Genomic DNA, 72089 nt, shown 5'->3' with positions numbered 1-72089 from the left:
TCAGATCAGCCATGATCTTATTGAATGGCAGAGCAGGCTCAAGGGGCCAAATGGCCTATTCCTGCTCCTATTTCTTATGTTCTTACGTCTTTCTTTTTATGCGGCTCGGTGTCAAATTTTTGTTCGGTCATGCTCCTGTGAAGCATCCTGGGAGGTTTTACTGCGTTAAAGGCGCTATATAAATACAAGTTGTTGTTATGTAGAGTGCTCTGTCAGCAGGAATGCGACCAGTGCTTAGCTTGAAATGGATATTCCCATCTAATCCTTGTGGAAAGTTTCAACTTGAAGGAACTTCCTGAGGATGATCTCGGGGCTTGAGGTGAAGCTGAATCACGCAGCGTGATGTACAGAAATTTGAATACCTAACAAATACATGATTCATCGCGCTTCCTCTCCGAAAGAATAGGGATTAAGCTGCAGATGTGTGCCGTCTTGGTATCAGGGAGTGGGGGGTGGGGGAGAGAACTGGAATTGCTGGAACGGAACCAGCAGATGCCTTGATCTGAAGATACCCGACTCCCAACTACCTCAACACTAATTGGACAGGGGACGATTGACCAGCTGGCCGCTATTCATTCGTTGATTATCGCACTCCTGGCCGGCCTCCCACATTCTACTCTACCTAAACTCGAGGTGATCCAAAACCCGACTGCCCGTGTCCTAACTCGCACCAAGTCCCGCTCACCCATCACCCTCTGAGCTCACTGACCTTCACTGGCTCCTGGTCAAGCAACGCCTCGATTTCAAAAGTTTACAAATCCCTCCATGGCCTTGCGCCCTCCCTACCTCTGTAATCTCCTCCAGCCCCACAACCTCCCGAGATATCTGCGCTCCTCAAATTCGGCCCTCTTCAGCATCCCTGATTATAACTGCTCAACCATCGGGGGCCCTTGCCTTCAGCTGCCTGAGCCCCAAGCTCTGGAACTCCCGGCCTAAACCTCTCCGCCTCTCTGCCTCTCCATCCTCCTTTAAGCCGCTCCTTAAAACCTACCTCTTTGACCAAGATTTTGGTCATCTGCTGTCATTTCTTCTTATGCAGCTCAGTGTCAAATGTGTTTGCTTTGTCTTCAAGCACTTCTGTGAAGTGCCTTGGGACTTTTTACTATGTTAAAGGCGCTATATAAATATAATTTGTTGTTAGTAATGATCGAAAACAATGTCTAGCACTCTTGCCTCTGAGTCAGGAGATTGTGAGTTCCAGTGGCACTGCAGAGAGTTGAGCACTCCTAGTGCAGTTACTGAGGGGGTGCCGTCTTTCCGATGCAGACCTTAAACGGAGGCCCCGTCTGCCTTCTCAGGTGGAGGTAGAAGATCCCACGGCCATTATTTTCGAAGAAGAGCAATGGCTATTCTACCCGGTGTCCTGCCCCGATATATATCCCTCCACCACCACCGTTAATAACATGCAACACCTGACCGTTATCACATTGGCGTGTTTGGGATCTTGCTGTGCGCAAATTAACTGCCGCGCCATCCTCCCAGTGTTGACAATTAATGAGTTGTAGCACTTCGCCCCGCTAGAAGAAAAACAGTTGTAAAAGCAAGTCACAGATGTGTTTCACAGTCCCTTTCCAGATGCGGTTTAATCTTTTAATCTCCGTCTCAATATTCCCAGCTCGATTGATATTGAGTCATTTTTGTGATAAGTCAGTTGTTTTGCACGGGAGAGCGATGGCACACTGGAAGCGGCAGATGTGATGGGCCACAGCCACACTGCAACGTAGCAATTAACGAAAGCAGTCTGCACGCTACACTGTGTGTCACCAGAACAGCAGAGAAGTCGCAGAGGAATCTTGTTCAAACCGTGCAGTGCTGTGGTCAAACTGCGGCCTGAATCCCATGTCCTGTTCTGGGCACAAAGGCGATAATCAACAATAACGCCTTGCATTTATATAGCGCCCTTAACGTAGCGTAATATCCTCACATGAACGTTATCAACCAAAAAATTGACACCAAGCCAAAGGAGACAGAAGGTTGATGGGTGTTTTTGTGACTGGGAGGCTGTTTTCAGTGGAGTTCCGCAGGGCTCAGTGCTGGGTCCCTTGCTATTTGTGGTATACATCAGTGATTTAGACTTGAATGCAGGTGGTTTGATTAAGAAGTTTGCAGATGACACTAAAATCGGCTGTCTGGTTGATAATGAGGAAGAAAGCTGCGGACTGCAGCAAGATATCAATCAACTGGTAAGGCGGGCAGAATACTGGCAAATGGAATTCAATCCGGAGAAGTGTGAGGTGATGCACTTGGGGAGGGCTAACAAGGCAAGGGAATACACATTAAATGGTAGGTCACTGAGAAGTGTAGAGGAACAAAGGGACCTGGGAGTGCATGTCCACAGATCCCTGAAGGTAGCAGGCCAGGTAGATAAGGTGATTAAGAAGGCATACGGAATACTTGCCTTTATTAACCGAGGCATAGAATGCAAGAGCAGGGAGGTTATGCTTGAACTGTATAAAACACTAGTTAGGCCACAGCTGGAGTACTGGGTGCCGTTCAGGTCACCACATTACAGGAAAGATGTGATTGCACTAAAGAGGGTACAGAGGAGGTTGCCTGGACTGGAGAATTTTAGCTGTGAGGAAAGATTGGATAGGCTGGGTTTGTTTTCTTTGGAGGAGGCTGAGGGGAGATATAATATTATGAGGGGCTTAGAGAGAGTGGATAGGAAGGACCTATGTCATTTAGAAGAGCGATCATAGATTTAAAGTAATTGGTAGGAGGTTTAGAGGGGATTTGAGGAGAATTCTTTTCACCCAGAGGGTGATGGGGGTCTGGAACTCACTGCCTGAAAGGGTGGTAGAGGCAGAAACCCTCACCACATTTAAAAAGTACTTGGATGTGCACTTGAAGTGCCGTAACCTACAGGGCTATGGACCAAGAGCAGGAAAGAGGGATTAGGCTGGGTAGCTCTTTGTCGGCCGGCACGGACACGATGGGCCGAAATGGCCACCTTCCGTGCTGTAAATTTTTATGATTTTATGATTCAAACGTGTGACCAAATACTTGGTCAAAGGGGTAGGTTTTAAGCAGAGTCTTAAAGGAGGAAAGGGAGCTGGAGGGGTGGAAAGGTTTATGGAGGGAATTCCAGAGCCTGGGGCCCGAGACAGCTGAAGGCATGGCCGCCAATGGTGGAGCGACGAAAATCAGGGGGTGGACAAGAGGCCGGAATTGGATGCGCGCAGCGATCTCTGAGGATTGTGGGGCTGGAGGAGGTTACACAGATAGGGAGGGGCGAGGCTACGGAGAGGAATTGAACGCAAGGATGAGCACATTGAAATCGAGGCGTTGCTGGACCAGAAGCCAATGTAGGCCGGCGAGCACAGGGGCGATGGGTGAGCGTGACTTGCTGTGGGTTAGGAAACGGGCTGCCGAGTTTCGGATGAGCTGAAGTTTATTTGGAGGCTGTTCGGTGAAAAGCAGCAGAATTGACCCCAGTATCAAAGAGATGTTGAAAGCCCAAGGAAGCTTTCAGTCTTGAATGAAAGCAACTGAGGAGACTTTTAAGTAACGAGCACTGAGAGGTGAGTGGCCTATAACTTCTGAAATGACTTTAAACCAACTATAAAAACATTATTTACATTTTAAAAAAGAAGCTTTTGTTTTTACAAAGCATTAGAAAGTAATTAGCTGTGTTTCCACATGTGCACTTTTTTCCACAGTTGACCTTGAAATGAACTTTCGAGCACATATCCGCAGCATAACTGAGACCATCTATTTCTACCTCCGTAACATCTCCCATCTCCGTCCTTGCCTCAGCTCATCCGCTGCTGAAGCCCTCATCCATGCTATAGTATGCAAGCACTCTAATAATGACTCCATGAGGTAAGGGTATATTACTTGAACTGTAGTGATCTTAGTCCTTTATTGCAGCTCCGAGAGTGAGGACACCAAGAGGTGAGCTCCCTTTTATACTGGGTTACCTGAATGTACAGGTGACCCTTAGGTCTCCAGCAGCACACCCTCTGGTGGTACAGGTATAGTGTATACAGGGTGAAGGTACATTCAGTGGTCTAGTGTTACAGTACATACATTAACATGCATACATAACACGGCTAGACTTGACTATTCCAACAGACTCCTGGCTGGCCTCCCACAGTCTACCCTACGTGAACTCAAGGTGATCCAAAACTCGGCTGGCCGTGTCCTAACTCACACCAAGTCCCACTCACCCATCACCTCTCTGCTCGCTGACCTACATTGACTTCTGGTTAAGCAACGCCTCGATTTCAAAATTCTCAGCCTTATTTTCAAATCCCTCCATGGCCTCACTCTGCCCTATCGCTGTAATCTCCTCCAGACCCACAACATCCCGCCAATCCCCCCGCGTCCCCTCCCGAGATGTCTGTGCTCCTCTAATTCTGTCCTCCTGGGCATCCCTGATCATAATTGCTCAATTATTGGTGACCGTGCCATCTATTGCCTGGGCCCCAAGCTCTGGAACTCCCTCCCTAAACCTCTTCACCTTTCTACCTCGCTTTCCTCCTCAAGACGCTGCTTAAAGTCTACCTCTTTGACCAAGCTTTTGGTCACCTTTCTACTTATCTGGCTTGGTGTCAAATATTTTATCTCATAATACCCCTGTGAAGCGCCTCGGGACAGTTCACTACATTAAAGGCGCTATATAAATACAACAATTGTTGTTGTTGTATTGGCTATGGTTATGGCAGCAGTGTCTCAGTGATTATGTTACTGGGCTAGTAAACCAGAGACCATTAAATGAGTTTTAAAAAAAGTTGATAGCATTCTTGTATCTAAGTCAGATGGTTGTGGGGTCAGAGACTTAAGCACATAATCTAGGCTGACACTCCCAGTGCAGTACTGAGGGAGCGCTACACTGTCAGAGGTGGTGTCTTTTTGGATGAGACGTTAAACTGAGGCCCTGTCTGCCCTCTCAGGTGGACGTACAAGGCATTATTTCAAAGTAGAGCAGGGGAGTTCTCCCCGGTGTCCTGGCCAATTTATCTCCCGCAACTAACATCACTAAAAAAAACAGATGATCTGGTGATCAGCACATTATTGTTTTGGGAGCTTGCTGTGCACAAATTGGCTGCTGTGACTATTACAACAGTGACTATACTTCAAAAATATTTCATTGACTGTAAAGCGCTTCGGGGCGTTCTGAGGTCACGAAAGGCGCTATACAAATGCAAGATCTTTCTTTTTTTTCTCATTTAACAATTCAGAGGATGAAGAATAATTCAGAGGATGAAGAATAATTCAGAGGATGAAGAATAATTCAGACTCCGGTGATGTAGCCAACAGTTTCCCCACCACTGGAGGCAGCAACGACCTGTCACAACCCTCCTTCCCTACCTCCCCTCGGAGCAACATCGAGAACCCAACTCCCAGATCCCAACCCACAGGAACAGGGGTTCATAATAACATAAGACTTAGGAGCAGGAGTAGGCCATAAGACCCCTCGAACCTGCTCCGCCATTCAATAAGATCATGGCTGATCTGATCATGGGCTCAGCTTCACTTCACTGCCCACTCCCCATAACCCTTTATTCCCTTATCGCTCAAAAATCTATCTCCGCCTTAAATATATTCAATGACCCAGCCTCCACAGCTCTCTGGGGCAGAGAATTCCATAGATCCACAACCCTCTGAGAGAAGAAATTCCTCCCCATCTCAGTTTAAAATGGGCGGCCCCTTACTCTAAGACCATGTCCCCTAGTTTTAGTTTCCCCTATGTGTGGAAATATTCTCTCTGCATCCACCTTTCGAGCCCCCTCATTATCTTATAAGTTTCAATAAGATCTCCTCTCATTCTTCTGAACTCCAATGAGTATAGGCCCAAGCTACTCATAAGTCAACCCCCTCATCTCCAGAATCAACCTAGTGAACCTTCTCTGAACAGCCTCCAATGCAAGTATATCCTTCCTTAAATACAGAGACCAAAACTGTACGTTTGTGAGGCGAAGTGGTCCAGGCTGCTCCACCTGGGACAGAGTCCATGTCCTTCCACTCATTCGCAGTTGGCCCTCTAAATATTCATCCTTTTGCAAAGCTTAAAATGTTTCTAGTCAACAAATAGGATTCGGGGGTCATTAGAAATGGAAAATCCAGGGCGGGGGGGGCATGAGGAAATTTTTTTTAACGCAGCGAGTTGTTGTGCTCTGCGATGCACTGCCTGAAAGGTCGGTGGAAGCAGATTCAATATTGAATAGGGCCAAAAATTGCAGTCAGAGTCTTCCCGCGGGCGGATACCTCCGACTGAAAATGTTTTTACAAGAGCACCTGGTGGTCCCGGAGGAACAAACTATGACCAGGCCTACATGCACAGCCCAGCGCAGAGGACCACACATCCCAGGAACGTACGGGCATCCTGGGATCACGTGGGCCTGGGCCACCAATCACAGTGTAGTATTCTCGTTTCCCATAACGGTCAATGAGAATACCCCTAAAATCAAATAAAACACAAACTTAAATAAATTAAACACTTCACTTTTTAAAAAATTAATAGAAATTGCATTAAATTCAATGTTTTAGAGGAAATGTATTTTAATAGTTTTAAAAATGAACTTACCTTCATAGACAAGGTTTTAAAGATAAAAGTAATTAATATCACTTATTTTTTCTATCTATTAAAACCCTTAGAGCTTGGTTTTCCTGTCCTTTGCACCCGGGTTTCACCGCGGAGCGGTGTTGAGGTCCCCTGCGCCTCGTCGCGATCCTCCGCTCGGGTTTTATGGTGGCGCCGAGCAGCAACGCCCGGGGAGAGCTGCGCCAAGCAGCAACGCCTCTGGCCGCGACACCATCCGAGTTCTGACTCTTGCCCGATCCGTCCGCCCGGAATCGCGCCTCGCAATGACCGCCTGGGAAATCAGGGCGCTCCAGCACAGCCGGTGGTGAGGACGGTAAAGTCCGAAGGTAAGTGCGAGTGTTTGGTCTTTTAATGTTAGTGATTTGTGGCCTGGGCAATGTTTTGGGAATGTTTTTGTGGGTTTTTTTATATGGTTTCCCCCCCCGCTCCCCCTCCCAGGCCTTTCTCGGAGTGCACACGGCCTGACACTTTAGCTCAGGAGTTTCCCATCCTTGCACCACGAGAGGTGTACAACGCCACCCTTCGTGCTGCGCCCCCAGATGCCCAAACTTACATACCGAAGCACAAACTATTCCAGGCCGGAAACATTACCACCTCGAAAACAGAAAAGCCTGAAATCCAACCCTTACTCTGGTAAAAAAAAAACAGGCCTTATGCTTGCTTTTATCAGGCCTAAGAGTTTGAAAGACATTTGCTGGGTAAGAGTTGGGCAAATAGCCCAAACCTGCGCCGGCGAAGGCTCTTCTCCCAGGGATGCGCTCAATCTGTCCAAAGACATTTTGACAGATCACAATACTGGGTTCAGGCGCCATACGCTTCACACATCTAAACCGGCAACCTGAGGTGCCTCTTCGGGCGGACATGCACATCGTACGCACCAGGGGAGGCCGCAATTTCAGGGTCAGTAACTTTCAAAATGGAATTGGATAACTACTTGAAAAGGAGACATTTTTAGGGTTACGGAGAAAGAGCCGAGGGAGCGAAACTAATTGGATTGCACTTTCAGAGAGCCGGCACAGGCTCGATGGGCTGAATGGCCTCCTTCTATGCTGTATAATTCTATGAAATGCACTGTGGGAATACCGTGGCTGGGCGGGCTAGACGGTCTGAAGGTTCTCTCCTGCCTAAAACTATTATTACTATTTATAATATTGAAAGTGTGAAGAAACAGTATCAGATGTGTGAAAGCACACTGTTTGTAGTTCACATGAAGAACCTTCCTTTCCTTTACCGGTGTCGTAAAACATTTATGCAAGCTATTGGGGGCCAAATGGTGTGTTGGGCTGTCATAAACAGACAAGAGGAATTTTCTCACCTTTATACTCACATCGTGCATTCCCACAGACACACATACATCACACATATCATTGAGAAACATTCTCCCTTTCACAGGAGTACAACGGAGACAGGATCTTAGAGATTGGAACCTGTTACTTGTCTAACTCTGAGCAGTTCCGACAAAAGGTCATTGTGACGTATGCACCTGTGAGTATGCTCACAGGTTTGTGAGTGGCTTATCCCTCCCCTTTTATAGGGGGCACTTGTAAATTATATGATTTTAATGCCCCAAAAAAAAATCACAAAAGGAAAAAAAAACACAAAAAAACCCCAAAAAAACAAAATAAAAAGAGGGCTGTTATAAGTGTCTGGAGTGTCCCCCAGATCGGGGGGCACTCGATCTAATGTTGATTTGTACTCCCCCAAAAAAGTTGTGAGTGGCTTACCCCTCCCCTTTTATAGGGGGCACTTGTAAATTATATGATTTTAATGCCCAAAAAAATCACAAAAAAAACCTACAAAAATACAAAAAAAACCAAAAAAAAAGGGCCTTGCGAAATATTTGGACTGTCCCCCAGATCGGGGGGCACTTGACCTAATGTCTATTTGTTTACTCTAAAAGAGTTGTGAGTGGCTTACCCCTCCCCTTTTATAGAGGGCACTTGTAAATTATATGATTTTATTGCCCAAAAAAAAATCACAAAAAAACACAAAAAACCCCCCAAAAAAACAAAAAATAAAAAAAAGGGCAGTTAAAAGTGTCTGGAGTGTCCCCCAGATCGGGGGGCACTCGATCTAATGTTTATTTTGTCCCCCCCCCAAAAGAGTTGTGAGTGGCTTAAACAAAAAAGGACACTTGAAAAGTTTTTGGATTTCCCCCCCCCCATTTAATGAAGGGGCACTTGGATTAATTGTTTATTTATTTGCAACAAAAGAGTTGTGAGTGGCTTAGCCAGTCATGTGATGCTCACAAGACTCAACAAAACCCCAGCCAGTTGGGTCTCGGTCATCCACGATGAGGTATGCAGTTGTGAGCCTGGTGGAAGAACGTAACCAAGGGGGAAAGCAGATATATGAGAGTCGCACTTCAGGCAGCATGAGGGCCCCGACCGGCGACAAAACGGCAGCAGCAGGTTGGGGCCATAAAAGGCGAGCCGCCCCTGGAGCAGCGTGGTGGCATAGCACTAAAAGGTACAGCGTGAGCTGGTGCAGGAGGGCGATGGCAGTGAGGAGGGCAACTGGATTGGACGTCACCAAGGTCCAGGTCAGTGATCGGAGCGCGGGCAGCTACTGCAGGAGCGGTGAGGTCGGGGGCGAAGGAGCGGCGAGTGATCGTGGAGCGACGTGATCAGGGCCCAGGAGAGGAGAGCGTTTGGGCCCCAGAAGAGGCGAGGGGCCCAGGGGGCAGCACGGGCCCAGCCCACACTGCGATATGTGTGCACACTAGGTTCGTGCAGCAGAGCTGGTCTCCAGTCGCCTTGGTGAACCCTTGCCACTGGACCAAGACCTAGCTCTGTCAAGCCCGTGTGGTGGCTGGTGTGCAACGGTCACCACACGTTAAAAAAATCCACCCACAGGCATCTTCCACCCTTCATGATGTAGTTCGGGACCTGGAATATTAGGTCCTTCGCTGAAACACCTGTGAACTCATCCATTTTTGGTGTGGAAGCAAATCATCCTCGATGGGAGGACCGCCTTAGAAGAAGGATGAATTGGGAATGTGTAGTGTGATTATTAAACCTTTGTTAACAAACCAAATAGTTCTTAATAACAATATGTTGCTATGAATTCTTAAACAAAGAACCCATGCAGTAAATACTTTATAAGTGTCATCGACCTGAAATGTTAACTCTTGTTTCTCTCTCCACAGTTGCTGCCTGATCTGCTGAGTGTTTGCAGCATTTTATGACTTTTATTTTAGCCCAGAGATTAGCCCGTGCCCATTTTTTCGGGCCCACACCGGGTGCTGGGCGACCAGCGAGCGGGGGAACCGAAAGGCCCGCGATCGATGGAAATTGGTCCTCGGGTCTCAGCGGCTTACGCCGGGGGGTGAGCTGTTGCCAATTTTCTTCACTCCGCAGGCAGCTCGCAGCGAGCAAAGGGACCAATGTTGGGCCACCCTGCCCCACGGCCAGCAGCCCTCAGGAAAGTCCCGGGGGTGGAGGGGCGGCGGGGGGGGGGGGAGAGGCGAGGAGTCGGAGAGGGCAGGGAGGCGCGAACCTAACCCTTGTGGATTCGGGCGAAGCAATCCCGTTGCTCCTGACTCTCCATGTGAACGGGAGCCGTGGTGGAATCTCAATGAACTCCTTCAACATAATTCACATATTGGAAGGGCCTAATGTCTGTTCGAGGCATCTCTCCAGGATACCGAAAGAAAAGAAAGACTTGCATTTATATAGCGCCTTTCACGACTTCATGACGTCCCAAAGCGCTTTACAGCCAATTAAGTACTTTTCGAAATGTAGTCACTGTTGTAATGTGGGAAACGCGGCAGCCAATTTGCGCACAGCAAGCTCCCACAAACAGCGATATGATAATGACCAAATAATCTGCTTTAGTGATGTTGATTGACGGATAAATATTGGCCAGGACACTGGAGATAACTCCCCCTGCTCTTCTTCGAAATAGTGCCATGGGATCTGTTGCGTCCACCTGAGAGAGCAGACGGGTCCTCGATTTAACGTCTCAACTGAAAGACAGCACCTCCGACAGTGCAGCGCTCCCTCAGCACTGCACTGCGAGTGTCAGCCTAGATTTTTGTGCTCAAGGCCCTGGAGTGAGACTTGAACCCACAACTTTCTCACTCAGAGGCAAGTGTGCTACCATCTGAGCCATCGATTATCTAAAAATCAGGGCCTCACAAAATATCGCAGTGGGACCAATGCCTGTGCAGATTAGTCTGCTCTGTGCCCGAAAACGAGTGCAATGAATACCAATTTCTATCGCAAGCCCTCTAAAATATTTAACAACGCTTTCAGTTGTTCCTCATTATCTGCAACTCAGACCAAACTCTTTCCAGGTATTTTCCGTCATCATCAACAGTTGGATTGTTTCAAGATCTGAGGTCTTTCAAGGAACAGTGTCTTATCTAGAAGCATAGGGGGATAAATTGGGGTCATTTCTGCCTCCCGTTAGCTCCCCATGGGGGGTGGAGGGGAATTTATTTGGCGGGCCTTTAGCAGCGGCACTACACTGTTGCTCCCCGATCTCCTGCGCTCAAAGATCGTGACGTCATCGCCTTGCGCAGCGTTCTGTTAGTGCCCTAAATCGGGTATTGACCCCTGATGCTGCACCGGGTGATGACAGCTTCAGGGGGCACGTATTTGCAGGCGCAAGTTCCAGAACGCATTTGACAAGGTGCCACATAAAAGGTTACTGCACAAGATAAAAGTTCACAGAGTTGGGGGTAATATATTAGCATGGATAGAGGATTGGCTAAATAACAGAAAACAGAGAGTCGGGATAAATGGATCATTCTCGGGTTGGCGATCAGTAACCAGTGGGGTGCCGCAGGGATCAGTGCTGGGACCCCAACTATTTACAATCTATATTAACGACTTGGAAGAAGGGACTGAGCGTAACGTAGCCAAGTTTGCCGACGATACAAAGATGGGAGGAAAAGCAATGTGTGAAGAGGACACAAAAAATCTGCAAATGGACATAGACAGGCTAAGTGGCAGATGGAGTATAATGTTGGAAAGTGTGAGGTCATGCACTTTTGCAGTAAAAATCAAAGAGCAAGTTATTACTTAAATGGAGAAAGATTGCAAAGTGCTGCAGTACAGCAGGACCTGGGGGTACTTGTGCACGAAACACAAAAGGATAGTATGCAGGTACAGCAAGTGATTAGGAAGGCAAATGGAATCTTGGCCTTTATTGCAAAGGGGATGGAGTATAAAAGCAGGGAAGTCTTGCTACAGTTATACAGGGTATTGGTGAGGCCGCACCTGGAATACTGCATGCAGTTTTGATTTCCATATTTATGAAAGGATATACTTGCTTTGGAGGCAGTTCAGAGAAGGTTCACTAGGTTGATTCCGGAGATGAGGGAGTTGACTTATGAGAAAAGGTTGAGTAGGTTGTGCCTCTACTCATTGGAATTCAGAAGAATGAGAGGTGATCTTATTGAAACGTATAAGATTATGAGGGGGCTTGACAATGTGGATGCAGAGAGGATGTTTCCACTGATGGGGGAGACTAGAACTAGAGGGCATAATCTTAGAATAAGGAGCCACCCATTTAAAACTGAGATGAGGAGGAACTTCTTCTCTCAGAGGGTTGTAAATCTGTGGAATTCACTGCCTCAGAGAGCTGTGGAAGCTGGGACATTGAATAAACTTAAGACAGAAATAGAAGTTTCTTAACCGCTAAGGGGATAAGGGGTTATGGGGAGCGGGCAGGGAAGTGGACCTGAATCCATGATCGGATCAGCCATAATCTTATTAAATGGAGCAGGCTCGAGGGGCCTTATGGCCTACTCCTATTCCTATTTCTTATGTTCTTATGGGAGGTGGGCTGGCAGCTCCTGAAACAAAATATCCGCTTTTATTTTCCGTACGGGTGCCCAGTTTGGACACGGGATCCGGGCATCCGTTCCTCAGCCTGCCGCTCTGCGCGAGTGCTGGGCTGATCTCATGGCACCTCCTGCACCCCGCTGGTCCAGGTCGGACCCTTTTTATGAAGCAGCGTTTGCAGCTTGGGTCCTCCTTCCCTTTAATTCGGGGAAGAAACCCCTCCTACGCGCAGCACTACGCGACCTAGTGCGCCCCGCTCCCGAGGCCTGCTCCCGCTACCGCCCCAGAAAGGAAGCGGAGTGCTTGATTGAACGTTCCACCTCCTTCCCGGGGGGGGCGGCAAGCCCCAATTGATCACGAGAGGCGAGACTACTGCGCCTGGCCTCACTCCTCGCGCGAGTGCTAATGCCCCCAAACGGGATGCACCGGAATTTCCCGGCCATAGCATCTCATAGCGCAGAAGGAGACCATTTGGCCCTTCGTGTCTGCGCTGGTTCTTTCAAAGAGCCATCCAATTAATTCCGTTCCCCTGCCCTTTTCCCATAGCTCAGCAATTTGTTTTTCTAATTCTAATTTTGAAAGTTACTATTGAATCGGTTTGCACTTTTAGGCAACATGTTCCAGATCACAACAACTCGCTGCGTCAAAAAATAAATCTCCTTATCTGCCCCTCTGGTTCTTTTGCCAATTATCTTAAATCCGTATCCTTTGGTTACAGACCCTCCTGCCACTGGAAACAATTTCTCCCTGTCTACTCGATCAAACACCCCTCATCATTTTGAACATCTCCCACATAATGACAGTTGCTGCCCTTCTGAGCAATTAATTGGTATGGGAAATACTCTGAGGTCTTTCCGATAGAGGTGCTAAAGAGCTACATTAATGCACATCTTTGTATCAGCAATATCCGTGCCGTACAAATATAGGGGGTCGATTTTCATCAAGGCCCCCGCCCGCCCGATGGCCGCCGATGGCCGCCGAGGTACCGGACGGTACTATGGGCGGGATATTCATCGCCGAGGTCCCTCGAAGGTCGGCGGGCGGCAAATGGACGACGTACGCCGCCAATCTGGGCGGGCAGCGGGCGGGAGCTCTCATTCTCGGCGGCAGAGGTGCTTGCCGCCCAAGTGCCGCCGAGGATAGAGTCGGGCCCCACGGAGGGTCGAAGACCTGAAAATAAAAATCATCAATAAAAAAAAATTTTAAAACTATCGGAAGACCTTCAGGGTCACTTGTGGAAAAAAATATATAAAATGTTCACTAACCTGTTTTCAATGATCTTCCTACTCACCGTCGGGGACAGACCGGCCTCCCAGCCAGCGGCCCACCCCCCGTTCTGCCGCCGACTCCCGCCCGCAGGAATCTGGGAGCTCGGCGGGCGGGAGCTCGGTCGCGCCACTCGGCCGTCCGCTGACACCAGCGGGCGATTCCCGGCGGCTCTCCCCTCCCGCCCGCTCCAGGCCCACCCCGAAAATGACACTGGGCGGGTCTTCATGAGGAATGTCGGCGGCAGTGGGCGGCAGTGGGCGGTGAGTTGATGAATTTTGGGCCTATAGAGACAGAACATGCAGGAAGTATACAACAGGCCAATCAGCACCTGAAAGAGAAAAGGTGGATTAGTGCGGGAAAGTGGAGTTGAGGTAGAAGATAAGATCTTAAGAAATAGGAGCAGGAGTAGGCCACTAGGCCCCTCGAGCCTGCTCCGCCATTCAATAAGATCATAGCTGATCCTCCATCTCACTTTCCCACCCAATCCCCATATCTCTTGACTCCTCTAGAGTTCAAAAATCTATCCATAAGATCAGCCATGCTCTTATTGAATGGTGGCGCAGGTTGGAAGGGCCTAGTGGCCCACTCCTGCTCCTACTTCTTATGTTCTTCTTAATGTTTTAGAATGTGGAGCCGTCAACAGAATGTAACATGGATCGGCGCATTGGAAACAAAGAAAGGGGGAGAGTGGAGAGCCCTATAAATTGCTTCACAGTCAAAATAAACTTTGTTGTTGTGAAAGAATGTGAGAAGGTATAAAAATCCAAAAAAGGGCTAAAGTGTGAGCGAATTGTGAGGTGTGGAAAGACACAGGAGAAAGTTTAAATTCAACAGAACTTCAAGAAAATACTTTCTTTCAAAGCTACAGAATGTGGCAAGGCAACTCTACCTGGGGTTGAACTGGAATCACATGTAGGCCCAGACCAGGTAGAGGTGGCAGCTTCACATGCCTGAAGGACCTGTGTCTACTATAGAGAATAGCAGCCCCTGTGTATATTATAGAGAATAGCAGCCCCTGTATATATTATCGAGAATAGCAGCCCCTGTGTATATTATCGAGAATAGCAGCCCCTGTGTATATTATCGAGAATAGCAGCCCCTGTGTATATTATAGAGAATAGCAACCCCTGTGTATATTATAGAGAATAGCAGCCCCTGTGTATATTATAGAGAATAGCAGCCCCTGTGTATATTATAGAGAATAGCAGCCCCTGTGTATATTAAAGAATAGCAGTGCCTGTGTATATTATAGAGAATAGCAGCCCCTGTGTATATTATAGAGAATAGCAGCCCCTGTGTATATTATAGAGAATAGCAGCCCCGTGTATATTATAAAGAATAGCAGTGCCTGTGTATATTACAGAGAATAGCAGTGCCTGTGTATATTATTGAGAATAGCAGCCCCTGTGTATATTATAGAGAATAGCAGCCCCTGTGTATATTATAGAGAATAGCAGCCCCTGTGTATATTATCGAGAATAGCAGCCCCTGTGTATATTATCGAGAATAGCAGCCCCTGTGTATATTATCGAGAATAGCAGCCCCTGTGTATATTATCGAGAATAGCAGCCCGTGTGCATATTATAGAGAATAGCAGCCCCTGTGTATATTATAGAGAATAGCAGCCCCTGTGTATATTATAGAGAATAGCAGCCCCTGTGTATATTATAAAGAATAGCAGTGCCTGTGTATATTATAGAGAATAGCAGCCTCTGTGTATATTATAGAGAATAGCAGCCTCTGTGTATATTATAGAGAATAGCAGCCCCTGTGTATATTATAGAGAATAGCAGCTCCGTGTATATTATAAAGAATAGCAGTGCCTGTGTATATTACAGAGAATAGCAGCCCCTGTGTATATTATAGAGAATAGCAGCCCCTGTGTATATTAAAGAATAGCAGTGCCTGTGTATATTATAGAGAATAGCAGCCCCTGTGTATATTATAGAGAATAGCAGCCCCGTGTATATTATAAAGAATAGCAGTGCCTGTGTATATTACAGAGAATAGCAGTGCCTGTGTATATTATTGAGAATAGCAGCCCCTGTGTATATTATAGAGAATAGCAGCCCCTGTGTATATTATAGAGAATAGCAGCCCCTGTGTATATTATCGAGAATAGCAGCCCCTGTGTATATTATCGAGAATAGCAGCCCCTGTGTATATTATCGAGAATAGCAGCCCCTGTGTATATTATCGAGAATAGCAGCCCGTGTGCATATTATAGAGAATAGCAGCCCCTGTGTATATTATAGAGAATAGCAGCCCCTGTGTATATTATAAAGAATAGCAGTGCCTGTGTATATTATAGAGAATAGCAGCCTCTGTGTATATTATAGAGAATAGCAGCCTCTGTGTATATTATAGAGAATAGCAGCCCCTGTGTATATTATAGAGAATAGCAGCTCCGTGTATATTATAAAGAATAGCAGTGCCTGTGTATATTACAGAGAATAGCAGCCCCTGTGTATATTATAGAGAATAGCAGTCCCTGTGTATATTATAGAGAATAGCAGCCCCTGAGTATATTAGAGAATAGCAGCCCCTGTGTATATTATAGAGAATAGCAGCCCCTGTGTATATTATCGAGAATAGCAGCCCCTGTGTATATTATCGAGAATAGCAGCCCCTGTGTATATTATCGAGAATAGCAGCCCGTGTGCATATTATAGAGAATAGCAGCCCCTGTGTATATTATAGAGAATAGCAGCCCCTGTGTATATTATAGAGAATAGCAGCCCCTGTGTATATTATAGAGAATAGCAGCCCCTGTGTATATTATAAAGAATAGCAGTGCCTGTGTATATTATAGAGAATAGGCCCTTCCAATATGTTTTGGTGTTACTGACACTATGTTAGATGTCCTCGGTATATTCCCCCGCAGTGCACTGAGCTGTGGCACATCATTTTATTTTTGTGACAATAACAAGAAGAAAGAAACAGACAGTCTCAGATGGAAAGGAGAATTGTTTTTTTATTATCCGGAAAACTAGGTGATGCTTCAAATTTCAAAAGGGAGTATTGTGTACAATTCTGGGCCCCACACTTTAGGAAGGATGTGAAGGCCTTAGAGAGGGTGCAGAACAGATTAACAAGAATGGTTCCAGGGATGAGGGACTTCAGTTACATGGATACACTGGAGAAGCTGGGGTTGTTCTCCTTGGAGCAGAGAAGGTTGAGAGGAGATTTGATCGTGGTGTTCAAAACCATGAGGGGTCTGGACAGAGTGGAGAGAGAGAAACTGTTCCCATTGGCGGAAGGGTCGAGAACCAGAGGACACAGATTTAAGGCGATTGGCAGAAAAACTAAAGACAACATGAGGAAACACTTTTTTACGCAGCGAGTGGTTAGGATCTGGAATGCACGGCTTGAAAGGGTGCTGGAGGCAGATTCAATCGTGGCTTTCAAAAGGGGAATTGGAAGGAAAACATTTGCAGGGTTATGGGGAAAGGGCGGGGGAGTGGGACTAGCTGAAATACTCTTGCAGAGAGCCGGCACAGGCTCGACGGGCCGAATGGCCTCCTTCGGTGCTATAGCCATTCTGTGAAGGGACAGTCTAAGTAATGTTCAGCTTAAGTTTTAAAGTCTTAGGTGAAGAACATGCTAAGGAAAGTGATCAATTCTATTGTTTTGGAGTTCTGGAAAAGAATGAGTTAAAGTAGGAATGTATAGAATCTTACATAAGAACGTAAGAAATAGGAGCAGGAGTAGGCCATTTGGCCTCTCGAGCCTGCTCCGCCATTCAATAAGCTCATGCCTGATCTGATCTTGGCCTCAACTCCACTTCCCCGCCCGCTCCCCATAACCCTTCACTCCTCTATTGTTCAAAAATCTGTCTATCTCAAACTTAAATATATTCAATGACCCAGCCTCCACATCTCTCTGGGGCAGAGAATTCCACAGATTCACGACCCTCTGAGAGAAGAAATTCCACCTCATCTCAGTTTTAAATGGGCGACCCCTTATTCTGAAACTATGCCCCCTAGTTCTAGATTCCCCCACGTGGGGAAACATCCCCTCTGCATCTACTCTGTCAGGCTCCCTCAGAATCTTATATGTTTCAATAAGATCACCTCTCATTCTTCTAAACTAAATGAGTATAGACCCAACCTGCCCAACCTTTCTTTATAAGACAACCCATTCATCTCAGGAATTAACCTCGTGCACCATCTCTGAACAGCCTCCAATGCAAGTGTATCCCTCCTTAAATACGGAGACCAAAACTGTATGCAGTACTCCAGGTGTGGCCTCACCAATACCCTGTACAGTTGTAGCAGGACTTCTCTGCTTTTATACTCTATCCCCCTTGCAATAAAGGCCGACACTCCATTTGCCTTCCTGATTACATGCTGTACCTGCATACTAACTTTTTGTGTTTCGTGCACAAGGTCCCCCAGATCCCTCTGTACTGCACAGAATGCAAACATTCAGCCCATCGTGCCTGTGCCGGCTCTTTGGAAGAGCTATTCAATTCGTTTCCCATGCTGTTTCCCCTCGCCCTGAAAATCTTTCCTTATCAAGTATATATCCAATCCATTTGCATCATTAAAAAAGTTCTACTCTTATTCTGAGTTTGTGCAGCGAGTTTTGATTTTAACAGTAAAGAGGCACAGAGGTCAACAAGGGTAAAACATGTGGAGGGTCGCGGGGCAAACGTCATCAGCCCTGAGATTAGGGCCACCAACAACAACTTTCATTTATATAGCAACTTTAACATAGTAAAACATTCCACGGTGCTTCACAGGAGTGTTATCAACAGCAACAACAACTTGTAGTTATATAGCGTCTTTAACATAGTGAAATGTCCCAAGGCGCTTCACAGGAATATTATGAGATAAAAAATTTGACACCGAACCGCATAAGTAGAAATTAGCGCAGGTGACAAAAGCTTGGTCAAAGAGGTAGGTTTAAGGAGTGTCTTGAAGGAGGAAAGAGAGGTAGAGAGGCGGAGAGGTTTAGGCAGGGAGTTCCAGAGTTTGGGGCCCAGGCAACAGAAGGCACGGCCACCAATGGTTGAGCGATTATAATCAGGGATGCTCAAGAGGGCAGAGTTAAAGGAGCACAGACATCTTGGGGGGTTGTGGGGTTTAAGGAGATTACAGAGATAGGGAGGGGCGAGGCCATGGAGGGATTTGAAAACAAGGATGATAATTTTGAAATCGAGGCATTGCTTAACCGGGAGCCAATGTAGGTCAGCGTTGGAGCACTCAAAGATCCTGCTAAGAAATCCCTATTCAGTCTGCACTTCACAACCAACCTGACGACACCTAGTGATTCAGAGACGCAGAATGTCCACAGTGCCTGGTCTGCACTCAAGGCCTCCATAATCAGCAGCTGTGAAGAGATGCTCGATCACTCGACCAGGAAATGCCAAGACTGGTTCGATGAGAATGACCAGGAGATCTAGGAGCCAATGTAGGTCAGCGAGCACAGGAGTGATGGGGTGAGCAGGACTTGGTGCAAGTTAGGACACGGGGCTGCCGAGTTTTGTATCACCGCCAGTTTACGTGGGGTAGAATGTGGGAGGCCAGCCAGGAGTGCATTGGAATAGTCAATGTCAGACTAAATAATTGGCACGCAGCCAAGAGGTAGATGTTAATGGGGGGGTCTTAAAAGAGGGAGAAAGAGATGGAGAAAAGGAGAGGTTTAGGGAGGGAATTCCCAGAGTTTAGGGCCCAGACAACTGAAGGCACGGCCGCCGATTGTGGGACAAAGTGAGTGGGGAGACGTGCGCGAGGCCAGAATTAGAGGAACGCAGAGTTCATGGAGCGTTATTGGGCTGGAGGAGGTTGCAGAGAAAGGGGGGAGCCCTGGCTTGTACATTCAATGCAAGCTTTGTGTGCAGAAGGCACATGCCCATGGCATAATGGCAACCTATTTGGCATGCATTATGTTCACACAACACAGGAAATAAATTGAGGTATACATTACTGCATTCTTACAATGTTCCGCTGAGCTTTGTGAGCACGGCCTACAAATTGGTTGTTTTAAGACAACGGGCTAGAAATTGCATAGCGCTCCTTTAAGGGCGAAAACTTTTGCAGGTGCGTAAAAATATTGCCGGGTGCTACACAATTGATTCCGACGGAACTTCCGGTTTAGCGCTCCAAGAGGGAAATGGAGCGCAAAATCAAACACTACCACTCCCCTTCGAGCGCTAAAGGGACTGAGAGGGGTGGTAACGACACAGCACACAGCAATATTCCGTGCAGCGCTGCTGGTTTTACAGCCTCCTTCCCTCCCTTAAAGGGCTGCAATAATGACTGTACCTGCGATACGCGCAGAGCAGCCCCAAGCACTCCGAGAGCTGGTCAATCGCGGCCTGGAATAAATCAAAGTACAGCACACTGGGGACATAATTACATGTTTCCCTCCCTGACCATCGCTGCCTGTAATTAGCGCTCCCCAAGCGGCCAGCCGAGGTGACCAACCCTCCTGCAGCTGCCGTTGTTGACGCCCGGCGATGCTGCAGGAGGCGGGAGCGAATGTACGATCCGGGGCGGTAATGGGGCGTTACGCACCGGATGACGTCACCACCTACGGAGGTGCAGGAGATCGAGGCGGTAAGTTTGAGCGCCAGCGCAAACCCGCCAGGGAAGTTCGCGGGCGTCAGTGAACCCTTAGTACCCCGTAACCGGCCCCTGGAGGCGTTAACGGAAGGCGCCAAGGAGACCAATTTCTCCCCCAACGTGCAAGTTGTTTAATAAATGCAGGGCTTTTTAATTCTGTTTCTCTGTGCACCTTAGCTATTTGGGTATTGCGAAGAGTTTGCAGCTTTGGAAGAGTGCGCACACGTTTGCGCACACGTTTTCTATCACAGAACAGCTGCAAGTGTGGGATTTGGCATAATGCTGATGTCAAAAGAAAATGAATAGAATTATAATGTATGGGACCGGGGGGGTGAGTTCCTGTCTGCAATATTCGGTGAGTAAACAAGAACATTTATTATCTCCTTCTCTGTAGAGGGAGAGTTGTCAGCTGTTGAATTGAGCATATATCTCAGGGGTTGGGGCGGTGAGGTCTGGTTAGCAATGGTTAGGGTGGGATGGGAGGCTAATTTCTTGTTGTCAATATTAATGTACCCAGCATATGGTGAAGGCTCTAACCCATCTTTAGGAGTTTGGTACAACAGTATTGAGTAAATCATAAAAGAGCAGTGCTGCCTCTTCTCTGCTTGGCATCTGGGTTCAGTTTTGTATTCAGTGAGCAAAGGTCAGATGTTCAATTCTGAGTTTCAATGCAAAGATAGTCGTTGCTTCAAAACATCAACAACAACTGCATTTAGGGTCAGGGTTAGGATTAGGGTCAGGGTTAGGGTTAGGGTCAGGGTTAGGGTCAGGGTCAGGGTTAGGGTCAGGGTCAGGGTTAGGGTCAGGGTTAGGGTCAGGGTTAGGGTTAGGGTTAGGGTTAGGGTTAGGGTTAGGGTTAGAGTCAGGGTTGAGGTTAGGGTCAGGGTTAGGGTCAGGGTTAGGGTTAGGGTCAGGGTTAGGGTCAGGGTCAGGGTCAGGGTTAGGGTCAGGGTTAGGGTTAGGGTTAGGGTTAGGGTCAGGGTTAGGGTCAGGGTTAGGGTTAGGGTTATTTATATAGCGCCTTTAATGTAGTGAAATGTCACATGGCAATTCACAGGAGTAATATGAGACATAAAATTTGACACTGCGTCACATGAGGTGAAATTAGGGCAGGTGACCAAATGCTTGGTCAAAGAGGTAGGTTTTAAGGAGCATCTTAAAGGAGGAGAGAGAGGTAGAGAGGCGGAGAGGTTTAGGCAGGGAGTTCCAGAGCTTGGGGCCCAGGCACGGCCACCAATGGTTGAGCGATTTATAATCAAGGAAGATCAAGAGGGCTTCAAATGGATTCACAGTAGGCAGGACGATTATGGTAGATTTTAACCACGTTCTTTTAACTAACTTTCAGTGTTTGCTGATTATGAGTATATCATCATAGCTTTGCACGTGTTTGCAGTACAATTCTCATTCAATGTGTCTTAAAATATCATATTGATACTGTATATCTACGTGCAATGATCTAGCTAGATTTTTATCTTTAAAAAATTGTATGTATACATTGGTTACTGTATCCAATGTATGGATAGCTACTAACTATAGGTTCATTGCTGACATCGATTTTATATATTCTGCATGTGCATGTAAATATACTTATATATAAAGACTACATAAGAACATAAGAACATAAGAAATAGGAACAAGAGCCTGCTCTGCCATTCAATACGATCATGGTTGATCTGATCATGGACTCAGCTCCACTTCCCCGCCCGCTCCCCATAACCCTTTATCCCCATAACATTTAAGAAACTGTCTATTTCTGTCTTAAATTTATTCAATGACCCAGCTTCCACAGCTCTCTGAGGTAGCGAATTCCACAGATTTACAACCCTCTGAGAAGAAATTTCTCCTAATCTCAGTTTTAAATGGGCGGCCCCTTATTCTAAGATCATGCCCTCTTGTTCTAGTCTCCCCCATCAGTGGAAACATCCTCTCTGCATCCAACTTGTCAAGCCCCCTCATAATCTTATATGTTTCGATAAGATCACCTCTATATGCTACATATATATGGCACATCAATTATATATGTGTCTAAATTATAAAGTATTTTATAGGGTCAGATGTAGATCGGATTTATGGGTTCATACATCGATATTGTTTGTATACGTTTAGAGGCATATTCTTACAGTTTAGCACTGTATTTACAAACACACAAACAGCCCTGCGAGCGCGGGTTTGGAGGCGGGCCCGCTGACAAAATGGCCGTGATTGACAGTGGGGCGGGATCCCATTCTGATCCCGCCTCCTTGTAAGTTTCCAAAGTGTCGGGTCTGGCTGTGGTTCAGAGACCCGACACCAAGTGGCGGGCCAGCCCAATTACGATCATTAAGAGGTATTTTAAAGAATTTTATCAGGTACTTACCATTTTTCAATGTTTTTCAGCAGCGTCCCATCGCTCGGGCTTCACGTCAGGTAAGTGTGCAGGTTTTCTCAGTGACTCTCCCTTGCTTTGACTAGTTGACAGCTGCAGAAGTGGTATAAAAGCTACCATTTCACAGCTGATCATTTTACAATCTCAGAATCTGAAGCCTTCAAGATTTGAAAGAGACTTTTGAGCTGCATGCAGTTTGGAAGTGTTTGCAGTGAACTCTCTATCCACTATCACCTCCTTGGAGAAACCTCTTTCACCATTTACAGATCGCTTCTGTCATCTCAACGTCACCTGCCATCTATTCCAGCAGCATCGGTGCTCTTGAGAAAATCTCAGCTTGGTCCTCAGAATCCCACCACAATCAGCCCCAACACCAACATTACTAAACACACCAGCATCACCACCAACACCACCAACCTTCTCCGCAATCATTCGATGCTGCACAGGACATAGGGCATTGGCACCCAATGACATTGCTGCCCGGGAGGCCAGGGATGGTCTCACCATGGCCACATTTACTTCACTTGACGCTGTACACCCTGGCTGCCACATGATGCACCAGATTGGCACCACCCCACACCAACTCCATAGAGCATCCTGTAATGCTCAAGCCATTCCTTTCAAGCTTATCACCATTGCGGGTCGGGGGGGTGGGTACCCTTATGTCTCACCATTCACTACAACTCACTAAGGCACTTCTGAAGGTTCACACAAATCGGTCCAAAAAAGCAAAGAGCTAGAAATTCTGCCAAAAAAAACCAACTATGACTCCGCTATGATTTCGAGGCCGAACATTTGGAGGGGGGGAAATGGGGGGAAAAAATGCACCCGGCAAGAAAAATCGGCGTTGCACGAGGATTCGCGGCGCAAACCGAGAATTTTCTGTAACTTTTCTCCGAGGCCGATACCGCTGCGAGCGGGCAAGACACAAAAAAAATGTTTTCCAAAAAATAAAAAAAATCACAAAACATTCAGAAGACCCTTCTCTAGTGAATCGCTGCAAACAAATTTCAAAATGAAAACTTTAACTTACCGGTTTTTTGCAGAGTTTCATACCTCCCGCCGTTCCAAGGGCTGCACCAGCAGGTTTTTCCTCTGCGTTTTTTTTTGGTCCTACCTACGGGTCACCGCTGAGCCAAATATCGGGCGAAAGCGCTTTTTCCAGTCTTGCACGCTGGCGGTCCGCTCCAAAATCACCAGCGCAAGACTCCAGGGAATTTCCTGCCGCACCGTTTTCCGCCAAAAAGGGCGAAATATCGCCGAAAATATCGCCGCAACGTTGCGGAATTTCTAGCCCAAAGTGTTCAAAATAAAAATGTCAATGTTTGACAACACATTAGTAGAAACTCTACATGAACTCTACATCACCCATGTGTGTTGGTAGTTGGTACGATTGGACAAGGATGAGGGTGAGTGTGAGGTGTGGCTAATGAGATGGGGAAGTGATAATGTAACTAGAGAGAGAGGGATGGGTGGAGGTGTAAGGTAAGTTGGTGTGAGTAAGGATGTGCAGGAGTAGGGTAGGAAAGGCAGAGTGATGGGGATGTGATGAGTGGCACAGTTGGATGAGGTTGAATGTGGCTTTGCAGTCATCATCATAGGCAGTCCCTCGAAATCGAGGAAGATTTGCTTCACACTCTAAAAGTGAGTTCTCAGGTGACTGTACAGTCCAATACAGGAATTACAGTCTCTGCCACAGGTGGGACGACATTGATTGAAAAACAGGGTGGGTGAGGAGTCTGGTTTGACGCACGCTCCTTCCGCTGCCTGCGCTTGTTTTCTGCACGCTCGCGGCGATGAGACTCGAAGTGCTCAGCACCCTCCTGGATGCTCTTCCTCCACTTAGGGCAGTCTTTGGCCAGGGACTCCCAGGTGTCAGTGGGGATGTTGCACTTTATCAAGGAGACTTTGAGGGTGTCCTTGAAATGTTTCCTCTGTCCACCTGGGGATCGCCTGCCGAGGAGAGCACTTGCTTTGCAAGTCTTGTATCGGGCATGCGAACAACGTGGCCCGCCCAACGGAGCTGGTCGAGTGTGGTCAGAGCTTCGATGCTGGGTATATGTTGGCCTGGTCAAGAACACTGACGTTGGTGCATCTGTCCTCCCAGGGGATTTGCAGGATTTTACAGAGAAATCGTTGGTGGTATTTCTCCAACGATTTTGAGGTGTCCATGCCTCTGAGCCATACAGGAGGGCGGGTATCATTACAGCCCTGTAGACTATAAGCTTGGTGCCAAATTTTAGGGCCTGATCTTCGAACACTCTCTTCCTCAGGTGACCGAAGGCTGCGCTGGTGCACTGGAGGCAGTGTTGGACCTTGTCGTCGATGTCTGCCCTTGCTGATAATAGGCTCCCGAGGTATGGAAAGTGGTCCACGTTGTCCAAGGCCGCACCATGGATTTTGATGACCGGGGCAGTGCTATGTGGCGGGGTCAGGTTGGTGGAGGATTTTTGTCTGACGAATGTTTAGTGTAAGGCCCATGCTTTCGTACACCTCGGTGAAGATGTTGATGCTGGCTTGGAGTTCAGCCTCTGAATGTGAGCAGACGCATGCGTCGTCCGCGAACTGTACTTCGATGACTGAGGTTGGGACGGTCTTGGATCGGGCCTGGAGACGGCAAAGGTTGAACAGGTTCCCACTGGTTCTGTAGTTTAGTTCCACTCCAGCGGAGAGCTTGTTGAGTGTGAGGTGGACCATGGCATCATGGAAGATCGAGAAGGAGGTTGGCACGATGACACAGCCCTGCTTGACCCCGGTCCGGACATGGATTGAGTCTATGGTGGATCTGTTGGTCAGGATCACGCTTGCATGTCGTCGTGGAGGATGGTGACAAACCTTTGGGGGCAGTCGAAATGGAGGAGGACGTTCTATAGTGCCTCGTGGGTAACAGTGTTAAAATCCTTTATTTTGTCAAAGAAGGCCATGTACAAAGGGTTGATGCTGTTCCCTGCATTTCTCTTGCAGTTGTTGTGCCGTAAAGATCATGTCCATTGTACCCCATAGTGGACGGAATTTGCACTGTGACTCCGAGAGGAGCTCCTCAGCCACTTACAGAGTAACGTTTCATGATCTACTGAGATCATTGAAAGGTTTGCACCATGGCAGCCAGGTCCTCCTGACTACAGCTCTGCTTGTGCCCTCCTGTGCAATGTGCAACCAGGTTGCCATAAGCAGATGGAGAGCCTGGGTGCAGCCTTGCACCTTTGTGCAATGTTTGTCAGTGTTTGCAGAACCTCAATGCGGTGTAAAGCACTGACAGAACAAATGTCAAAATCAATGTGGCCGTGGTCCCTTTAAGGAAACCACATGATGACGCATCATCAAATGACGTCACCAGACCCGCTTCCTTCAATTGGTCGGGAACCTCACAGGATGGGCTTAACAAGCCCAATCAATGGAAGATTCTTCATACAATGTGGGCTGGAGCCAAGAACAGCTTTTCCACGCACCACGTACCCCGGCCACCCCAGACTCGCTATGGTTGGCGAGATCACAGCCATAGTGTCAGCTGTGTAGCACTCTCTCCTCTGAGTCAAAAGGTTGTGGGTTCAAGTCCCACTCCAGAGACTTGAGCACATAAATCTAGGCTGAAACTCCAGTGCAGTGCTGAGGGAGTGCTTTACTGTCCGAGGTGCCATCTTTTGAATGAGACGTTAAACCGAGACCCCGTCTGCCCTCTCAGGTGGACGTAAAAGATCCCATGGCACTATTTCGAAGAGGAGCAGGGGAGTTCTCCCCGGTGTCCTGGCCAACCTGATGAAGGGTCATCGACCTGAAACATTACCTCTGTTTCTCTCTCCACAGATGCTACCTGATGAGTGTTTCCAGCATTTTCTGTTTTTATTTCTCAAACAGATTATCTGATCATTTATCACATTTTGTTTGTGGGAGCTTGCTCTGCGTAAATTGACTGCCGCGTTTCCTACATTACAACAGTGACTACACTTCAAAAAGTACTTCGTTGGCTGTAAAGCACTTTGGGCATGAATGGTACTATAGTTGCAACCATCTTTCTTTATATACACTATATGTATATATATATATAAATGATATAAAATAGGTTTATATAATGTTACATATGGGACACTATAAATGTGTGTACATTGTGTAGAGGTGGAGGTGCCTTCTAAATACACATAGCTTATACATAATGCTTATATTTCACAACAGTCTATCTGTGCTGTATATGTTGATTTGCGATGTAGGAAATACCCAATGTGTACATAGATATAGAAAGATGTTAAGCACATATATGCAGGGAGGGTGAGTGCCATTTATATATTCGATGTAACTATTTGTACTGCCCTTTTTTGACAGACAGGCATCTGTCCAGCCCCGCCTCCACCCCGCCTGTACTGCTCTTCTTTGACCGACAGGCATCAAACTCTGCCCCCTATCAAGCTCCGCTTCCCCCCCCACCCCCCGGGTCGAATCAGAGGGATGTACTTGGACTGGGGTAAGGCACTTCGGCTGGGGGAGCCATGCACTTGGACAGGGGCAAGGCACTTCGGCTGGGGGAGGGATGCACTTGGACTGGGGTAAGGCACTTTGGCTGGGGGAGGCATGCACTTGGACAGGGGCAAGGCACTTCGGCTGAGGGAGGCATGACTTGGACTGGGGTAAGGCACTTTGGCTGGGGGAGGGATGCACTTGGACTCGGGCAAGGCACTTTGGCTGGGGGAGGCATGTACTTGGACTGGGGTAAGGCACTTTGGCTGGGGGAGGCATGACTTGGACTGGGGTAAGGCACTTTGGCTGGGGGAGGGATGCACTTGGACTGGGGCAAGGCACTTTGGCTGGGGGAGGCATGTACTTGGACTGGGGTAAGGCACTTTGGCTGGGGCAGGGATGTACTTGGACGAGGGGAAGGCACTTTGGTTGGCCCTTGCTGTCTTCTGAGGAGCTCTGTTCTCTGTCAGTCAAAGTGGATGGGTTTACAATTTGTAAAGTCAGTGAGACCTTTGGGTGGTCCCAGTTACACAACCCTGTGAAACTTCAGGGTGTGGCTTATCCTCCAAGGGAACCAATCAGAAACAAAGGGTGGAGCAAGTTGGCCATTTTGTCAGTACGAATAAGCGCATCCTGACATATTGCAGAGACAGGCTGGGCATGTGTCTGAGTGTGTGCAGCCTGAGTGCGGTCGAAGGACGTTGATACAGCAGTGTAACAGCACTCAGAGGGTTAAATGCTGCAACAACCGGGCTAAGTGAATGAAATTCACGTTTCATTTCCACAACCGCAGCCTGTGGACATTGTTACCTGTTCTGCTGATTTTTTTAAAAGTTGTTTTCCAAATGATTTGACCCCACCCCCCTGAGAATCTGAAAACAAATAAAATACAACTTGTAAGTAAATGTGTATATATATATATATATATATATATATTGTTTTAAACACACAATTAAAACAGTGAAGACAAAACAGAAAGGGGAGGATAAAACGCTTGTTGGTGTTTTTTGACAACCAAGGCGTGTGTTGAAATGTTCTTTTAATTATATATTTAGTAGTAATGTACTGGTTTGAGGAAACCAAAACATAATGTCGGCACAAATTGACTCCTTTTCTGGATACTTACCTCTTGAATATTTTTTCTAAAAGCTTTATATTAAGGTGGAGACTGCAAGAGGGATTTGTTGTCTTTCCGCCCAGCCTCAGACTGAAGTTCCCTCTGTGTGGGGAAGAGACAAAACCAAGCCAGCTCATTCTCAAACACCTCGCTGATTATCAGCGTATTTTTATTGTCCCTTTTCCCCCACCTCTTTTCTTTCTGGAAATCATTCTGGTGTTTTCTGATGTCCCCCACACCCCTCAGCTCTCTCTCTCTCACACACACACTAATAATAAACAATTATATTCGTAAAATAATAATCCTGCCTTGAGATGCTGTCTTAATCTAAAGACTACACGGATTGTTGAATAGCGGGCAGCGTGTAAACCAACAACGCCCTCAACATATTGACAGTATTTATTGAAATAAGTGCTTCTGTGCTGTAGTTCGCACAGAGTTCAAAAAAGACGAATTTACCTTTTTAGTTAGAATTTCTTAAAAATATACATATAACTTTTCGTCATAATGCACCTAACTTCATATATAGCATCGCTCTAGATGCACTGTATATATGTGCATAATATATATCATTTTAAATATACATATATAAAATGGGTCAATAGCGACAGGTGCTATACATACACATATACATGTACTATATATTATACAGAGCATATATATATATACACACATTAGATCATATAAACTATTGTATAATATATACAACTACAGTTCCAATCAATGTCTATATAGACAAGTTAGATGACGTAAACCGCTGTATATAAATTAAGTATAATCTAAATTGATGTGTGCACGCCGATATATGTTTCTATAAAATATATACGGTTTTCATCTCTGAATATATTATATATATATATATAAAATTCCGATATTTATAAAGATGATACAATGAAAATACTCAGTTAAGTTATTTTCAAAATGTAAAATATATATAAAGATGAACAGAGTTCCTGTCCTTCCGCTTTGCAGTTCCCTGACCCTCCCTGCAAGATGAACCTACAACTGGGATCCTCCCGTCCTTTGCCCGTCGGTTCCCGGCTGGTGTTGGGTACAGGAGCCGAACCCCCTATTCTCTATCCCTCCTATCCCCTCTCCACTTGTGTGCCCACATCCAGCTATCGGTGCAAGATTATTTCAGTCCATTATATGTAAACCACTCGATAATCAAAGGTGGGCGGCCAAACACCATCAATATGCCTGTCTTTGCGTGGTTCCAACATCTGAGATGAATTCTCGCTCTGCATCTTGTGTCTGACTCTCTATTTGATGCTCTGTCTCTCTCCCTCCCCCCCTCTCTCTGACTTAACTGGAGGTAACTGCAACTCCCAGCAAGTTCTGCAATGCCCCTTCCCTGATTCTGCAGATCTTGGAGACGGGATCTCTCTCTCTCTCTCTCTGATCCCTTGTTATACTGAAATTCCAGCCATTAATCAATGGGAAATTGGATGCTCCTGCAAAAACCCCCTCAGTTTATGTGCAATGACACTCGAGCCGCCGAGATTTGTGTTACAGAATTTCTGCCATCGGTAAACACAGATCTTTTAGTCATTGGAAATTACATCATCGTGATACAATAGTGAAATGATACCGACAACATACTGCTCACCGCTCCGAGCGCGGTGGGGACCTGGTGTCTCTGTGAAAGGGTAGATGTTCATCATCATAGGCAGTCCCTCGGAATCGAGGAAGACTTGCTTCCACTCCTGAAGTGAGTTCTTTGGTGACTGAACAGTCCAATACGAGAATCACAGACTCTGTCACAGGTGGGACAGATAGTTGTTGAGGGAAGGGGTGGGTGGGACAGATTTGCCGCACGCTCCTTCCGCTGCCTGCGCTTGATTTCTGCATGCTCTCGGCGTTGAGACTGGGTGATGTTCGGGGCACTGACTGTTCCGGGCTGTGAGTGCTCACTCGTTTTGGGTTTAAAGGCGACACTTTCACTTTTATACAGTCAGTTTATCTCAACTGATTATTTTATTCAAACAATTTGCTAAGTCCATTAGTTTATCCATCCATCTCTATCATCCTTTTATAAATATGTATTTGTTCATGGGATGTGCCTGTCGTTGGCGAAGTCAGCATTTGATGCCCAAGTGAGAAGCTGGCGCTGAGTCACCTTCTTGCACCGTTGTTCGGTAAAACTGAGTGCCTTGCTGGGCCATTTCAGAGTCAACCACATTGCTGTGGGTCTGGACTCACATATAGGCCCAAACCGGGTAAGGACGGCAGATTTCCTTCCCTAAAGGACAGTAGTGAACCAGATGGGATTTTACGACAATCCGGTAATTACATGATCACCATTACTGATACTGGCTTTTTAATCGAGGTTTATTTAATCCCATCTGCTGGGGCAGTAGTTGAACACATCTCCAGAAAATGAGTCCAGGCCTCTGGATTAGTAGCACCAGTAAAATAACCAGTACGCTACCGCACGGGTTAGATACAGAGTAAAGCTCTCTCGACACTGTCCCATCAAACACTCCCAGGGCAGGTACAGCACGGGTTAGATACAGAGTAAAGCTCCCTCTAAACTGTCCCATCAAACACTCCCTAGGGCAGGTACAGCACAGGTTAGATACAGAGTAAAGCTCCCTCTACACTATCCCATCAAACACTCCCAGGGTAGGTACAGCATGGGTTAGGTACAGAGTAAAGCTCCCTCTACACTGTCCCATCAAACACTCCCAGGGCAGGTACAGCACAGGTTAGATAAAGAGTAAAGCTCCCTCTACACTGTCCCATCAAACACTCCCAGGGCAGGTACAGCACAGGTTAGATACAGAGTAAAGCTCCCTCTATACTGTCCAATCAAACACTCCCAGGGCAGGTACAGCACGGGTTAGATACAAAGTAAAGCTCCCTCTACACTGTCCCATCACACACTGCCAGGGTAGGTACAGCACGGGTTAGATACAGAGTAAAGCTCCCTCGACACTATCCCATCAAACACTCCCAGGGTAGGTACAGCACGGGTTAGATACAGAGTAAAGCTCCCTCGATACTATCCCATCAAACACTCCCAGGGTAGGTACAGCACGGGTTAGATACAGAGTAAAGCTCCGCCTTTCAGATGAGACACCTGCTCTCTCCGGTGGACGTAAAAAACCCCAGGGCACTATTTCGAAGAAGAGCGGGGGAATTATCCCCGGTGTCCTGAGCCAACATTTATCTCTCAATCAACATCACTAAAAAACAGATTATCTGCTCATTTATCACAATGCCGTTTGTGATACAATTTGTGCGCAAATTGGATGCCGTATTTCCGACATTGCAGCAGTGACTACACTTCAAAATATTTCATTGGCTGTAAAGCGCTTTGGGACATCCTGAGGTCATGAAAGGCGCTATATAAATACATGTCTTTGGTTTTTTTGTGACCCAGTAATGATGAAGAAATTGTTTATCTTTGTCAAAGTCAGGATGGTGTGTGAGCTGGAGAGGAACCTGACAATCTCATGATGTGGGTTTATCTTGGTGGTCAGGGGTGAGGGAGTAACCCAACACGAGAGCAAGAAAGCAGCTCTGCAGATGGCTAAAGGCGAGGTCCACCTAAAAACCCATGACCTAAAAAACCGAAAGTGGGTGGAGAAAGCACAAGAGATCCAGCAGTTGGCCAACAACCATGATCATTCACTGGAGTTTAGAAGGATGAGAGGGGATCTCATAGAAATGTATAAGATTCTGACGGGACTGGACAGGTTAGATGCGGGAAGAATGTTCCCGATGTTGGGGAAGTCCAGAACCAGGGGACGTGGTCTTAGGATAAGGGGTAGGCCATTTAGGACTGAGATGAGGAGAAAATTCTTCACTCAGAGAGTTGTTAACCAGTGAAATTCCCTGCCGCAGAGAGTTGCTGATGCCATTTGGATATATTCAAGAGGGAGTTAGCTATGGCCCTTATGACTAAGGGGATCAAGGGGTATGGAGAGAAAGCAGGAAAGGGGTACTGAGGGAATAATCAGCCATGATCTTTTGAAAGGCGGTGCAGGCTCGAAGGGCCGAATGGCCTACTCCTGCACCTATTTTCTATGTTTCTATGTTTCTATGTTTCTATGTACGTGTGCGGATTCTTTAGCGCAGTCAAGACCACCTATGGCCCAAGCACCCAAGGCCCTACTCCACTGCTGGCCAAGAACGGTGAAGTACTCATCAAGGGCAGAGAGGCAGTCAGTGCCCATTGGAAGGAGCATTTCAAAGATCTCTTTAACTGAGATTCTGCCTTCGACGTGAGTGTCTTCTACTCCAACCCGCAGCATGCTACCCGCCATCATCTCAGCACAACCCCAGCCCTGCCTAGGTCATCCGTCAGCTGAAGAATAACAAGGCATCAGGAGTGGATGGAATCCCCACTGATTCACTAAAGTATGGCGGAGAGGCACTATTGGCATGGATACATGACCTCATCTCTCTTAGCTGGAAAGGGGAGAGCATGCCGGGAGATCTCAGAGATGCTGTAATCATGACCCTCTTCAAAAAAGGGGACAAGTCCAACTGCGGTAACTACAGAGGAATCTCACTGATATCGGCCACAGGGAAAGTTATCGCAAGAATCCTCCTCAACCGTCTTCTCCCTGTGGCTGAAGAGCTCCTCCCAGAGTCACAATGCGGATTCTGTCCACTATGGGTTACAATGGACATGATCTTCACCGCCCGTCAACTACAAGAGAAATGCAGGGAACAGCACCAACCTTTGTATATGGCCTTCTTTGACCTCACAAAGGCCTTTGACATTGTCAACCATGAGGGATTATGGAGCGTCCTCCTCCGTTTCAGCTGCCCTCAAAAGTTTGTCACCATCCTCCGCCTGCTCCATGATGACATGCAAGCCGTGATCCTGACCAACCGATCCACTACAGACCCAATCCTCGTCCGGACTGGGGTCAAGCAGGGCTGCATCTTTGCACCAACACTCTTTTCGATCTTCCTTGCTGCAATGCTCCACCTCACCCTTAGCAAGCTCCCCGCTGAAGTGGAGCTAAATTATAGAACAGATGGGAATCTGTTCAACCTCCGCCACCTCCAGGCCAGCTCCAAGGTCGTTCTGTCCTCTGGCATCGAATTACATTACGCAGACAACGCTTGCGTCTGCACACACGCGGAAGCCAAACTCCAAGCCATCATTAGCACCTTCACCGAGGCATACGAGAGCATGGACCTTATGCTAAATATTCTTAAGACAACCTGACCCTTCCACACAGCACCGCCCCCGATTATCAAAATCCATGACGAGGCCTTGGACAACGTGGACCATTTTCCATACCTCGGGAGCCTACAATCAACAAGAGCAGATATTGACGATGAGGTTCAACACCACCTTCAGTGCGCCAGTGCAGCCTTTGGTCACCTGAGCAAGAGAATGTTTGAAGATCAGGACCTTAAATCCGGCACCAAGCTTATGGTCTACAGGGCAGTAGTGACACCCGCCCTCCTGAACAGCTCAGAGATGTGGACTATATACAGCAGACACCTCAAACACTGGAGAAGTACCACCAGTGCTGCCTCCGCAAGATCTTGCAAATCCATTGGCAGGATAAACGCACCAACGTCAGTGTTCTCACTCAGGCCAACATCCCCAGCATCGAAGCACTGACCACGCTTGATCAGTTCCATTGGGCGGGTCACATCGGCTGCATGCCCGACACGAGACTCCCAAAACAAGCGCTCTACGTGGAGCTTCGACACGGCAAGTGAGCCCCAGGTGGGAGAGGAAATGTTTCAAGGACACCCTCAAAGCCTTCTTGATAAAGTACAACATCCCCACGGCCATCTGGGAATCCCTGGCCCACGACTGCCCAAAGTGGAGGAAGAGCAACCAAGGAGGCTGCTGAGCACCTCGAGTCACATCGCCGAGAGCATGCAGAGACCAAGTGTGCATCAAATCAGACTCCCCACCCACCCTTTCCTTCAACCACCGTCTGCCCTATCTGTGACAGAGACCGTAATTCCCTCATTGGACTCTTCAATCACCTGAGAGTGGAAGCAAGCCATCCTCAACTCCGAGGGACTGCCAATGATGAGGTCAGGATTGGGGGAAGTGCTGGCGAAGTAATTTTGGCTCACTGCATCTTGCAAGTAATACATTATGGCGACACAGAGGGGGGGATGGGTGTTGACTCCAGTGATAAAGTTCCCTAAACCTTCCTTCAAAGGCCTGTCTCTATTGTTCTCTGTTAACCTTTGTTTTCAAATCCCTCCATGGCCTCGCTCCTCCCTATCTCTGAATCATCTCCAGCCCCACAACCCCCTGGAGATGTCTGTGCTCCTCTAATTCTGCCCTCTTGAGCATCCCTGATTACAATCGCTGAACCATTGGTGGCCATACTTTCTGTTGCCTGGGCCCCAAGCTCTGGAACTCCCTCCCTAAACCTCTCCGCCTCTCCACCTCTCTTTCCTCCTTCAAGACGCTCCTTAAAGCCTACTTCATTGACTAAGCTTTTGGTCACATGCGCTAATTTCTCCTTATGTGGCTCGGGTGTCAAAGACGTTTCACTACGTTAAAGGTGCTATATAAAAATCCCCTGGGAGGACAGACGCACCAACGTTAGCGTCCTCGCTCAGGCCAACATCCCCAGCATCGAAGCACTGACCACACTCGACCAGCTCCGTTGGGTGGGCCACATTGTCCGCATGCCCGACACGAGACTCCCTAAGCAAACGCTCTACTCGGAGCTTCTACACAGTAAGCGAGCCCGAGGTGGGCAGAGGAAATGTTTCAAGGACGCCCTCAAAGTCTCCTTGATAAAATGCAACATCCCCACCGACACCTGGGAGTCCCTGGCCAAAGACCGCCCTAAGTGGAGGAGGAGCATAGGGAGGGAGCTGAGCACCTCGAGTCTTATCGCAGAAAGTAAGCACAGGCAACGGAAGGAGCATGGGGCAAAACAGACTCCCCACCCACCCTTTCCTTCAACCACTGTCTGTCCCACCTGTGACAGAGACTGTAATTCCCGTATTGGACTGTACAGTCACCCGAGAACTCACTTTTGGAGTGGAAGCAAGTCTTCCTCGATTTCGAGGGACTGCCTATGATGATGATGATATTAGAGCCCATGCCCTAGAAGTGAAAGTGCAGGACTGTAACCCTCTGCACCACCCACATTTCTCAAATGCCAGTTAGTTACCCATTCTCTCACCATCTCTCAGGTGCTGATTATTCTATCACAAACTCTTTCAGACAGACATTTTACCTGTAACTCAAGGGTGACCCCTGTTTAGTCTAACTCTTCCTATCTATCTAATTCTCACTCACACACTCATTATTCTGTATGCCGCTCCCTCTCAGGCAGTCATTGTTAAGTCTAAATCTCATTACTCATTCTCGAACCCTCTCGCCGAGTCATTATTCTTTATGTGATCTCTCCCTCCCCGGGTGTCCATTGTTCTACTGGTGTTGTGAACACCACAGGCAGCATTGGCTTAAATCAGGCGCTGCACATAAGTGTGAATATGTTGCACTTACTTGATGTAGGTCAAAAAACAGCGAGATTTTGTGGGAGATAGTGTTCTTTGAAATTTTGGGACCTGCAGCCTTCTGGAATAAGAAGTCATTTAACCTCTCAGTGGGAAATGCTGAGGTGACTACTTGGTCCCTCAGTGACCTCTTAAAAACACAGCATCGAGGGACTGCCGAGGAAGAGAAGATTTGTTATCATTACTGGAATAGAGAGAGAGCAAGAGAGAGAGCAATAGAGATAGAGAGAGACAGGGAAACAGAGAGATACTGTGAAAGACACAGACTCCAAAATTGATGTCTGGTAAGTCCCGCCTGTTTATCGGCGGTCTCCGGGCGGCACCGACCCCTTTTGGTGCCCGCTGCTGCCAGGTCTCGCGGGTGCCATTTTCAGCGAGGTTGTGTGGGCGGCAGCGGCAGGTAGCGGGAGCCGGCGGGAGCGGGCGGGAGCGGGCGGGAGCGGGCGGCGGGTGCAGGCCTCTCGAATCAGAGAACTTCGGAGGCCCTGCAACCCGCAAGTGCGAGATTTGCGGCGGTGGGCGGGGAGGGGCGGGGGTTGGAGGGGGGAGGTTGGAATCTTTTCACCCACCTGACGTCATTTCGGCCGCGTTTGTGGCTGATGGGACATCTACGCATGCGCTTAAAGGCACGCCACTCTGTTGCAGTTGTGAGTGGCAGAGGGAAGAGTGAGTTGGAGATTGGAAAGGAAAGAGGCTGAGTTAGAGAGGGAACAGTCCAAGTTGGAGAGAGAACAGTCTGAGTTGGAGAGAGAACAGTCTGAGTTGTAGAGGGGAGAGTCTGAGTTGGAAAGGGAATAGTCTTGTAAATTGAGAGCCACAAAGTCTTGAGCAGCCATTTCTTGAATCATTGAGGATGAGTGGGCAAAAATCTGGCATGAAGACTATCAAGACCAGGCCCAGAGCAACCTGGTTTAATGAAGAGGAATTGGAGGAGCTATTAACGGAGGTGGGGCGCAGGTGTAAAGACCTCACCTGGCATAGTCGTGGCAAGCCTCCACCACCACAATACCGACGCATTTGCAGGGAGATCGCTGAGGTCGTGTCCGCAATAGGCAATGTTGCGCGGGATGGGAACCGATGCCGGAAGCGTTGGAACGATTTGGTGGTGGCAGCAAGAGTGAGTAAAGATTTATTGCCCCCCTCCTGTTCAACTCCAAAAGGGTTGTGCGCCAGATGTGGGAGTGTGTGTGGGAGTGTGTGTGGGGGTGTGTGTGGGGGGGGCGTGGGGGTGTGTGGGAGTGTGTGGGGGGAAGCATCAGCAAAGAGGCTAAAGGCTGCAACGTTTCTTTGTACAGAAGAAAAAAGCATCCCAGGCAACAAGCCTGCGTGGGACGGGAGGGGACCCAGCAGAGGTGGTCGAATTGAGCAGGCTGGATGAGCGTTCGTTGGCATTGGAGGGTGACTGCCACCGTGCAACCACAATGGTTGATGCAGATCTGGTGCTACAGCATGGTAAGGTTATACTAATCTCCGGTGTGAACCACGTTCATGGCGTGAAAGGTCATGCAATGTTAAGGCAATCGTGGTTTACTGCACACTTTGTCGCCCATTATTGGTGTGCCCATGTAGAGATGCAACTCCTTGCTGGCTCAATGTGAGCTGGCATGGCTCACACCTCAGCTTGACCAACACCACCACCCCCACCTTCCCCCCCCCCCACCCCCCCACCCCACAAACTGAAATGACGTCCTCTACTTGCAGATGATGACTCGGACTGCACGGATCAAGGCACTCCATCGACCTCTGGCATTCAGAGAAGCCATCAGACCCCAACATCTCCCACCCTGACGTTGTCCCCAGCCCAACACAGCGGCTCCATCCTCCAGCAACCCCCAGATCACCCATTTCCACCGCTCCCGCCTCCGCCACCCAGAGCCACGAAGAAGAGGAGAGAGAGGAGGGAGAAGGGCCCGTCTTTGAAGCCCTTGAGCTCGAGGAGCTGGAACAGGATGGCAGCAGCCTCTTGCCATGTGTGCTAACTGTCCACGGAACATCGGCGTCGGGCTCCGAGTTCCTGGGGTTTGGAACGGACACCACACTAACAAGCTCGACCAAGAGCAGAGGTTGTGGCGCGAAGGCAACCCAGGCTCCTGAACCCACCAGGAGGGAGCAACCACCTGAGGATGCAGGACAGCCCTCTGCTGTTCAGGAGATGGTCCAGCTATCACAGACAAGCATACAGATAGGTCGCGATATGCTCCAGACCATGACTGGGATAGCTGGCAGCATGGCCACCTTCACCCAGCAGTACGATTATGGCTGTGTTGGACCGCACAACCAAGAGCATTGAGGCGATGAGGCAAGAGATGGCTTCTGGACGCGTAGTGCAAGCCCCCGAACCCACACCCTCAAGGTAGACAGGTCCGGAGGAGCAGGAGATCCCAGCACCTTCGGTCATGTCTCCTACCTTCTCACCAAGAACGTCTGCACATGTCTGCAGACAACGCGCTGCCCTCCTGCTTAACCTCGTCAACCAGGGGAGGCAGGGAGGGGCAGGGGAGAGGCACGCTGTAGTGTAGACAGGGCGAGGAAGAGGAGCTTGGGTATCGCTTCAAGGGGACGGGGGGAAGAGAAGTGGTGGTGCTGGATAGAGGGGTGGGTGCTGATGGTGTAAATGTTCCTAAATGTAATAATGTTATGTAACCTTTGTTATTGTGCACTTGTAAATACACTCACATTGTTGACCCTCTCTTGGTCAGTGTCTGATTTTAACATTGTGTGTGGTACCTTGTGAAAAAACACACATCTGTCCCTCAGGTACTCAGCTTTATCAGGAATATCTTCCCATCCACATATGACTGCACTGTATCATGGGTCCCGTCATCAGGCCATTGCAACACAACAAGAAAGGGTCACCAATGCAGGAAGGCTGCATTTCAATGACACTCACTTTACCTAGTTGCAGGACAGACCTTACGGCTTGCACTTCAACCCTCTTTTTCCGAGGCCAAACATGGCGGAGTGCCACCCCTGAGCTGACATGGTCATTAGTTACATTGCAGTATAATTAAATGTATTTTCTCGTGTTCCATACCTCATGTAATGCTCTTCGGACGATCTGTTGCAGTGATGCGCCATTTCTTTACATCTTCTAACGTTCGCTTATTCAGCCTGACATAATCCCATACCCTCTGCACAGTCACAATATGCGCCTAAATATGCTCCGCATTAAAAGCTCTCAAAATTCTTGGAGGGCATCTCCACTGAGCCGTTACCATCTTTCACTCCTCATTGCCACTTCACACCTTCCCTTCAACAGAGTCATATGGCTGTAGTAATACCCGCCCTCCTATATCGCTCAGAGACGTGGACCATGTACAGTAGACACCTCAAATCACTGGAGAAATACCATTAACGATGTCTCCGCAAGATCCTGAAAATCCCCTGGGAGGACACACGCACCAACGTTAGCGTCCTCGACCAGGCCAACATCCCCAGCATTGAAGCACTGACCACATTCGATCAGCTCCACTGGACAGGCCACATTGTTCGCATGCCAGGCACGAGACTCCCAAAGCAAGCACTCTACTCGGAACTCCTACACGGCAAACGAGCCAAAGGTGGGCAACGGAAATGTTACAAGGACACCTTCAAAGCCTCCCTGATAAGGTGCAACATCCCCACTGACACCTGGGAGTCGCTGGCCAAAGACCGACCTAAGTGGAGGAAGAGCATCCGGGAGGGCGCTGAGCACCTCGAGTCTCGTCGCTGAGAGCATGCAGATATCAAGCGCAGGCAGCGGAAGGAGCGTGTGGCAAACCAATCCCACCCACCCCTTTCCTCAACGACTATCTGTCCCACCTGTGACAGGGACTGTGGTTCTTGTATTGGACTGTTCAGTCACCTAAGGGAGCATTTTTAGAGTGGAAGCAAGTCTTCCTCAATTCCAAGGGACTGCCTATGATGATGATGGAGCAACAGATCTGAACTCTTTCTGTGTGGGTTAAGGTCCATCACATTATTCTTTATGTGCTGTGAGGGTTATTTGATCTGTCAGATTTATTACATCTCTCAGAATAGAGTTATGTCCGTGACCACAACAAAGCACGCTGGGTACAGGTATTTTGTGATTAAGCAGACAGATTTTATTAAGTACTTTCCTTGCAGTACAAAGAAATAAAACTTAACAAAGCGAAAGTGACAGTCTACTCGTTGTAACCTCAACGGCAGGGCACTGAGTCACCAGGGCGCTTGTCTCTTGCTGTGTTCTATTGACCACAGTCCTTCCTCACTGTCCTCTCTAATAGCGCTGTCCCTAAAGTCGAATAGCTGTAACTTTATACTCTTTTCCTCCCTTACAGATGTTGTGAGAGTCTGCAGCTGTCTCAGGCTTATACTAGATCGTTCTAAGTCTGTACCTCTGACATTCTATGTTATATCTAGTGCTTCCCTGAGAACATTTAGAAGGACTGTGTCACAGAATTAATTAATGAGTTCGGCTGTACAAAATGTGACATGCTTCATACTTTTCAGTTATTGATAATTATTTGGCCTTGTAGGGGGTGGTGTGGGGGTCAGATTCACCTCTGACCTTCTGAGCGGTTCGAATCGCTCCCACTCCCTGGGTTCTCGACTTTGGATTTATTTGGGAATGTGACAAAGTGCAGCAGACAACTGGTTTTGGTGCAAGAAACTTTGATTTTATTCAGGAAAGAAAGTACAATGTCAAAACCTACAATCTCTAAAATAAGGAACACTTTATTACACATACAAAAGGGGTTGCAGAAAATATACACCTCCCACCTCCCCAATGCCTAAATCTGACTAGGTTAAACTCTAGGGCAATGGGGATAATGCTCACCAATCCTCTTATTGACAATTAGCGGTGCTTTGCGATTTCGGGGTTCGCTGGACTCTGCAGGTTCTGCTTGCCGTACCCCGAACGTCGTGGAAGATTTCTTACTGCGTAGTCTTCAGTTGGGTGGTGTCCGCTGATGCGGTAGGGCGCGGTTTGGATTTATGGGGTGAGTACCCACTTTCTTCCTTCAGCAGTAGGTTTTAAAGTTCTTTAGGTAATGTTTTACCCGTTGGTAGCTCAGAGATAGATTGTAGAGTGGAAACCGCTTGAGAATCTTCTGGTTTTCGTCAAGTTGACTTCAGTTTGGAAATCGTTGCTCGCGGTGGCTCAATATTACCAATTTGGTTGCTGGTAATATCTTGGTGGTTGTTTCATGAGCCTCTTGCCGCCGCGGCGTGTTTGGTGTCCTGGTCATTTGCGATGCTGTCTTGGTTGATGTGCTGAAGAAACCAGGTTAACGCAAGCTGGTGTGCTGATCTTGAAGTCTGCCAGGTCTGAAGCGTACGAAGCTGCTTTAGAAGCAAAGTGTGTGCTCCTCGGCTGTAAAACAGGGCCTCAATTATACCTTGAGAGCCTTTCTAATCTGCGCACCAAATCAAACCCGATTCTTTGTCTTCGTTTTGGTGGGCTTGGTAATTCTTTGTTGGATTTTGGTGGGCTCGTTAATGATAACTTGTTTAGGATGTGTGAATCGGTTGAATTCGAGTTGTGATTGTAAAAATTATTTTTGGTGTTTACGTTGTCTGCCGAGGCCTGGGTTTTCCATGCAGGCCAGATAGGCGATTAACATGCATACTGGATGGGTATCATACTCAGAACTATGGCTGGCTATCTCTCGGTCAATTGTTGCTATGTTAATGTCTCCTGGGGAGCAGAGTTTTGGAGATTACACAGTTTCCCCAGACAATTTGTTTAGCTCGAATATCCCAGAAAGCTCCAATACCCAAAAACTGGTCTTTTCAGAGGTTAATGTTCCCCTGGTTGTCCCTTGCAAACCCATGCATCTTTTAAAATCCCAAAGTTCATCTTAAGCGAGTCTAAAATGATTTCTTCACACAGAGGGGGATTCTTTCTTTGAATTTTGAGACAACTTCGCGTTTTACAGCCTTGGCCATTGTGGTTCTAAATGAAGGTGTTTCAGCAAGGTGAAGAAAAAAAAGTTTCCATCAGCTGAGACACATTTTAGCCGCTTTTATCACATACCAATTAAACATGAGCTTGATCGATAATCTAAAGCAACATCCAGAAAACTGTTTTCCAGCAGTGCCACTCATAATGCTGCAGCACTCGGAGCCCTTCTCCCTGACGCCCGACTCACGGCCAGCTCAGTCCTGCTTTTTGTCAGCGGTCCTTCTGGCGGGCGGCAGGTCGATCTGAGGCCATCGTCCCCTGACCAAAACGGGCGATTTCCAGCATCCGGCATGGGCGGGCGGCACGACGTCACACCGGCAGAACCTCCATGACCAATCTGCCGCCGGACGCAATGTGGACGGCAGATGGACCGCTCCAGAGGAATCGGCACAAAATACTACCTTTCCAGCGGGACCTCGGCGGCTGCGGGCGCAATCTCCACCAATTTCAGTCCCACAGAGACTGATAGATACTGAGACACAGGCCTCCAGAGACAGAAAGGGACAGGGAACCAGAGAGATACTGTGAGAGACACAGAGACTGATGGACACTGAGACACAGTTCTCCAGAGACAGAGAGGGACAGGGAAACAGAGAGATACTGTGAGAGACACAGAGATAGATACTGAGACACAGTTCTCCAGAGACAGAGAGGGACAGGGAACCAGAGAGATACTGTGAGAGACACAGAGACTGATAGACACTGAGACACAGTTCTCCAGAGACAGAGAGGGACAGGGAACCAGAGAGATACTGTGAGAGACACAGAGACTGATAGATACTTAGATACAGGCCTCGAGAGAGAGAGAGGGACAGAGAGAGGGACAGAGAAACAGAGAGATACTGTGAGAGACACAGAGACTGATAGATACTGAGACACAGGCCTCGAGAGAGAGAGAGAAAGGGACAGAGAGAGGGAAAGAGAGATACTGTGAGAGACACAGAGACTGATGGATACTGAGACAGAGTGCAGCGAAGGTTTACCAGACTGATTCCAGGGATGGGTGGACTGACATATGAGGAGAGACTGGATCAACTGGGCCTTTATACATTGGAGTTTAGAAGGTTGAGAGGGGATCTCATAGAAATGTATAAGATTCTGACGGGGCTGAACAGGTTAGATGCGGGAAGAATGTTCCCATAAGAACATAAGAATTAGGAACAGGAGTAGGCCATCTAGCCCCTCGAGCCTGCTCCGCCATTCAGCAAGATCATGGCTGATCTGGCCGTGGACTCAGTTCCACTTACCCGCCCGCTCCCCGTAACCCTTAATTCCCTTATTGGTTAAAAATCTATCTATCTGTCATTTGAATACATTCAATGAGCTAGCCTCAACTGCTTCCTTGGGCAGAGAATTCCACAGATTCACAACTCTCTGGGAGAAGAAATTCCTTCTCAACTCGGTTTTAAATTGGCTCCCCCGTATTTTGAGGCTGTGCCCCCGAGTTCTAGTCTCCCCGACCAGTGGAAACAACCTCTCTGCCTCGATCTTGTCTATCCCTTTCATTATTTTAAATGTTTCTATAAGATCACCCCTCATCCTTCTGAACTCCAACGAGTAAAGACCCAGTCTACTCAATCTATCATCATAAGGTAACCCCCTCATCTCCGGAATCAGCCCAGTGAATCGTCTCTGTATCCCCTCCAAAGCGAGTATATCCTTCCTCAAGTAAGGTGACCAAAACTGCACGCAGTACTCCAGGTGCGGCCTCACCAATACCCTGTAAAGTTGCAGCAGGACCTCCCTGCTTTTGTACTCCATCCCTCTTTTAATGATGGCCAACATTCCATTTGCCTTCCTGATTACCTGCTGCACCTGCAAACTAACTTTTTGGGATTCATGCACAAGGACCCCAGGTCCTTCTGCACCGCAACATGTTGTAATTTCTCCCCATTCAAATTATATTCCCTTTTACTGTTTTTTTTCCCAAGGTGGATGACCTCACATTTTCCGACATTGTATTCCATCTGCCAAACCTTAGCCCATTCGCTTAACCTATCTAAATCTCTTTGCAGCCTCTCTGTGTCCTCTATACAACCCGCTTTCCCACTAATCTTTGTGTCATCTGCAAATTTTGTTACACTACACTCTGTCCCCTCTTCCAGGTCATCTATGTATATTGTAAACAGTTGTGGTCCCAGCACCGATCCCTGTGGCACACCACTAATCACCAATTTCCAACCCGAAAAGGACCCATTTATCCCGACTCTCTGCTTTCTGTTAGCCAGCCAATTCTCTATCCATGCTAATACATTTCCTCTGACTCCGCGTACCTTTATCTTCTGCAGTAACCTTTTGTGTGGCACCTTATCGAATGCCTTTTGGAAATCTAAATACACCACATCCATCGATACACCTCTATCCACCATGCTTGTTATATTCTCAAAGAATTCCAGTAAATTAGTTAAACATGATTTCCCCTTCATAAATCAATGTTGCATCTGCTTGATTGCACTATTCCTATCTAGATGTCCCGCTATTTCTTCCTTAATGATAGCTTCAAGCATTTTCCCCACTACAGATGTTAAACTAACTGGCCTATAGTTACCTGCCTTTTGTCTGCCCCCTTTTTTAAACAGAGGCATTACATTAGCTGTTTTCCAATCCGCTGGTACCTCCCCAGAGTCCAGAGAATTTTGGTAGATTATAACGAATGCATCTGCTATAACTTACGCCATCTCTTTTAATACCCTGGGATGCATTTCATCAGGACCAGGGGACTTGTCTACCTTGAGTCCCATTAGCCTGTCCAGCACTACCCCCCTAGTGATAGTGATTATCTCAAGGTCCTCCCTTCCCACATTCCCGTGACCAGCAACTTTTGGCATGGTTTTTGTGTCTTCCACTGTGAAGACCGAAGCAAAATAATTGTTTAAGGTCTCAGCCATTTCCACATTTCCCATTATTAAATCCCCTTTCTCATCTTCTAAAGGACCAACATTTACTTTAGTCACTCTTTTCCGTTTTATATATCGGTAAAAGCTTTTACTATCTGTTTTTATGTTTTGCGCAAGTTTACTTTCGTAATCTATCTTTCCTTTCTTTATTGCTTTCTTAGTCATTCTTTGCTGTCGTTTAAAATTTTCCCAATCTTCTAGTTTCCCACTAACCTTGGCCACCTTATACGCATTGGTTTTTAATTTGATACTCTCCTTTATTTCCTTGGTTATCCACGGCTGGTTATCCCTTCTCTTACCGCCCTTCTTTTTCACTGGAATATATTTTTGTTGAGCACTATGAAAGAGCTCCTTAAAAGTCCTCCACTGTTCCTCAATTGTGCCACCGTTTAGTCTATGCTTCCAGTCTATTTTAGCCAACTCTGCCCTCATCCCACTGTAGTCCCCTTTGTTTAAGCATAGTACGCTCATTTGAGACACAACTTCCTCACCCTCAATCTGTATTACAAATTCAACCATACTGTGATCACTCATTCCGAGAGGATCTTTTACTAGGAGATCGTTTATTATTCCTGTCTCATTGCACAGGACCAGATGTAAGATAGCTTGCTCCCTTGTAGGTTCTGTAACATACTGTTCTAAGAAACAATCCCGTATGCATTCTATGAATTCTTCCTCAAGGCTACCCCGTGCAATTTGATTTGATAAAATCCCCCATGATTACTGCCGTTCCTTTTTCACATGCCTCCATTATTCCCTTGATTATTGCCCGCCCCACCGTGAAGTTATTTCCCGATGTTGGGAAAGTCCAGAACCAGGGGACATAGTCTTAGGATAAGGAGTAGACCATTTAGGTCTGAGGTGAGGAGAAACTTCTTCACTCAGAGTTGTTAACCTGTGGAATTCCCTGCCGCAGAGAGTTGTTGATGCCAGTTCATTGGATATATTCAAGATGGAGTTAGATATGGCCCTTACGGCTAAAGAGATCATTGGGTATGGAGAGAAAGCAAGAATGAGGTACTGAGGGAATGATCAGCCATGATCATATTGAATGGCGGTGCAGGCTCGAAGGGCTGAATGGCCTACTGCTGCATCTATTTTCTATGTTTCTATGTTTCTATGACTAATAGATACTGAGACATTGACATGCAGAGAGACAGAGTGATCGACAGTTACTGAGAAAAAAGGAAGACTTGCATTTATATAGCACCTTTCAAAACTACCAGACGTTCCAAAGTGCTTTACAGCCAATTAAATACTTTTTTGAAGTGTAGTCACTGTTGTAAACTAGAAAACATGGCAGCCAATTTATGCACAGCAAGCTCCCACAAAGACTGAGATAGATACTGGGACATTGGCAGAGAGAGAGATACTATGAGACACAGAGACTACTAGATACTGAGGCATGAACACAAAGAGGTTGAGAGATAGCGTAGAGACTGAGAAACAGCGATGCAGATAGACGGAGAGATAGCGAAGGACTGAGAGATACTGAGGTTCTAAGATATTGAGATACTGAAAGATATTGAATACTGAAAAATACTGAGGCACACACTGTGAAGAGTGAGAGTTTGAGAGAATGAATGAGAAACTGAGATAGACGGACACTGAGGGAGACTGAAAATAGAGCAGTGACACCAAGAGAAGGAGACACTGAGAGTCAAACTGAGAGACAGAGGCACTGAAAGATTGAGCGACAGAGAGACTGAGATAGAGTCCATGTCCATGAGGGTCCTGACGTTCCAGGTCCCAAACTTCATTCTGAAGGGTGGAAGATGCCTGTGCATGAGTTGTTTTAACGTGGGGTGGCTGTTGCACACTGGCTGAGCAAGGTCTTGGTCCAGTGGCAAGGGGGTCTACGACGACTGGAGTCCAGGCACTGCTGTATGGGCCTAGTTGCCTACGGCGGGACCTTATTATGGCGAGCCATAAGCTCGGCGGTGAGCAGCGCCCTTCGGTGAGGTGGTGAGAAAACCGAGGCCTGGCTGAGGGCAGGCATGAGATAGAGAGAGAGAGAGAGAGGCACTGAGAGACTGAAAGAGGGAGAAATCGGGTGCGTTAACTTTAAAGGTTGAAAAAAATAAGCGCCAGGCAGCAATGATTTTCAACTTTTAAAAAATTTGGTGTTTGCGCTCCAGGAGGGAAGTGATGCGCTAAATCAGGCGCTCCACTTCCTTCCTGGAACACAACAGGCGTGGTAGGTGTGCAACATGGTCGTGTTTGGAGGCTCCTTCCCTCCCTTAAAGGGAAGGCCCATCGCTGCAGGCTCTGCAACGGAAAGACTTACCTGGTCTGCAATGGCAGCCACGATCCGGCCCGATCAGCCCGATACGCTGCAGCAGAGCGCCCGGCTGATCGATGGCAGCTCAAGAGGAAGCTAAAAAAATTAGAAAGACCATTTGGTGAATTTTTTTTTTTTTACTGACCTCGGCCACCTGGTCTTGAAGCATCGCCCCCGAAGCGCCCGGCCTCCCGATCAACGCTTCCTGCAGCTGACGGTGTTGTCGCCCGGCGATGCTGCAGTGGGGGGGGGGGGGGGGGCGACGCGCACGGCGATGATGTCACAATCTCTGGGCGAATGAGATCGGGGCGCAACGTCCTACCGCCGCCGCAGACCCCTCCCCCCAAAGATAGCGGGAGTAGTTCATCTCGCCGTGCCCGGTCAGTGAGTGGTTAGCGCCACGTTTTCGCCACTCCCCCCCCCCACCCCCCCCCCCACCGCCCCTCCCCCCAGAGGCTACTTTCGAGACCAAAGACACCGAAAGAGATCTAGATAGACACTGAAAGACAGAGAGCGAGAGAAAGAGCGAGAGAGAGACTGAAAGAGATATTGGGCCTGAACTTGGTCAATGCTAAGGCCCGCCCACGTGCCAACCAAAGGACCGGCGAGAGACCGGGCGGTACTTTGGCGGCAGATTCCTCCAAAAGATCAGTGCCGCCGAAGATTGAGTCGGGCCCAGGGAGGGGGGAACACATAGCAATAAAAATATGTGCGGGGAAAAAAAAAGTCACTGGAAAACATTCAGGGGATCCCATCCAGATGAATCGCTTCATACTCACTGTTGGGCTTCGACCTGCCTCCACACAGCGGTCCTTCCTCCTGCCGCCGCTGACTCCCGCCCGGAGGAATCTGCCAGCTCGGCGGGCGGGCGGACACTTACGCGCCTTGCGCGCTAGCGACCGTCAGTGGGCGGCTCCCAGCGGTTCTCCCTTCCCGCCGGCGCGAGGCCTAGTGGAAAATGGCACCCAGGGCAAACTGCCGAGAAAACTCAGCAGCAGCGGGCGGTCAGGCCATCAAGTTCGGGCCCTTTGAGATTGAGAATTCTGAGAGAGTGAGAGAGAGCGAGACTGAGAGAGATCTTGAGACTGAGAATTCTGAGAGAGAGGCTGAAATAGATATTGAGACAGAGAGAGAGATCAAAAGATACTGAGAGGCCTCGAGAGACAGATAGCGACAGGACAACAGAGAGATATTGTGAGAGAGACTGATAGATATTAGATAGAGGCCGCGAGGGACTGAGATAGACAGAGATACTGAGACAAAGGGCTCAATATTCCCCATTGCCATTTTTTGGCGTATTGCTAGAGTTACGCTGTTTTTTTTTGTCCCAGACTACTCCAAAAAAAAAAGTAGCAAGTTCCCCCGTGCTATTTTTTGAAATTGGCGCTGCGCAGCCTGTCCTGTAGCCTTCGGGGGGTGGAGCCTAATGCCTGAGCCGAAAAAACGATGCCACCCCCTTCTGCGCATGCATGAAAATAAAAGGACGTTTTTGATGTGACTGCTATAGGCTCACATGCCCAGTACAGCTCCCAGTCTGCATTCGGCCATTGTTAAAGAGCCAGTTGTGTGTGAGAACTTTAATTCACATTGGAAAAATCGGGAACTGCAATACAAGATGCAACGCAGCACAAGGGCCAAGAATTTCTCACAGGACAAAGTGGAGGCACTGGTTACTGCGATTGAGGCCAGGTGGCACGAGCTGGACACCAGCAGAGGCCACATAAAAGTTTCACCAAAAGAAATGAAGAAACTCTGGAACCAACTTGCGGAGGATTACTGTACCATGGTGACCATTGGTCTGGAGGCCAGTGCAAAAAGAAGTGGCAGGACCTTGGTCAAGTAGTTAATGTAAGTAATATTTTCATTTATTCACTGGAATTGCAATTGTAAATGTGACCAGCTGTATATGTCCCACCCAGCAGAAAGACACCCTCTCTAAAAAGTTATATTTTCATCTTTGCAGAGGAAGGTGGCACACAACAAACGAGAAAGAACCCGAACAGGAGGAGGCCCGGCAAATCTGCAGCCACTGACACCCTTGGAAGAGAGGGTCGCTGCTTTGATGGGTCCTGCTTGGAGATAAGCGACCACCACTGCACAAGCTGGGCCCACACTCGAGGGAGAGGGTAAGTCCTGCAAATTCCACAGTCTGGCTTTGCTACGTGTTAAGTACTGCGCGGGCTAGCCATGCTTCGGTTCATGGGGATGTCTCCGTCAGCTACGCTTCAGTTGATGCAATGTGCTATCATTCATCGTGGTCCTTCAAATGAGCCTGCTGCCTGCGCTGTGTGAGCCTACTCATGTCATCCACCCTGCCCCCTCCTCTGCTGATAACCAATGGTCTGCTCTGTTATATTTTGCAGAACTTGAGGCCAACCCTAATGAGGCTGAAGCGGATGCAGAAGAAGATTCAGACTTGGACAAGCCTGAAGAGGAGAACATCTTCCAATTCCACCTTCCAGACCAAGAGCATGGGGGTGAGGGGGAGGGGGTGGGGATGGATGAAGCCCCCACTGCTGTACTCACTCTGGAGGAGGTGCAGGTGCCGCCCATTGAGGTGCCAGCCCCTTCCCTGAGTGGTACGAGTGTTGCTGGGACATTCCATGGTCTCCCACTGTCCGAGGCTGGGGATTCCGGTGGGGTGCAGTGAGGTGTCGGTGAACATGAGGGAGGACATGTCACCGGTAGCTGAGACACTGTTGGTGAACATGAGGGAGGAAATGTCGGAGTTAGCTGCTGCAATAAGGGAACACGCCCAGACCCCGCGCCCATTGATGGGATCAACTGCCACCCCCACTCCAATCCCCAGGCCAGCCTCTGAGGAGGCCCAAGCCGGGCCTTCCACATTACCGCCTGCCCAAGCCTGCTAACAAGAAGTGCGCATCATCAGAGATGCTCGAAAAAATAAGCTTGGTACCGACCCGAGAAACGCTGCACACCACCTGCGGGCAGGGGTGGAGTCACCAAGACCAAGCGCAGCGGGCGATCTTAGAATAGGTGGAGGAGAGCTGGGTACAGCCTTTCTTTGCTGCTGCTGTTGTTACTGTTATTATTATTATTGTCGTAACTGTTCTCAAAATAAAAGTTTTTTGTAAGATTTGTAAAGTTTACAAGTTTAAAAGTTTGTAAGTGATCGTAAAGTTTTTAAGTGGTCTTAACTGAAAACTTTAAAGTTTGATACAAGAATATTTTTTATTAAAGTTAAGTACAAACAAGTGTTTGTTAAACTTTTGAATAAAATATATTTTAAATTATAAATGAATCATTTCCATTATTTGTTCCATTAACACAACATAACATTACGGAACAGGTCCAAACAGTAAACATTTTGAACAGTTGCCGCTGAGCCTTCAGGCAGCAGCAATGCGTTCACGGATGAGCTGCTGGATCAAGGCTCGAGCAATCGTTAAAGGGGCCCGACAGCCCGCCCTCCTCCGCCGTCGTGCTCCGGGTTCAGGTAGTTGCTTGGCTTCCTCATCCTCCTCCTCCTCCTCCTCCTCATCATCATCTGCATTATCAGCCACTCTCACCTCAGGTGTCTCTTCTACAACCAGCTGCTGCTGCCCCATGATGGCTAAGTTATGCAGCATGCAGCACACAACAGTGAACTGACCGACAATCTCATGGGAGTATTGCAAGTAGCCACCGGAATGGTCCAGGCAGCGGATTTAAGATGCCAATGGTCCCCTCTATTCCACAGGCTAACAACTCTCTGAGTGAAGAAGTTTCTCCTCATCTCGGTCCTAAATGTCTTGCCCCTTATCCTTAGACTGTGACCCCAGGTTCTGGACTTCCCCAACATCGGGAACACTCTTCCTGCATCTAACCTGTCCAGTCCCGTCAGAATTTTATATGTTTCTATGAGATCCCCTCTCATTCTTCTAAACTCCAGTGAATACAGGCCCAGTCGATCCAGTCTCTCCTCATATGTCAATCCTGCCATCCCGGGAATCAGTCTGGTGAACCTTCGCTGCACTCCCTCAATAGCAATAATGTCCTTCCTCAGATTAGGAGATTAAAACTGAACACAATATTCCAGGTGAGGCCTCACCAAGGCCCTGTACAACTGCAGTAAGACCTCCCTGCTTCTATACTCAAATCCCCGAGCTATGAAGGCCAACATGCCATTTGCCTTCTTCACTGCCTGCTGTACCTGCATGCAAACTTTCAATGATTGATGCACCATGACACCCAGGTCTCGTTGCAGCTCTCCTTTTCCTAATCTGCCGCCTTTCAGATAATATACTGCCTTCATGTTTTTGCCACCAAAGTCGATAACCTCACATTTATCCACATTATACTGCATCTGCCCACTCACCTAAGCTGTCCAAATCACCCTGCAGCCTCTTAGCATCCTCCTCACAGCTCACACCACCACCCAGCTTAGTGTCATCTGCAAACTTGGAGATATTACACTTAATTCCTTCATCTAAATCATTGATGTATATTGTAAATAGCTGGGGTCCCAGCACTGAGCCCTGCGGAACCCCACTAGTCACTGCTGCCATTATGAAAAGGACCCGTTTATCCCAACTCATTACTTCCTGTCTGCCAACCAGTTCTCTATCCACGACAATATATTACCCCAATACCATGTGCTTTAATTTTGCACACCAATCTCTTGTGTGGGACCTTGTCAAAAGCCTTTTGAAAGTCCAAATACATCACATCCACTGGTTCTCCCTTGTCCACTCTACTAGTTACATCCTCAAAAAATTCTGGAAGATTTGTCATGCATGATTTCCCTTTCATAAATCCATGCTGACTTGGACCGATCCTGTCACTGCTTTCCAAATGTGCTGCTATTTCATCTTTAATAATTGATTCCAACATTTTCCCCACTACTGATGTCAGGCTAACCGGTCTATAATTCCCCGTTTTCTCTCTCTCTCCTTTTTTAAAAAGTGGTGTTACATTAGCTACCCTCCAGTCCATAGGAACTGATCCAGAGACAATAGACTGTTGGAAAATGATCACCAATGCATCCACTATTTCTAGGGCCACTTCCTTAAGTACTCTGGGATGCAGATCATCAGGCCCTGAGGATTTATCGGCCTTCAATCCCATCAATTTCCCTAACACAATTTCTTGACAAAACTTGGATTTTTTTTTGGTTACACGCAATTTAGGCCAAAAAAAGTGCCGCGCGCCAAAAAAACGGCGCATATCATTGGGGAAAATTGAGCCCACAGACTGAGATAGATATGGCACCATTGAGGAACATTGAGAAAGCTACTGAGCCAAGGATACACTGTGGGATTGAGAAATGGAGAAAATCAGAGTGAGAGGTTAAGGGGATAATATTGCACTGACCTGCTGGTGAGAATCTGATAGGATGGGATTGGCTGCCTATTAAACACCCCATCTGATTTGACTTTCCATTTGACTTCAATGAAAAGTAATATCTTGCCAGGGGGTGATGGGTAACGTTAATATTACCTTCTAGGCTACATTGGGAGATTGAGCGACGGAGAAAGACACTGAGAGACACTGACGGATAGAGAAACTGAAAAAATTACTAAGAGTGATTGAGGCAGAGAGGAACTGAGACAATTGAGAGATAGAACGATAGAATAAGACACTGAGAGACTGAGAAACAGCGAGATGTCCGACAACAAAGATCAACCTTGTGGAATTTCTTTGCACTGCCTCCGGTTTTTCCCTTGCCTTTCAAGGTGCGGTCTGTGCACAGTTTTGGTCTCTGTACAAAAGGAAGGATATACTTGCCTTAGAGGGAGTACAACAAAGGCTCACTAGATTGTTTGAATCCCTCCAATCAGGTGTCCACGCCCTGCCACAATACCGAAATGGCTCTCATCAAATTCACAAATGACATGCTTTGTGACTGTAACAAAGGGACTGCACTCGCCTGGTTCCATTCTTGTCTATCCAATCGTAGCCAGGGAATCACCTGCAATATCTTCTCTTTCCGCCCCCACATCGTTGTCTCTGGTGTCCCCCAAGGTTGTATCCTTGGCCCCCTCCTATCTCTCATTCTACATGTAGCCCCTTGGTGACATCATCTGAAAACACAGCATCAGTTTCCACATGTACGCTGATGACACCAAGCTCTACCTCACCACCACGTCTCTCGGCCCCTCCATGGTCTCTAAAGTGTCAGACTGCTTGTCCGACATCCAGTTCAGGATGAGTAGAAATTTTCTCCAATTAAATATTGGGACGATCAAAGCCATTGTTTTCGGTCCCTGCCACAAACTCCATTCCCTAGCCACAGACTTCATCCCTCTCCCTAACATCATTCTGAGGCTGAACCAGACTGTTCTCAACTTCAGTGTCATAGTTGACCCTGAAGTGAGCTTCCGAAACATATCCGCAGCATAACTAAGACCGCCTATTTCCACCTCCGTAACATCACCCGTCTCCGCCCTTGCCTCAGCTCATCCGCTGCTGAAACTCTCATCCATGCCTTTGTTACCTCTAGACTTGACTATTCCAACACACCCCTGGCTGGCCTCCCACATTCTACCCTACATAAACTTGAGGTCATCCAAAACTCGGCAACCCGTGTCCTAACTCGCACTAAGTCCCACTCACCCATCACCCCTGTGTTCACTGACCTACACTGGCTTCCGGTTAAGCAACGCCTCGATTTCAAAATTCTCATCCTTATTTTTAAATCCCTCCATGACCTCGCCGCTCCCTATCTCTGTAATCTCCTCCAGCCCCACAACTCCCTGAGATGTCTGTGCTCCTCTAATTCTGCTCTCTTCAGCATCCCTGATTGTAATGCAGTTCGGGAGTGTTTAAACTAATATGGCAGGGGGATGGGAGCCTATGCAGCGAGATAGGGCGAAGTAATATGGAGTCAGAAACAGATGGTAGAAAGGTAAAAAGCAATAGTGGAAGGCTGAGTAAACAAAGGCAAGAAGCAAAAAGGGCCACACTACATCATAATTCTAAAAGGACAAAGGGTGTTAAAAAAACAAGCCTGAAGGTTTTGTGTCTTAATGCAAGGAGTATCCGTAATAAGGTGGATGAATTAACTGTGCCAATAGATGTGAACAGATATGATGTGATTGGGATTACAGAGACGTGGCTCCAGGATGATCAGGGCTAGGAACTCAACATCCATGGGTATTCAACATTTGGGAAGGATAGAATAAAAGGAAAAGGAGGTGGGGTAGCATTGCTGGTTAAAGAGGAGATTAATGCAATAGTTAGGAAAGACATTAGCTTGGATGATGTGGAATCTATATGGGTAGAGCTGCAGAACACCAAAGAGCAAAAAACGTTAGTGGGAGTTGTGTACAGACCTCCAAACAGTAGTAGTGATGTTGGGGAGGGTATCAAACAGGAAATTAGGGGTGCATGCAATAAAGGTGCAGCAGTTATCATGGGTGACTTTAATATGCATATAGATTGGGCTAACCAAACTGGAAGCAATACGGTGGAAGAGGATTTCCTGGAGTGCATAAGGGATGGTTTTCTAGACCAATTTGTCGAGGAACCAACTAGGGGGGAGGCCATCTTAGACTGGGTGTTGTGTAATGAGAGACGATTAATTAGCAATCTCGTTCTGCGAGGCCCCTTGGGAAAGAGTGACCATAATATGGTGGAATTCTGCATTAGGATGGAGAATGAAACAGTTAATTCAGAGACCATGGTCCAGAACTTAAAGAGGTTGACTTTGAAGGTATGAGGCGTGAATTGGCTAGGATAGATTGGCGAATGATACTTAAAGGGTTGACTGTGGATGGGCAATGGCAAACATTTAGAGACCGCATGGATGAACTACAACAATTGTACATCCCTGTCTGGCATAAAAATAAAAAAGGGAAGGTGGCTCAACTATGGCTATCAAGGGAAATCAGGGATAATATTAAAGCCAAGGAAGTGGCATACAAATTGGCCAGAAATAGCAGAGACATTTAGAACTCAGCAGAGGAGGACAAAGGGTTTGATTAGGGCAGGGAAAATAGAGTACGAGAGGAAGCTTGCAGGGAACATTAAGATGGACTGCAAAAGTTTCTATAGATATGTAAAGAGAAAAAGGTTAGTAAAGACAAACGTAGGTCCTCTGCAGTCAGAATCAGGGGAAGTCATAACGGGGAACAAAGAAATGGCAGACCAATTGAACAAGTACTTTGGTTCGGTATTCACTAAGGAGGACACAAACAACCTTCCGGATATAAACGAGGTCAGAGAGTCTAGTAAGGAGGAGGAACTGAGGGAAATCCTTATTAGTCGGGAAATTGTGTTGGGGAAATTGATGGGATTGAAGGCCGATAAATCCCCAGGGCCTGATAGACTGCATCCCAGAGTACTTAAGGAGGTGGCCTTGGAAATAGCGGATGCATTGACAGTCATTTTCCAACATTCCATAGACTCTGGATCAGTTCCTATGGAGTGGAGGGTAGCCAATGTAACCCCACTTTTTAAAAAAGGAGGGAGAGAGAAAACAGTGAATTATAGACCGGTCAGCCTGACATCGGTAGTGGGTAAAATGATGGAATCAATTATTAAGGATGTCATAGCAGTGCATTTGGAAAGAGGTGTCATGATAGGTCCAAGTCAGCATGGATTTGTGAAAGGGAAATCATGCTTGACAAATCTTCTGGAATTTTTTGAGGATGTTTCCAGTCGAGTGGACAAGGGAGAACCAGTTGATGTGGTGTATTTGGACTTTCAGAAGGCTTTCGACAAGGTCCCACACAAGAGATTAATGTGCAAAGTTAAAGCACATGGGATTGGGGGGTAGTGTGCTGACGTGGATTGAGAACTAGTTGGCAGACAGGAAGCAAAGAGTAGGAGTAAATGGGTACTTTTCAGAATGGTAGGCAGTGACTAGTGGGGTACCGCAAGGTTCTGTGCTGGGGCCCCAGCTGTTTACACTGTACATTAATGATTTAGACGAGGTGATTAAATGTAGTATCTCCAAATTTGCGGATGACACTAAGTTGGGTGGCAGTATGAGCTGCAAGGAGGATGCTCTGAGGCTGCAGAGTGACTTGGATAGGTTAGGTGAGTGGGCAAATGCATGGCAGATGAAGTATAATGTGGATAAATGTGAGGTTATCCACTTTGGTAGTAAAAACAGAGAAACAGACTATTATCTGAATGGTGACGGATTAGGAAAAGGGGAGGTGCAACGAGACCTGGGTGCCATGGTACATCAGTCATTGAAGGTTGGCATACAGGTACAGCAGGCGGTTAAGAAAGCAAATGGCATGTTGGCCTTCATAACGAGCGGATTTGAGTACAGGGGCAGGGAGATGTCACTGCAGTTGTACAGGGCCTTGGTGAGGCCACACCTGGAGTATTGTGTACAGTTTTGGTCTCCTAACTTGAGGAAGGACATTCTTGCTATTGAGGGAGTGCAGCGAAGGTTCAGCAGATTGATTCCCGGGATGGCGGGACTGACATATCAAGAAAGACTGGATCAACTGGGCTTATATTCACTGGAGTTCAGAAGAATGAGAGGGGATCTTATAGAAACATTTAAAATTCTGATGGGTTTAGACAGGTTAGATGCAGGATGAATGTTCCCAATGTTGGGGAAGTCCAGAACCAGGGGTCACAGTCTAAGGATAAGGGGTAAGCCATTTAGGACCGAGATGAGGAGAAACGTCTTCACCCAGAGAGTGGTGAACCTGTGGAATTCTCTACCACAGAAAGTTGTTGAGGCCAATTCACTAAATATATTCAAAAAGGAGTTAGATGTAGTCCTTACTACTCGGGGGATGAAGGGTTATGGTGAGAAAGCAGGAATGGGGTACTGAAGTTGCATGTTCAGCCATGAACTCATTGAATGGCGGTACAGGCTCGAAGGGTCGAATGGCCTACTCCTGCACCTATTTTCTATGTTTCTATGTTTCTATAATCGCTCAACCATTGGTGACAGTGCCTTCTGTTGCCTAGGCCCCAAGCTCTGGAACTCCCTGCCTAAACCTGTCCACTTCTCTACCTCTCTTTCCTCTATCAAAACGCTCCTTGTAACATACCTCTTTGACCAAGCTTTTGGTCATCTGCCCTAATTTCTACTTATGCGGCTGATGTCAAATTTTTTAAATCTCATAATACTCCTGTAAAGCATCTTGGAGCGTTTCACTACGTTAAAGGCACTATATAAATGCATGTTGTTTTTGTAATCCCTACACATAATCCTGTCTTTATCCCTCTCTTCTCTCCTCCTTTAAGACGCTCCTTCAAACCTCCCTCTTTGACTAAACTTTTGGCCACCTGTCTTAATATCTCATTATGTGGCTCTGTGTCAAATTTAGTTTGATAACGCTCCTGCGAAGTGTTAAATGTGCGATATAAATACATGTTGCTGATACTTTATTCTGTCTGTATCACCATTTCAGGTAGTTTGGATGACAAATGTCACTCTCTTACTGTATTGAAGTCAGACGGTAATTATTCTGCTCCAACCACTCGGAAAGACAGTGCCATTGTCTACCGGGAAAGTAAACAGTTATATCTCAATTAAAATTTTACTTTACTAATTGCGATATTTAAACATCTCCTCCTTTTCAAAATAGCAAGCATTCTTGATAATAACGGAATTATATACAGGCAAATCTCGATTAGCCAGGGCCCTCAAGGATTTGCCGCTGGAGCGAGTGCACGTACTTGCCGAGAATGTATGGGTCCCAAATTTATATTTTAACGCTGGATTAACTTGCTGGAGTCAACGACTTCTCCCTCAAATCAATGTTGAAACTAGTTAGAACACCAACTCAACGAGCCTAATCCCCAAAACTTCGGCAGTCATCGGTCGGCGGAGAAAGAGCACAGACAAGCCGGACGTTGCCAGCATGCAGGGTCCCCAGACCCTGTCTAGAAACCCGAGCTCATTGCCCGCTAACGCCGCGATCAGGGCCAGCGGCGAGGCTGAAAGGTGAAATGGCCAGTCTAAAGGCTTCAACCGCTGGAGGTCGAATGAGACTCGGCTTTACTTACCCCCGAGGCCGGGTGGCACCCTCAGTGGCGGAGAGGTGCAGAAAGAGGTCAGCGCAGGACTGTGTGTGGGGTGGGTTTAATGGTCATGTGCAGCTGTACATGGGACAGAATCACAGTTTTTAAAAGTGCTATTGCATTAGATCCATGTACGGATAATCAAGAGTTGCCTGTAATCTCATTCTTCTTAATATTATTAGAACCATTAAGAATCTTTCTGGTATCTGTCGCAACTTTAATTGTTCTACTCAGGTCAGTAGATTTAGTGCGCCAACATCCAGTCAAACAGTTAGCAGGAGCAGTGTTCCTAGTTGCTGGTCCCACGACCTGAGTTCAAATCCCACTACGGCAGCTGAGGAATTTAAATTTAATTAAATAAATCTGGAATAAAAAGCTAGTATCAGTAATGGTGACCACGTAACTACCGGATTGTCGTAAAAGCCCATCTGGTTCACGAATGTCCTTTGGGGAAGGAAATCTGCCATCCTTACCTGATCTGGCCTATATGTGACTCCAGACCCACAGCAACATGGTTGACTCTTAACTGCCCTCTGAAATGGCCCAGCAAGCCACATAGTTTTATTCAAGAAGGTGACTCGACACTGTAAAGTATGCACCTGTGAGTATGCTCACAGGTTTGTCGAGCTGTTGACACCCTGTGCAGAAGGGAGCGGGCAGGTCGGAGGGCCTCCTCGTAGGACTGCTCCTGGGCATGGCCAAGGGGGCCATAAGCCGGTCCAGGCAGCGGGCGGTCAAGGGGGTCATTCAGCCTGACTGTCTGCCTCTCTTTTGTGGTTAAGTCCGAGCCAGGGTGTCCCTGGAGATGGAGCGGGCGGTGTCCACCGGTACGCCCGTGGCCTTCCACGAGAGGTGGGCGCCGGAGGGACTGGAGTGCATCAGCACGACCGGCAACCAAATTTTAATTTGATTTTAATGTCTAAAACTTAATTTGTTTAAGTTGTCAGTTTCAGTGCACCCCCCCCCCCTTTTAGCCAGGGGGCACTTGTATAATTTGTGTTCTAGTGCCCCTCCCAAAAAAAAACAGGGGGGCACTTGAAAAGTTTTTGGAGTGTGCCTCCCCCTTTAATCAGGGGACACTTGATTTAAGTTACAACTCAAAACAGTTGTAGAGCTGTTGACATCCTGTGCAGAGCAGGTCAGAAGGCCTCCTTGTAGGACTGCTCCTGGGCATGGCCATGGTGGCCATGCGGGCAGTCAATGGGCTGCCTCTATTCCGTGCTTACATCCGAGCCAGGGTGTCCCTGAAGATGGAGCACGCGGTGTCCACCGGTATGCTCGCAGCCTTCTGTGAGATGTGGGCGCCGGAGGGACTGGAATGCATTATCACCCCCGGGAACAGAAGTTTAATTTAATTTGGACATTTGTGGTTTCTCGTGCCCTAACAAAGGGGGTTACTTGATTTAAAGTTCTTACAAAAATAGTTGGAGAGCTGTTGAGTTGGGAGTGGCTTAGCCAGTCACGTGATGTTCACAAGACTCAATAAAACCCCAGTCAGTTGGGTCTGGGTTATCCACGATGAGGTATGCAGTTGTGAGCCAAGTGGATGAACTGGTAATGTGTAACGCGATTGTTAAACCTTTGTTAATAACCCAACTAGTTCTTAATAGCAATGTGTTGCTATGAATTCTTAAGCAAGAACCCAAGAAGCAAATACATTACAGCCACCACCTTCTCGAGGGCAATTATGAATGGGCAATAAATGCTGGCCTTTCCGGTGACGCCCACATCCCGTGAATGAATTTTAAAAAGCTAATCTGTTTGCAGCGATTATAATTAGTTTCAGTATCCTTGGTTCCTGTTCTGCTTTACTCTTTCTAGCACTAAAAACCTTTCTGATAATTAATATAATCAGCTCTTCCCTCTTATATTAAAATGATGCTCTTGCCAATGATTAATAATTCACAAGTATTATTACATGTTGCTGTTAATGATCCATTTTTTTTCATTGATTAACCACAACTGGTGCTGTCAGATTTATAAGTAATATTAGCATATCAAACTGTATATTATTAATGATAACAATCTTTATTAATACTAATTATAATTATATGCCATGGATTTTCAGTATCAGCAGGCAGAATGGGCAGAATTGTGGAATACAATTTTGCAAAGATCAGTGAAATTCTCCAGCACTTAAAATGGAATTTGATTTATCGAGTCACAGTTAAACCAATGGCCCTGGCTACCAGTGGTTGGAATCACAGAATAGAATTAGGGGCACAGTATCATAGCGGTTATGTTACTGGGCTATTAATCCAGTGACATGAGCTCAAAATTCCACCATGGGAGCTAGGGAATTTTAAATTCAAATAATTACATCTGGAATAAAAAGCCAGTATCAGTAATGATAACCATGAAACCACCGGATTGTCGGAAAAACCCATCTGGTTCACTAATGTCCTTTAGGGAAGGAAATCTGCCGCTCTTATCCGTTCTGGCCTATATGTGACCACAGCAATGTGGTTGACTCTTAACGGGCCTCTGAAATGGCCTTGTGAGCCACTCAGTTGTATTCAAGAAGGTGGCTCACCACCACCTTCTCGAGGGCAGTTAGGGATGGGCAATAAATGCCGGCCTTGCCGACGATGCCCACATCCCGTGAATGTAGAAACACAAAATTCCCAAAACATCAATGAAAATCCCGAAATCCCAATTCATTAAAATGGAATTTAACTTGTTTGACCAATGCAAACCGTGCTTTATGGCATGACTTTATGGCTGTAGATATTAAACTTACTGTTGAAGAAAAAGAAAGAATTGCATTTATATAGCGCCTTTCACAACCACTGGATGTCACAAAGTGCTTTACAGCCAATTAAGTACTTTTGGAGTGCAGTCACTGTTGAAATGTAGGAAATCATGGTAAATATTTAATGCATCTATAAGAACATCGAGAAAATAAGAAAAGAGAAGAAAGAAAGTGTATTTACATGCAAACAGAAAATTCTGGAAAATACTCAACAGGTCAGGCAGCACCTGTGGAGCGAGAAACGATGCTGAGAATGACGTGAGTATCACGTGTAGCGAGTTGGTCTTACTGCAGGAGAAGAGTCCACAGCCAGCGAGGGAATGGAAGACCAGCAGGAAGAGTAGTGCAAGGAAGGTAGTGCAGGGGTCCCCTGTGGTCATCCCCCTGCAAAACAGATACACCGCTTTGAGTACTGTTGAGGGGGATGACTCATCAGGGGAGGGCAGCAGCAGCCAAGTTCATGGCACCGTGGCTGGCTCTGTTGCACAGGAGGGCAGGAAAAAGAGTGGTAGAGCGATAGTGATAGGGGATTCAATTGTAAGGGGAATAGATAGGCGTTTCTGCGGCCGCAACCGAGACTCCAGGATGGTATGTTGCCTCCCTGGTGCAAGGGTCAAGGATGTCTCGGAGCGGGTGGAGGACATTCTAAAAAGGGAGGGAGAACAGCCAGTTGTCGTGGTGCACGTTGGTACCAATGACATAGGTAAAAAAAGGGATGAGTTCCTACGAAATGAATTTAAGGAGCTAGGAGCTAAATTAAAAAGTAGGACCTCAAAAGTAGTAATCTCGGGATTGCTACCAGTGCCACGTGCTAGTCAGAGTAGGAATCGCAGGATAGCTCAGATGAATACGTGGCTTGAGCAATGGTGCAGCAGGGAGGGATTCAAATTCCTGGGGCATTGGAACCGGTTCTGGGGGAGGTGGGACCAGTACAATCCGGACGGTCTGCACCTGGGCAGAATCGGAACCAATGTCCTCGGGGGAGTGTTTGCTAGTGCTGTTGGGGAGGAGTTAAACTAATATGGCAGGGGGATGGGAACCAATGCAGGGAGATAGAGGGAAACAAAAAGGAGGCAAAAACAAAAGACAGAAAGGAGATGAGGAAAAGTGGAGGGCAGAGAAACCCAAGGCAAAGAACAAAAAGGGCCATTGTACAGCAAAATTCTAAAAGGACAGAGGGTGTTAAAAAAACAAGCCTAAAGGCTTTGTGTCTTAATGCAAGGAGTATCCGCAATAAGGTGGATGAATTAACTGTGCAAATAGATGTTAACAAATATGATGTGATTGGGATTACGGAGACGTGGCTCCAGGATGAGCAGGGCTGGGAACTCAACATCCAGGGGTATTCAACATTCAGGAAGGATGGAATAAAAGGAAAAGGAGGTGGGGTAGCATTGCTGGTTAAGGAGGAGATTAAGGCAATAGTTAGGAAGGACATTAGCTTGGATGATGTGGAATCTATATGGGTAGAGCTGCAGAACACCAAAGGGCAAAAAACGTTAGTGGGAATTGTGTACAGACCTCCAAACAGTAGTAGTGATGTTGGGGAGGGCATCAAACAGGAAATTAGGGGTGCGTGCAATAAAGGTGCAGCAGTTATAATGGGTGACTTTAATATGCACATAGATTGGGCTAACCAAACTGGAAGCAATACGGTGGAGGAGGATTTTCTGGAGTGCATAAGGGATGGTTTTTTAGACCAATATGTCGAGGAACCAACTAGGGGGGAGGCCATCTTAGACTGGGTGTTATGTAATGAGAAAGGATTAATTAGCAATCTCGTTGTGCGAGGCCCCTTGGGGAAGAGTGACCATAATATGGTGGAATTCTGCATTGGGATGGAGAATGAAACAGTTAATTCAGAGACCATGGTCCAGAACTTAAAGAAGGCTAACTTTGAAGGTATGAGGCGTGAATTGGCTGAGATGGATTGGCGAATGATACTTAAGGGGTTGACTGTGGATGGGCAATGGCAGACATTTAGAGACCGCATGGATGAACTACAACAATTGTACATTCCTGTCTGGCATAGAAATAAAAAAGGGAAGGTGGCTCAACCGTGGCTATCAAGGGAAATCAGGGATAGTATTAAAGCCAAGGAAGTGGCATACAAATTGGCCAGAAATAGCAGCGAACCTGAGGACTGGGAGAAATTTAGAACTCAGCAGAGGAGGACAAAGGGTTTGATTAGGGCAGGGAAAATGGAGTATGAGAAGAAGCTTGCAGGGAACATTAAGACGGATTGCAAAAGTTTCTATAGATATGTAAAGAGAAAAAGGTTAGTAAAGACAAACGTAGGTCCCCTGCAGTCAGAATCAGGGGAAGTCATAACGGGGAACAAAGAAATGGCGGACCAATTGAACAAGTACTTTGGTTCGGTATTCACGAAGGAGGACACGAACAACCTTCCGGTTATAAAAGGGGTCGGGGGGTCTAGTAAGGAGGAGGAACTGAGGGAAATCCTTATTAGCCGGGAAATTGTGTTGGGGAAATTGATGGGATTGAAGGCCGATAAATCCCCAGGGCCTGATGGACTGCATCCCAGAGTACTTAAGGAGGTGGCCTTGGAAATAGTGGATGCGTTGACAGTCATTTTCCAACATTCCATTGACTCTGGATCAGTTCCTATGGAGTGGAGGGTAGCCAATGTAACCCCACTTTTTAAAAAAGGAGGGAGAGAGAAAACAGGGAATTATAGACCGGTCAGCCTGACATCGGTAGTGGGTAAAATGATGGAATCAATTATTAAGGATGTCATAGCAGTGCATTTGGAAAGAGGTGACATGATAGGTCCAAGTCAGCATGGATTTGTGAAAGGGAAATCATGCTTGACAAATCTTCTGGAATTCTTTGAGGATGTTTCCAGTAGAGTGGATAAGGGAGAACCAGTTGATGTGGTGTATTTGGACTTTCAGAAGGCGTTCGACAAGGTCCCACACAAGAGATTGATGTGCAAAGTTAGAGCACATGGGATTGGGGGTAGTGTACTGACATGGATTGAGAACTGGTTGTCAGACAGGAAGCAAAGAGCAGGAGTAAATGGGTACTTTTCAGAATGGCAGGCAGTGACTAGTGGGGTACCGCAAGGTTCTGTGCTGGGGCCCCAGCTGTTTACACTGTACATTAATGATTTAGATGAGGGGATTAAATGTAGTATCTCCAAATTTGCGGATGACACTAAGTTGGGTGGCAGTGTGAGCTGCGAGGAGGATGCTGTGAGGCTGCAGAGCGACTTGGATAGGTTAGGTGAGTGGGCAAATGCATGGCAGATGAAGTATAATGTGGATAAATGTGAGGTTATCCACTTTGGTGGTAAAAACAGAGAGACAGACTATTATCTGAATGGTGACAGATTAGGAAAAGGGGAGGTGCAAAGAGACCTGGGTGTCATGGTACATCAGTCATTGAAGGTTGGCATGCAGGTGCAGCAGGCGGTTAAGAAAGCAAATGGCATGTTGGCCTTCATAGCAAGGGGATTTGAGTACAGGGGCAGGGAGGTGTTGCTACAGTTGTACAGGGCATTGGTGAGGCCACACCTGGAGTATTGTGTACAGTTTTGGTCTCCTAACCTGAGGAAGGACATTCTTGCTATTGAGGGAGTGCAGCGAAGGTTCACCAGACTGATTCCCGGGATGGCGGGACTGACCTATCAAGAAAGACTGGATCAACTGGGCTTGTATTCACTGGAGTTCAGAAGAATGAGAGGGGACCTCATAGAAACATATAAAATTCTGACGGGGTTAGACAGGTTAGATGCAGGAAGAATGTTCCCAATGTTGGGGAAGTCCAGAACCAGGGGTCACAGTCTAAGGATAAGGGGTAAGCCATTTAGGACCGAGATGCGGAGGAACTTCTTCACCCAGAGAGTGGTGAACCTGTGGAATTCTCTACCACAGAAAGTTTTTGAGGCCAATTCACTAAATATATTCAAAAAGGAGTTAGATGAGGTCCTTACTGCTAGGGGGATCAAGGGGTATGGCGAGAAAGCAGGAATGGGGTACTGAAGTTGAATGTTCAGCCATGAACTCATTGAATGGCGGTGCAGGCTAGAAGGGCCGAATGGCCTACTCCTGCACCTATTTTCTTTGTAGGTCAGATCTGGAAATATTCCTCTGACTGTACAGCACTCCTTTGTACTGCACTGAAGGGTCAGCCTACATTATATGCTCAAGTCACTGGAATGGGATTTGGACCCATGACCTTCTGACTCAGAGGAGAGAGTCAAGGATGACAAAAAGGCCATTCAATATTGAAAGTGCATTCCTCCATGTATGTATTTATAGAACAGCTTTCACGACCTTAAAATGTCCCAAAACACTTTACAGCCAATAAAGTACTTTTGAAGTGATGTCAATATCGTAATCTAGAAAACACGGCAGCCATTTAATGCACAGCAAGCTCCCACAAACAGCAATGAGATAATGACCAGATTTTCAGATTTTTAGTGATGTTGGTTGAGGGATAAATATTGACCACGTCACCAGGGCTAACTCCCCTGCTCTTCTTCCAAATAGTGGCATGGAATCGTTTACGTCCAGCTGAGAGAGAAGACGGGGCCTCGGGTTCACGTCTCATCTGAAAGGCGGCACCTCTGACAATACAGCACTCCCTCAGCACTGTCAGCCTAGATTTTTGTGCTCAAGTCTCTGGAATGGGGCTTGAATCCACAACTTTCTGACTCAGTACCCACTGAGCCACAGGTGACATGCATGATAATCCAGAGAAGGTGAGTTCAAGAATTTGAATCTGGAAAGAGAAAGCTGCTGTCAGTAAATGTCATGATGAAGTTGCCGGATTGTGGTTCACTAGCGCCCTTCAGAGAAGGAAACCTGTAACCTTACTCCTTCTGGGCCTATATGCGACTCCAGTTCCACACCAGCGTGGTTGACTCGAGCAACCCACTCATTTGCATCAAACTCAGGGCAGCTAGAGGTGGGCAATAAATGCCATGCTTGCGAGCGATGCCCACATCCTGAGAATGAATGAAAAATATATCTGGATTCACCTTGATTTGTAACATTTAAGATAATCACACACTTGGATAAGGTCTGTCTTAAAATACTGTAAATACGATCACTAGTTAAGAACATAAGAACATAAGAAATAGGAGCTGAAGTAGGCCATTTGGCCTTTCGAGCCTGCTCCACCATTCAACAAGATCATGGTTGATCTTCTACCTCAACTCCACCTTCCCACTCTATCCCCATATCCCTTAATTCTCTTTGTTCCTAAAATGTATCGACCTCTAGTTGTAGCATTGGCCCAGATCATGAATGCTGGTTGATAGGGTTAGAGAACGTAGAATGGGAGCATGCTCATGTGGAGCATAAATACTAGCATGGATCACTTGGGTCAATGGTTTATAATGACCCATTTTCTCTCTCCCTCCTTTCTTAAAAAGTGGTGTTATATTAGCTACCCTCCAGTCCATAGGAACTGATCCAGATTCGATAGGCTGTTGGAACATGATCACCAATGCATCCACTATTTCTAGGGCTACTTCCTTAAGTGCTCTGGGATGCAGACTATCAGGCCCTGGGGATTTATCGGCTTTCAATCCCATCAATTTCCTTAACACAATTTCCCGCCCAATAAGGATTTCTTCAGTTCCTCCTTCTCACTAATCCCTCGGTCCCTTAGTATTTCCGGAAGGTTATTTGTGTCTTTCTTCGTGAAGACAGAAGCAGAGAACTTATTTAACTGAACGCCATTTCTTTGTTCCCCATTATAAATTCACCTGAATCTGACTGCAAGGCACCTACGTTTGTTTTCACAAATCTTTTTCTCTTCACATATCTATAGAAGCTTTTGCAGTCAGTTTTTATGTTCCCAGCAAGCTTCCTCTCATACTCTATTCTCCCCATCCTAATTAAACCCTTTGTCCTCCTCTGCTGAATTCTAAATTTCTCCCAGTCCTCAGGTTTGCTGCATTTTCTGGCTAATTTATATGCCTCTTTCTTGGATTTAACACTATCCTTAATTTCCCTTGTTAGCCACGGGAGCCACCTTCTCTGTTTTATTTTTACACCAGACAAGGATGTACAATTGTTGAAGTTCATCCATGTGAGCTTTAAATGTTTGCCATTGCCTATCTGCCGTCAACGCTTTAAGTATCATTTGCCAGTTTATTCTAGCCAATTCACATCTCATACCATCGAAGTTACCTTTCCTTAAGTTCAGGCCACTAGTCTCTGAACTAGTCTGTGTCACTCTCCATCTTAATAAAGAATTCTACCATATTATGGTCACTCTCCCCCAAGGGGCCTCGCACAACAAGATTGCTAATTAGTCCTTTCTCATTACACATCACCCAGTCTAGGATGGCCAGCCCTCAGTACTGGGACCCCAGCTATTTACAATATACATTAATGATTTGAATGAGGGAATTGAGTGTAATATATCCAATATTTGCAGATGACACTAAGCTGGGTCACGGTGTGAGCTGTGAGGAGGACGCTATAAGGCTGCAGGGTGACTTGGACAGGTTAGGTGAGTGGGCAAACGAGTGGCAGATGCAGTATAATGTGGATAAATGTGAGGTTATCCACTTTGGTGGCAAAAACACGAAGGCAGAATATTATCTGAATGGCGGCAGATTAGGAAAAGGGGAGGTGCAACGAGACCTGTACATCAGTCATTGAAAGTTTGCATACAGGTACAGCAGGCGGTGAAGAAGGCAAATGGTATGTTGGCCTTCATAGCTAGGGGATTTGAGTATAGAAGCAGGGAGTCTTACTGCAGTTGTACAGGACCTTAGTGAGGCCTCACTGGAATATTGTGTTCAGTTTTGGTCTCCTAATCTGAGGAAGGATGTACTTGCTATTGAGGGAGTGCAACGAAGGTTCACCAGACTGATTCCTGGGATGGCAGGACTGACATATGAGGAGAGACTGGATCGACTGGTCCTGTATTCATTGGAGTTTAGAAGGATGAGAGGGGATCTCATAAAAACATAGAAAATCCTGACGGGACTGGACAGGTTAGATGCAGGAAGATGTTCCCGATGTTGGGGAAGTCCAGAACCAGGGGACCAGCCTAAGGGTAAGGGGTAAGCCATTTAGGACTGAGATGAGGAGAAACTTCTTCACTCAGAGAGTTGTTAACCTGTGCAATTCTCTACCACAGAGAGTTGTTGATGTCAGTTCATTGGATATATTCAAGAGGGAGTTAGATATGGCCCTTACAACTAAAGGGGATCAAGGGGTATGGAGAGAAAGCAGGAAAGGGGTACTGAGGTGAATGATCAGCCATGATCTTATTGAATCGTGGTGCAGGCTCGAAAGGCCGAATGGCCTACTCCTGCACCTATTTTTCTATGTTTCTATGTTTGGGACTGTACATTCTATGTAATGCTAGGACATACATTTTTTTAATTCATTCATGGGATGTGAACATCGCTGGCAAGGCCAGCATTTATAACCCTTCCCTAATTGACCCTGAGAAGGTGGTAGAGGTCGTGGTTTTGGGAGACGCTGCTGAAGAAGCCTTGGCGAGTTGCTGCAGTGCATCTTGTAGCTGGTACACACTGCAGCCACGGTGCGCCGGTGGTGTAGGGAGTGAATGTTTAAGATCTGTCTTGTCTCAGAAAAATCCCAAAGCACTTCCCGTACAATAACTTACTTTAAAGTGCAGTCACTCATTATCTGGGCAGAGCTTGGTTCATTATGGGCTTCAAGTCCAAATAGCTTCAAATAGAGATGGAAGTTTGTTTAGCCGTTGAGTGCACGAGGCGTCATCCACTGAAGACAGTGCTTTGATATCGTCCAAGTTCTATTGGATCTTTCCTAGCCAGCTTCTGTCAAACAGCGTTGGGTCATCACCTGGTACAATCCATAGTGTTATGTATGTAAACTTTACAATTGTTTAAGACTTGCCACATAATATCGATGGAGCTTTGATATTAACACAAGCAAGTTAGCTCCAGGGACTTAAGCATGAAAATCTAGGCTGACACTCTAGTGCAATGTTGAAGGAGTACTGCACTGTCAGAGGTGCCATCTTCTGGATGAAACGTTAAACTGAGGCCCCGTCTGCTCTCTCAGGTGGACGTAAAAGATCCCATGGCACTATTTTGAAGAAGAGCAGGGCAGTTCTCCTTGGTGTCCTGACCAATATTTATCCCTCTATCAACATAACAATGAAACAGATTATCTGGTCATTATCATATTGTTGTTTGTGGGAGCTTGCTTGTGTGCAAATCGGCTGCCATGTTTCTCACATTATAACAGTCCCACCTGTGACAGAGACTGTAATTCCCATATTGGACTGTACAGTCACCTGAGAACTCACTTTTAGAGTGGAAGCAAGTCTTTCTCGATTTCGAGGGGCTGCCTATGATGATGACTCCCTCAGTACTGCACTGCACTCAGAGACATGGACCATGTACAGTAGACACCTCAAGTCGCTGGAGAAATACCATCAATGATGTCTCCACAAGATCCTACAAATCCCCTGGGAGGACAGACGTACCAACATCCCCAGTATTGAAGCACTAACCTCACTTGATCAGCTCCGCTGGGCAGGCCACATTGTCTGCATGAGAGACATGTGACTCCCAAAGCAAGCGCTCTACTCGGAACTCCTTCACGGCAAGCGAGCCAAAGGTGGGCAGAGGAAATGTTACAGGGACACCCTCAAAGCCTCCCTGATAAAGTGCGACATCTCCGCTGACACCTGGGAGTCCCTGGCCAAAGACCGCCCTAAGTGGAGGAAGTGCATCCGGGAGGGCGCTGAGCACCTCGAGTCTCATCATCGAGAGCATGCGGAAATCAAACGCAGACAGCGGAAAGAGCATGCGGCAAACCAGTTCCACCCACCCCTTCCCTCGACGGCTGTCTGTCCCACCTGTGGCTCTCGTATTGGACTGTTCGCCATCTAAGAACTCATTTTGAGAGTGGAAACAAGTCTTCATCGATTCCTCCCGATTGCCTATGACGATGACTGCACTGGAGTGTCAGCCTAGATTTTTGTGCTCAAGCGTCTTGAGTGGGACTTGAACCCACAACCTTCTGACTCAGAGGCAAGAGTGCTACTCACTGGGCTATGGCTGACACTACAGTACAGAACATAGAAACATAGAAAATAAGTGCAGGAGTAGGCCATTCGGCTTTTCAAGCCTGCACCACCATTCAATATGATCATGGCTAATCATTCACCTCAGTACCCCACCCCTGCCTTCTCTCCATGCCCCTTGATCCCTTTAGCCATAAGGGCCATATCTAACTCCCTGTTGAATATATCCAACAAACAGGACTCAAGAACTTTCTGTGGTAGAGAATTCCACAAGTTCCCAATTCTCTGAGTGAAAAAGTTTCTCCTCATCTCGGTCCTAAATGGTTTATCCCTTATCCTTAGACTGTGACCCCTGGTTCTGGACTTCCCCAACATCGAGAACATTCTTCCTGCATCAAACAGTAATGAGGGAGTGCTGAATGATCAGAGGTGTCTTCTTTGCATCAGATGTTTAAGTAAGTCAACCTGGCCATTATCACATTGCTGTTTGTTGGAGCTTGCGTAAGTTGGCTGCCACGTTTCCCACATTACAACAGTGACTGCACTGCAAAAAGTACTTCATTGGCTGTAAAGCGCTTTGAGCCATCCGGTGGTTGTGAAATACGTTGCCAGATACGAGACTCCCTAAGCAAATGCTTCATGCAGAGCTCCTTCATGGTAAACGAGCCAAAGGTGGGCAGCAGAAACGTTACAAGAACACCCTCAAAGCCTCCCTGGTAAAGTGCGACATCACCACTGACACCTGGGAGACCCTGCCCGAAGACCGCCCGAGGTGGAGAAAGTGCATCCGGGAGGGCGCTGAGCTCTTCGAGTCTCAACGCAAAGAGTGTGAGGAGGTCAGGCGCAGGCAGCGGAAGGAGCGCGCGGCAAACCAGCCCCACCCACCCCTTTCCCTCGACGAATGTCTGTCCCACCTGTAACAGGGTCTGTGGCTCTCGTATTGGACTGTTCAGCCACCAGAGAACTCACTTTGGGAGTGGAAGCAAGTCTTCCTCGATTCCGAGGGACTGCCTATGATGATGATGATAAATGCAAGTCTTGCTTTCAGTTGCTTGAATTCAATGTAGTTGCTGTTACTGTGAGAGCTGCTGACAACATAGCGTGTCACTATTGCAAATCTGGTGGTAGTGGCTCGAAGTGTTCGGTTTTGGCGGGGGGGGGGCGGGGGGCGGGAATGTAGCCTAGTTTGCCGATTTGGTTCTCAAAGAGTTAAAGAGACGCGGTACCTGGGATTTCACTTTTTAATTTGGAGATGACGTGGGTGATGGCTGATGTCATCGTGGCCAACCTTCCCACCCCCGCAGCCAATCCTGGTAGAGCCAGAGGGGGGGAAGATTAAAATGAAGATGTCCAAATTTGGTGCGGGTTGCCCCACCTCCCGAGTGTCAATCAGAAGCATTTGAGCGTCTCTCTCTCTCTCTCTGTCTCTCCCCCCCTGGGAGAGGAGGGGAGGGGAGAGTTGGCGAGCCCGCTGGAAGGTGCATTCCTCTGGGATAGCAGGGGCACAAAGACTCGGGGCGGGGTGGGGGTGGGGGGTGTAGAGAGAGAGGATAGGAGGTAATCGCACATCTGCAAACCACGCCAGTCTCCCCGGGGATAGGGGGGGGGGGGGGGTTGTAAAGCAAGCCCCCCCCCTCCCCTCCTCCTCTGCCTCTAGCTCGCTCTATGGATAACTCACTCTTCGAAGCTTTGCCTCCGGGAGCTGACGGTCCCTCCTTTGCATTCTACATCTCTCTATCCCACAGATTGTATTTGCCGGAGAGAAATATTGCACAGTGGGGCTCTGACGGATTCAACTTTATTGGAAGACATCTGCATGTAGCAGCAAAACGGCCAAGATGCTGGTGTTTCAGTGAAAGAGCAAAAGGGAGCAATTCTTTAAGTGCGAGCAACTCTCTCTCTCTCTCTCTTTCTCTCCTCTTCTTCCGATCAGAGAAGTGAAGATAGAGCAACTGACTGGTTGAGGGGGGGAAATCTGTATGCCCAGTGGACAGACAGAGAAATACTGTGTGTGTGGCTGCTGGTTTTTTTTCTCTCCACTTGACATTGACACGCAGACAGACACACACAACACACACACGCAACACAAACACACACAGAAATAACTATTGTGTGTCTGTCTCTCTCTTGGAAACATAAGCAAATACACAGGACGCGCAAACAATTGCCAGGGCAGACAACGAGAAGGAGAACACAGGCTGCTTTAATGTTTGCCATCCAGGAGAACATATCGAGAGGTGGAATCACCATGAAGGAAGAACCTCTGGTGGCCGGGATGAATCCCGTTAGATCCTGGATGCAGTCGGGCGGGATACTGGACGCCAACACCGCGGCTCAGAGGTGAGTGCGGACCCGGGGCTCGGCTTTATTGTGGAGGGTGTATGTGTGTGTGTGTGTGTGGTATGGTGAGATTGGGGGTTTTGTATGTCTGTTGCCCTCTCCGTGTTACCAGCCCCGGTGACCATCAGCCCCCAACTCTCCCGCTGCCGCTCTGACTTTGCCCCGTGTCTGCGTGTTGTGCTATTTCTCGCTTCTTCTTCTCTTAAGAATCTTTCGCTCAGGTGGAAATTCGACTTGCTGACTTGAGCAAGGTTTTAAGTCCTTGATTTCCCCGTTATTCTCCCCCCACCACCCCCGTTTCACGGGTTGCCTTTTTCTGCTATTTACTTCCTCCTTCGGTCTTTCTCCGTTTCTTTCTC

At 47.2% G+C, this 72089-nt stretch overlaps 1 protein-coding gene across 3 annotated transcripts in view; it reads left to right on the top strand.

The window, feature by feature from the left end:
* Positions 1 to 71103: 71103 nt before the first annotated feature.
* The window catches only part of LOC139229547 (transcription factor COE3-like), a 729200-nt gene continuing 728214 nt past the window's right edge, over positions 71104 to 72089 (top strand). For 2 of the 3 annotated variants that reach the window (XM_070861097.1, XM_070861096.1), the window contains exon 1: positions 71104 to 71730. In XM_070861097.1, coding sequence (XP_070717198.1) covers positions 71597 to 71730 — 134 coding nt within the window. In that variant the 5' untranslated portion in view covers positions 71104 to 71596. The remainder of the gene's footprint in view (positions 71731 to 72089) is intronic. The other variant, XM_070861098.1, reaches the window with a different exon arrangement.

Source organism: Pristiophorus japonicus, chromosome 2 (assembly GCF_044704955.1).
Source record: "Pristiophorus japonicus isolate sPriJap1 chromosome 2, sPriJap1.hap1, whole genome shotgun sequence".
NCBI classification, from domain to species: Eukaryota; Metazoa; Chordata; class Chondrichthyes; family Pristiophoridae; genus Pristiophorus; species Pristiophorus japonicus.
Note: the sequence above shows the minus strand (reverse complement) of the source record. Positions and strands in the feature narration are given on the sequence as shown.